We start from the raw sequence: 72,089 nt of genomic DNA, 5'->3' as shown, positions 1-72,089 counted from the left end.
ATTTAATGAGGTAATAGAAGGCATCAGCAAATTAAAGCCATTTCACTTAACAAATATTGAGTCACAAAAGCAAAAAAATACTGCCAACAAAGAAAATTTTATCTGGAAAAATTTACCTCTAGAATAAGGAAAAAAAAAAAGACGTTACAAGATAAACAAAAGCTGTCAGTCTTTGTCACCATGTGTATAGTTTTATAAGAAATGGTAAAGTAAATATATACACAGATCTACAATTCTCTACTATAATAATGGTGCATAAAACTGAAAATCCTGCCATAGAATTTAATAAACCAAAACACAAATTTACGTAAATCTCTTGATACACAATACGAAATGATATAATGTGTGACATTAATAACAAAAGATGTAAAAAGGTATAGTTTTATATTCAATTGAAGTCAAGATGTCATGGGATTTAAGCATATTGTTATGTTTCATAAACTCTCATTTTTCAAGGTGATCACAAAAATACTTATAAAAGATATGCAAAAGAAAATGAAAAAGGAATCAAAGTATGCCACTACAAAATTAACAAACCAAAACAAAGGCAGTAAGAGAGGAAATGAGGGAAAACATATTTATGACAAGCACAGAAAGTAATCAAAAACAAAACACTACTAGTAATTTTATTTCTTTCTGGTATTATTTTAAATATGAACAGATTGAACCCCTTAAAAAAGTAAAATAGCTGAATGAGTTAAAAACAAAATCTTACAATGTGCGTCTTTAGGGGACTCACTTTAGTTTTAAGGAGACAAACAGACTGAAAGTGACAGGATACAAAAATATATTCCATTCAAACAGTAAGCACAAGTGGGTGGGGTGGCCATAGTTAGACAAAATCCACTTTAAGTAAAAAACTGTTACAAAAGATAAAGATTGGTATTATATAATGGCAAAATGGATCCATTTACCAGGAATTTATAACACATATAACTGTTATATAAGTATAACATTAGCACTCTCAAACATATAAAACAAATATTGACAGAAGTTAATAAACAAATACACAGCAGCACAATAATTATAGACTTCAAGGCCTCATTCTCAATCATGAATATAAAAAAATCAGATAGATTAATAAGAAAATAAAAAACTTAAACGTTACACACCACTTAGACCTAAGAGACATATACAGAACATTCCAGTTAAAAGCAGCAGAATACATAATATTCTCAATCACACACACAGCATTCTGTTCGGACGCATAACAAGTTTTAATAAATTTAAGGAGACTGAAATCACACAGTGTATGTTTTCTGACCAAAATGGAATGAAACTAGAAATCAGAAACAGAAGTAAAACTGTAAATCCAAAAAATGTGGAAATTAAACCCACTCAAACATATTCTTGCTCAAGGATCAGATAATTTCATTTTGTTAAGATGTCAACATGTATAGCCACATACAAATTCAATGTAATATCAAGATCTTCATGGTAGTTTTTTTTGCAGAAATATATTTAAGATTCTCAAATTCTTTTAGGAGGTATAACTAGCAAAACACCCTTTAAAAAGAACAACAAAGAGGTATTACACTTCCTGGTTTTATAACACATTAACCAAAGTTATAAAGATACAAATAATGTGGTATTAGCACAAAGAAAAATAAATGGATAATAAAACAAAATAGAGAGCTCAAAATTAAGCACATGTGTACGTAATCAATGGCCTTATATAAGATTGCTATGGTCACACAATGGGGAAGAAAATAGTTTTTTTAACAAATGATGTTGAAAAACTGAGTATTGGCCGGGCGCGGTGGCTCAAGCCTGTAATCCCAGCACTTTGGGAGGCCGAGACGGGTGGATCACGAGGTCAGGAGATCGAGACCATCCTGGTTAACAAGGTGAAACCCCGTCTCCACTAAAAAAATACAAAAAACTAGCTGGGCGAGGTGGCGGGCGCCTGTAGTCCCAGCTACTCGGGAGGCTGAGGCGGGAGAATGGCGTGAACCCGGGAGGCGGAGCTTGCAGTGAGCCGAGATCGCGCCACTGCACTCCAGCCTGGGCGACACAGCGAGACTCCGTCTCAAAAAAAAAAAAAAAAAGAAAGAAAAACTGAGTATTTATCAAAAAAACTAGCCGGGCGAGGTGGCGGGCGCCTGTAGTCCCAGTTACTTGGGAGGCTGAGGCAGGAGAATGGCATAAACCCGGGAGGCGGAGCTTGCAGTGAGCTGAGATCCAACCACTACACTCCAGCCTCGTCGACAGAGCAAGACTCCGTCTCAAAAAAAAAGAAAAAAAGAAAATAAGAGCTCTAAAATTCAGGGAAGCTTTAAAAAGAATGATTTCTCATTTGCAAATTTGTGTTAAGGCCTTCAAGTTGAAGCTAGTTTATCTATGTTTTCACATTCACCAGAATAAGAAAGGCCATTTTTGACTTGGTGATATGACTCTCATGGCCTTAATGCATTTTTGCTAACAAATATGAGCAACAAAAACCAATTCTTTCTTTGAAAACATTAAATGCAGCAAGATGCAGGTCAGAGGATACCTCCATTTGTGTACTCTTATGAATAAAATATAAAGGGCAAATAAGATTTTGCATTTATTGAAGTTTTTCTTTACATTTCTATGAGTACAAAAATACCTATTTATCCTTTGAAGTCCTATATCTTTATTCTGTATGCATATGGAAAAAATGATAGCTAGATTTGTATGTAGATATAAATGGGTAGATAGATAAACACACACATCGGCCGGGCACAGTGGCTCATGCCTGTAATCCCAGCACTTTGGGAGGCCGAGGTGGGTGGATCACGAGGTCAGGAGATAGAGACCATCCTGACTAACACAGTGAAACCCTGTCGCTACTAAAAATACTAAAAATTAGCCCAGCGTTGTGGTGGGAGCCTGTAGTCCCAGCTACTTGGGAGGCTGAGGCAGGAAAATGGTGTGAACCCGGGAGGTGGAGGTTGTAGTGAGCCAAGATCTCACCAGTGCACTCCAGCCTGGGCAACAGAGCGAGACTCCGTCTCAAAATAAAATAAAATAAAATAATAAAAACACATACATAAAGAATTATATGAGTTTGCCTATGTAGCTATTTATGTATACAAAAGATATTAATCCACAAACATTTTAAATTTCCCAGCCTACACTGAGGATGCAGATATAAGCTTACTCTCACCTATATGGATCCATACCATCTCAGAATGGAACACAGCCATACAATGTTATGTTTAAACGTCAACAAAGCTTGACTTTTAGGTGCATGGCCTGGGAAGTAAGTTTTTGGTAAAGCCATGTAAGACTTAGTTTCAGCTTAGCATTTCAGGGCCCTGCTTCCTTTTTCACCGTTTGCCTATGTGATTCACATTTGCCATTTGGGTCCTGCCTGGATGCCTTCACTTTCCCAATTTAGCTAATTAACTTATATCCATCTAAGCTGATCATTAAACTCATCTGGGCTGCAGAAGTTGGGAAGGAAAATGACCTCTGACCTATTTATTCTGAGGCTTCTCTACAGGACATATGCAATAATGGAAACTACGTTGACATACCTATGTTACCCATTTTCCGTGTATATGTTTATTTAGACACCTATCTTATATCTATATGTATTTAAAAAAAGAAAAACCTGGCCGGGCGAGGTGGCTCAAGCCTGTAATCCCAGCACTTTGGGAGGCCGAGACGGGCGGATCACGAGGTCAGGAGATCGTAGACCATCCTGGCTAACACGGTGAAACCCCGTCTCCACTAAAAAAATACAAAAAACTAGCCGGGCGAGGTGGCGGGCGCCTGTAGTCCCAGCTACTCGGGAGGCTGAGGCAGGAGAATGGCGTAAACCTGGGAGGCGGAGCTTGCAGTGAGCTGAGATCCGGCCACTGCACTCCAGTCTGGGCGACAGAGCGAGACTCCACCTCAAAAAAAAAAAAAAAAGAAAAGAAAAGAAAAGAAGAAAAACCTGAAGAGTAGGCCAGAGGTGATTTTTATTTCCCGTTCAGGCCAGGTAAATCCAATCAGCCACTAACTCAGTGAAGATTTATCTAATCCAAGCCACACACCAAATCACGTTGTGCTAAATGTGAAAATGTTCTCATTACTGGGCACCAGGGTGTCTTAAATTCAGTCTACTCGACCGGGCACAGTGGCTCAAGCCTGGAATCCCAGCACTTTGGGAGGCCGAGACGGGCGGATCACGAGCTCAGGAAATCGAGACCATCCTGGCTAACACGGTGAAACCCCGTCTCTACTAAAAAAAATACAAAAAACTAGCCGGGCACGGTGGCGGGCGCCTGTAGTCCCAGCTACCCGGAGGCTGAGGCAGGAGAATGGCGTAAACCCGGGAGGCGGAGCTTGCAGTGAGCTGAGATCCGGCCACTGCATTCCAGCCTGGGCGACAGAGCGAGACTCCGTCTCAAAATAAATAAATAAATAAATAAATAAATAAGTAAATAAATAAATAAATTCAGTCTACTCACCACAGCCCATTGGGTTCTGTCCATCCAGCTAGAACCCTGCAGACATGCCAGTGGGCCTAACGTTTATCATAAGGAGCTCTGTCCTGATTGATAAGAACCACCTTTGGTCCTTCCGTGCCGTGTCACTATCACCTGTTTGAAATGCAGTTGAGTAACATGTATCGTTATATTTGCTTTTACTGTCACAGTCTCTCCTCTAACAAGAAACCTAGGCTTTTAGCCACGCGTAGTAGCTCACGCCTGTAATCCTATCACTTTGAGAGGCCGAGGTGGGTGAATCACTTGCGGTCAGGAGTTTGAGACCAGCCTGGCCAACATGGTGAAACCCAATCTCTACTAAAAATATAAAAAATAGCTGGGCAAGGTGGTGCATGCCTGTTATCTCAAGTACTGGGGAGGCTGAGGCAGGAGAATCGCTTGAACTTGGGAGGTGTAGGATGCAGTGAGCTGAGATGGTACCACTGCACTGCAAGCTAGTGTGACAAGAGTGAAACTCCATCTCAAAAAAAAAATAAATAAATAAATAAGTTTTTTGTTTTTTCTGTACTGTGTTACTTTACTTAGCATAACATCGTTCAGGTTCATGAATGTTGTTGCAAACAACAAGACTTTCTTATTTTTAAGGGCAGAATAGCATTTCATTGTGTACGTATGCCACATTTTTTTTCTCCATTCACCTATTGATGGACACTTAGGTTGATTCCATACCTTAGCTATTGTCAGTAATCCATTTTTTTCTTCTTTTATCTGTTTTTTTGTTTTGTTTTGTTTGAGACAGTCTCATTCTATTGCCCTAGCTGGAGTGCAGTGGTGTGATCTCAGCTCACTGCAACCTCTGCCTCCCAGGTTCAAGTGATTCTCCTGCCCCAGCTTCCTGGGTTTAAGTGATTCCCGTGCCTCAGCCTCCCAAGTAGCTGGGATTACAGGCATGCGCCACCACACCTGGCTAATTTTGTATTTTTAGTAGAGACGGGGTTTCTCCACATTGGTCAGGCTTATCTCCAGCTCCTGACCTCAGGTGATCCACCCACCTCAGCCGTTCAAAGTGCTGGGATTACAGGCATGAGTCATCACAACCGGCCAAAAGCCTAGGTTTCTTTCTGTGTAAGCCTAGGTTTATTTCTATGTAAAGTGTAAAAAAAATTTAAACTCATAGAAGCAGAGAGTACAATAATGAAAAAAAAAAATCCCCCATGGGGTTTTTTGTCTAGATAAGAGAGTTTCTTCATGATCTTTCAGGGATTATATTTTCTTTCATCTTCTGCATCCTCCTGTTTTTCAGCCAATGGATGAAAAAAGTTACAGAGAAGACACATTTGCCTTTTATCCACTTCACTTCTACGCACTATTAGTCAATATGGTTACAGCTGAGAATAGCAGTTTTCTGGCAGGAAAACCACTTCTCAGCAATAAACTGAAAAAAAGTATAAAACTCTAATGGATTTTTAGGAAGATGAGCATGTGCATCAATAATGGTGGTAAAATAGATTCATTTTGTTAATTTCTATTGAGCTCCCATAATATTTGATCAAAAGCTAGCAAATATACAGCATAAAAGGAATATTATTCTAAATAAGAATATTGCTAATGGTTATTTTGTCAATATAAATAAAAATATAACCTCACACTAATAGTCTCACCTATGCTTGTAGAAATCAAATACTATTTCATATTCAAAATTTTATTTCATAAAAGTATTCAATTTATATCACCCTCCTTTACCATTTCAATACCTTCTTCACTTTATGTCAATGGAAAATAGGACAGCAGGTCCCAGGAAAGCACGTGGTGTTATTGCAACTTTTACAATGATCATGCAGAGCACTTATTTGGGTGCTACTCACATGTCAAACAGTTATTTGGCTTAAAGTGCTGGTTTTCTATTTTTTTCTAAATTTACTGGTAATATAAAATTCTTAGCTAAGATGACTGTATCTTATTCAAATATGTTTTATCGGATTTCCTTGACATTTAAGTATGAATTATCTGGAATATTGAAATTTTCCATGAACCCAAATTGAGTAAACTATAGATCATTTTTTACTGAAAGCTTTTCTGAGGCAGAGTAAGATTTATAACATTTTATTATAACATGGAAGAAGTGTATTAACCATGTTTTCAGTAATCACTCTGAACACAGCATTCTCAGTTCCCAGTATGCACCCTGAGTCACCCAGGGGAAATTGATATCTCTGTAAAAAGGCAGAAGAAAATGCTGAGAAAACACTACACAGCAATGCTTTCCATGTGCACCTATTAGGGTCTTCATTTAATTAGACTGTTATTTGCATGGCTAGATACTTACTGAATTTAGTCATACTATTTTGTAGCAGCTAATGGCATCTGTTACCTATTATTTTATACATTCGGTTTTTTGAAAAAGAAATCTTTTGTTAATTTACTCTAAGTTGAGTCTAATTTACAGTCTTCACTTTTTCAGTGTTAAAGCAAATCAGAAAAGAGCAATGTGTATATATAGTGTGAATTTTCCTGCCTATCGAAATTCTTCCCTCATTGCCTTTGAAACCCTAGGAATTCACCTATAAAATACTCCTTTTGAATACTTTAGCCAGGATTTCAGATTTGAAAAAACAATCATTGAGCAAAGCCAAAATCTTGTCTTTGTTTCTTGTTAGTCATCTGGCCATTTCCAAACACATGGCAATTACACCAAGCCATTGAAAAGATGTGGTTTTGATTCATTTTATCCCATTTCAAATGTTTTCTCTAATTATTACATTGGTCACATGAATCTAAAAGAAACTATCTACATAACCAATCATGCATTCAAGAAATATTCATGTTAAAGTGTTTACAGTTTAATCTTGAATTACAGTATAGTAGAATCCTCTATAGTTAGAAGTTAATTACTTATAAATTCATTGTTTTAATATGCATTGAGAACCTTCTTAAAAAGCTTTGTCACATTCTTTGTACTTGTAAGGTTTATGTTCCATATAAATTCTCATATTTAGTAAGAGTCGAGGGGTGGTCAAGGCTTTCCCACATTCATCACATTCATAGGGTTTCTCTCCAGTATGAATTATCTTATGCTTATTAAGGTATGAGAAACATCTAAAAGCTTTGCCACATTCTTCACTAGGTAGATTTTCTGTCCAATATGAAATCTCTTATGTTTATTAAGGTCTGAGGACCAGTTAAAAGCTTTGCCACGTTCTTCACATTTGTAGGGTTTCTCTCCAATATGAGTTTTCTTATGTTTACTAAGGCTTAAGGACCAGGTAAAGGTTTTACCACATTCTTCACACTTGTAGAGTTTCTCTCCAGTGTGAATTATCTTATGTCTTAAGGTGTGAGGACCAGTTGAAGGCTTTGTCACATTCTTCACATTCGTAGGGTTTCTCTCCAGTATGAATTATTTTATATCTACTAAGGTTTGAGGATGAAATAAAGGTTTTGCCACATTTATCACACTTGTATGGTGTCTCTCCAGAATGAATTTTCTTATGGGAGAAAAGGTTGTGGAATGGTTAAAAGCTTTGCCACATTCTCTACATCTATAGGGTTGCTCTTCAGTATAAAGTATCTTATGTGTAGTAAGGTGTGAGGATAGGTGAAAACCTTTGCCACATTCTTCACATTTGTAGGGTTTGTCTCCAGTATGAATTTTCTTATGTGTAGTAAGGATTGAGGATCAGTTGAAGACTTTGCCACATTCTTCACATTTGTAGGGTTTCTTCCCTGTATGAATTATCTCATGTTTACTAAGGGTTGAGGATGCAATGAAAGATTTGCCACATTTATCACACTTGAATGGGTTCTCTCCAGTATAAATTCTCTTATGAGAATTTGTAAGGTAGAGGAGTAAGGGTAGAGGAGTACTTAAAGGCTTTGCCACGTTCTTCACATTTGTTGGGTTTCTCGCTAGGATGAATTTTCTTATGTACAGTAAGGGTTGAGAACTGGTTAAAAGCTTTGCCACATTCTATGCATTTGAAAGGTTTTCTTCCAGTATGTCTTATCTCATGTCTGTTTCAATTTGAAAATTGATGAAAGACTTTCCCATAGTTATCACATTGAAATATTTTTCTCTGGGTAGTTGTTAAACATTGGTTAAGTCCATTATAACCTCTTTTGTGCACCTTACACTCATCCACACTTTCACAGACTTTTTTAAACTCTAAATTGCCATATTCACATTTTTCATATCTTCTCAATATCACAATTTGGAAAGAATCTTGTAGGCTGTGCTCTGGACAATGGTCTTGGGCAAAATGAAAACACATAAGTGAAAGAAACAACAAGAACACATTACTTCAACTGCAAGATTCTGATAAATATGGGATATATTTACAAACAAAATTAGCCAGGCATAGTGGTGGGCAAATGCCAGCCACTTGGGAAGCTGAGGCAGAGAATTGTTTGAGCCCAGGATGCAGAGATTGCAGTGAGCTGATATCACACCACTGCACTCCACCCTGGGTAACAGAGCAAGACTCTGACTCATTAAAAAAAAGAAAAAAAGAAAAAGAAAAGAAAAGAAAAGAAATTTCCAGCCAGGTGTGATGGCTCATGCCTTTATTCCCAGCACTTTGGGAGGCCAGGGCAGGTGGATCGCCTGAGGTCAGGAGATTGAGACCAGCCTGACCAACATGGTGAAACCCCATCTCTCCTAAAAATACAAAATATTAGCCAGACATGGAAACAGGTACCTCTAATCCTAGCTACTTAGGAGGCTTAGGCAGGAGAATTGCTTGAACTGTGGAGGTAGAGAATGTAGTGAGCCAAGATCATGCCACTGCACTCCAGCATAGGGAACAGAGTGACACTCTATCTCACACACATACACACACACAACACACACACACACACATAAATATAAATTGCCAATTAAGAAAAAAGAAAAGATAAAAGAAAAACATTGGCATATACATCTTTATTTCTGGCTTCCGCATGCTTTTTAGACACTGATTAATGTCTCCCATGACATAAAAGGCTGAAAGAAGTGGTGATATATGTTGGAATGACAGTTTGAGTCCACTGAGTCTAAAGACAAATGTTGCAGAAGCAGAGAAACTGTAGTACCCCAAACAGGGAATGGCTGCAGCAAGTGATTACTAATTATTAAAAAAAATTAATAAGCCAATTTAACTAAACAATAAACACAAAATTTAGACAAGACACATCCTAAGAACATGTTTGAGAAATTCCCAGAATCTGCAGCCGAGACAATTGATTTCAGACTATGCCAGGACAAAGCTGTATTATAAAGATTGGAACAGGTAGCTTTCTGTCAATGTCCAAATCTCAATCAAAGATTATAATGTACACAAAATAATAGAGAAACATGGCCCCATGAAAAAAAATTTTCAAAAGCAACTATAAACAGCATATAAAGTAATTTTTAAAATTCCAAATAAGTTGAACAGGCCAGGGTTGGTGGTCATTCCTGTGATCCCAACACACCGAGAGGCCAAGGTGGGAAAATCACATGAGGTCAGGAGTTTTGAGACCAGCCTAGAGAACATGGTGAAACCGTGTATCTACTAAAAACACAAAAATTTACTGGGCATGGTGGCATGAGCCTGTAATCCCAGCTGCTTGGGAGGCTGACACACAAGAATTGCTTGAACCTGGGAGGGGATGGTTGCAGTGACTGGAGATTGTATCACTGCACTGCAGCCTGGGCAACAGAGCAAAACTGTCTCAAAAATAAAATAACATAGGCTGGGCACAGTGGCTTATGCCTGTAATCCCAGTAATTTAGGGGCCCGAGGTGTGTAAATCATTTGAGGTCAGGAGTTCAAGGTCAGCCTAGCCAACATGGTGAAACCCTATCTCAACTAAAAATACAAAAACTTAGCCAGTCATGGTGGCAAGCACATGTAACCCCAGCTACTCAGGAGACTGAAGCAGGAGAATCGCTTGAACCTGGGAGACGGAGGTTGCAGTGAGCCGAGATTGTGCCACTGCTTCCAGCCTATGCAACAGATAATGACTCCATCTCAGATAAAATAAATAAATAAATAAAATATAATAATATTCAGTAAGTGAAATGGAAACACAGAAAACTACTGAAGATCAGAAAAATGAGGATAATAACAAGAAATATTAAAATAGCAAAAAATAAAAATTTTGGATATAAAAATTACAAAAAGTAACTGAAAAATTTCTTAAAAGAAAAAATGATGTAAACATGAAAAAGCTGAACAAAAAAACTAGGATACACACAAAGATATTTATAACAAACACACATATAAATAAAATTTCAAAATTCACAAATAAGAGAATTTTTGGAGCAGCAATGTAGGCAGAAGTAATGATGAAGAATTTTTGTATGCAACTTAAGTTTTACCACATTTAAATATATTGTTCGATCTTTTAGAGGTTTTATATCATCTCCAAAGGTATCACTAAGAAAATATCTGTATAGATACACAACAGAAAAATTTAAAAACCTGAAAGCATATTAATACAAGAAAAAAAAAACACAAAAGACAGGAAAATGAGAGACAAAGATACAAGAATCAAATAAAACAAATAATAAAATAGCATTAGTAAGTTTTTCTCTTTCAAAAAACTATTTAAAATTTTATATATGTAATTATCTTTCCAATCAAGAGGAATTCTTTCAATAAAAAGGTTTATTAAAAATTTTGTGAAATCAAGATTTAACTTACCTTTCTACAAGACTCAGTTGAGATCTAATAACAAAAAAAAGACTGAAAGTGGCAAGATGGAAGTAGAAATTTCATGCAAATATGAACCAAATGAGAGCAGAAGGGGTCACAATAGTAATATACAAGCTACATCTTAAGTCAAAAACCCATATTTTATAAAATGTACTTTAAGTCAAAACTTAAAAAGACAAAAACATGTTAAACAATATGTAGACTCATTTACTGGGAACCTATGACAAATTTGTTTATAAATGTGTGTATTTATGTGTGTGTGTCTCAAATTAGGGTTTCAAATATATAAAGCAAATACTAAGAAAACTGAATAAACACATAGAAATAAAATTATAATAGACTATTTCAGTAACCCATTTTCTGTTATAATAATAAAACAAGACAGAATATTAGTAAGGGAAGAGAAGACTAGAAGGCAGTAAAAAACAATAATTTCTAATGAAGGTATACACAACACTCCTTAACAACATCAGGATACACAGCCCTCTCAATAGTCTACAACTTTCTTCTTTATGGACCACCTATTAGGCCAAAAACAAAGTCTTAACTCATTTTTTAAAGCTGAAAATTAATAGATTCCTTTCTATGACAAAAATGGAATTAGAGTATAAAACAATAATACAAATAATTAATAAATTTACAAATATTTAGAAATGATACAACACGTATTCTAACAACCACTAAGATAAATATTGATGACATTATGCAAAATAAAATGAGCCAGCCACAAACAGACAGATATTGTATAAGATATATAAAGCAGGCTGGGTGCGGTGGCTCACGCCTGTAATCCCACCACTTTGGGAGGCCGAGGCGGGCGGATCACGAGGTCAGGAGGTCGAGACCATCCTGGCTAACACGGTGAAACCCCGTCACTACTAAAAATATAAAAAATTGGCCGGGCACAGTGGCGATCGTCTGTAGTCCCAGCCACTCGGGAGGCTGAGGCAGGAGATTGGCGTGAATCGGGAGGCGGAGCTTGCAGTGAGCCGAGATAGGGCCTGAGCAAAAGAGCAAGACTCTGTCTCAAAAAACAAAAACAAAAACAGTTATGCTCTTTGAAACAGAAAACAATGTAGTGTTTGAAAAGTGCCATGAAATGGGAAGAATTGGTAGTTGTTTCATGTGTAGTGAGATTCAGCTTTGCAAGATAAAAACATTCTACTGATATGTTACATAATAATGTCAATGTAATTAATATGAACAAACTGAATATTTAGAAATATATACTTCTCACTCTATCTCTCAGGCTGGAGTGCAGTGGCACGATCTCGGCTGGCTGCAACCTCCGCCTTCCGGGTTTAAGTGATTCCCCTGCCTAAGCCTCCTTGGTAGCTGGCATTACAGGTGCGTGCCACCATACCTGGCTAATTTTTTGTATTATAGTAGAGAACATGTTTCCCCATGGTGGCCAGGATGGTCTCGATCTAACCACCTTGTGATCTGCCTGCCTCAGCCTCTGAAAGTGATGGGGTTACAGGAGTAAGCCACCCCGCCTGGCCTAGAAATGTTTTGTTGTAAATTTTGTGGGGTTTTTTTTGGACACATAACATATAAGTAGAAATAAACAATAACTAAAAGAGATAGAGTTATTATTGTTTTTAAATTATCTTCAAATCCAAAAGTGTTTCTCAGACACAAAAATGATAGATTCAAAAGGAAATAGATGTTGAAATTAGGAGAGTTTATTTATTTATTTATTTATTTATTTATTTATTTATTATTTATTTATTTTGAGACGGAGTCTTGCTCTGTCCCCCAGGTTGGAGTGCGGTGGCACGATCTCGGCTCACTGCAAGCTCCAGCCTCCAGAGTAGCTGGGACCACAGACGTCTGCCACCATCCCCGCTAAATTTTTTTTTCTATTTTTAGTAGCATGTGTCACCATGCCCAGCTAATTTTTGTATTTTTGTATGAGATGGGCTTTCACCCACGTTGGCCAGGCTGGTCTTAAACTACTGACCTCAGGTGATCCGCTTACCTCAGCCTCCTATAGTGCTGAGATTACAGATGTGAGCCACTGCACCCAGCCTGACAACTTGTTTTAAATGATACATCAGTGTTGCATACCAGGTTTTATGACTAAACATTTATCTTATTATTATTTTGAAGTTTCATATTAGTGTGTTTTTTCAGTGTAGGTTTCTTTCTCTCTCTTTCTTTCTCTCTCTCTTTCTCTCTTTCTTTCTCTCTCTTTCTTTCTCTTTCTTTCTTTCTTTCTTTTGAGATGGAGTCTCATTCTGTCACCCAGGCTGGAGTGAAGTGGAGCGATCTCAGCTCACTGCAACCTCTGTCTCCTGGGTTCAAGCGATTCTTCTGCCCCAGCCTCTCGAGTCACTGGGACTATAGGCACATCCCATATTACCTGGCTGATTTTTGTATTCTTAGTCGAGATGGGGTTTCACCTTATTGGCCAGGCTAGTCTCGAACTCCTGACCTCATGATCTGCCTGCCTCAGCCTCTCAAAGTGCTGGGATTACAGGCATGAGCCAACGTGCCAGGCCTCATTTATATTTCAAATATAGTCTCATTTGGTCAACCAGGCTGATTTGCAGGGCTCCCTGCTGCCAGAACCTCTAAATTCAGATGATCCCCTTGTTCCAGCCTCTCAAGTGGCTGGTTTACAACTATTTGCCATCACACCCAGCTAGCTTTTTTGTATTTTTTGTAGAGACAGCTTTCCCATGTTGCCCAAGCTGGTGGTGAACTCCTTGGATCAAGTGATCAACCCATCTTGGCCTTCCGAAGTCCTAAGACTACATTTCATTTTATCAAGTAGTTTAGTTAATTTATATTTTAAATAATTGATTAAAGAAATGGAGTTGTTATTACCAGTTATATTGTTATTGTTTTATGTGTTTCTAGCAGTTATATTTTTCTCATTATCTGTTTTACTTTTTTTTTTTTTTGAGACAGAGTCTTGCTCTGTCACCAGGCTGGAGTGCAGTGACATGATCTTGGCTCCCAGCTAACTTTTTGTATTCTCAGTAGAGACAGGGTTTCACTGTGTTAGCCAGGATGGTCTCAATCTCTTGACCTTGTGATCCACCTGCCTCAGCCTCCCAAAATGCTGGGATTACAGGCGTGAGCCACTGTGCCCGGCCCATGCACACATTTTTATTATGGCACTTTTCACAATAGCAAAGACTTAGAACCAACTCAAATGTCCATCACTGATAGACTGGATAAAGAAAATGTGGCACATATACACCATGGAATACTATGCAGTTATAAAAAATGATGATTTCATGTCCTTTGCAGGGACATGGATGAGGCTGGAAACCATCATTCTTAGCAAACCAACACAAGAACAGAAAACCAAACACCACATGTTCTTACTCATAAATGGGAGTTGTACAGTGAGAACACATGGACACAGGGTGGGGAGCATCATACACTGGGGCCTGTCGAGGGGTGGGAGACTAGGGGAGGGATAGCATTAGGAGAAATACCTAATGTAGGTGATGGGTTGGTGAGTGCAGCAAACCACTATGGCACATGTATAACTGTAACAAAACTACATATTCTGCACATGTACCCCCAGAACTTAAAGCATAATAAAAAAATTTTTAAAAAGCTGAAAAAAAAAAAAAAGATGGGGAGAAAAGGAAGAAAAGAAAAAGAAAAGATAGATTAAGTTTTTCTTAGCTTTAATATGGTAGGGCTTCACCTGGAACAATGGCCCATGATTTTGAAGGTGATGTCGCTTTTTTGACTTGGGTGTGATATGTCCATCCTTTTTCTGCTGTGCAAACGGCGGTCTCGGTGGTTAGCAGCACCAGGTAGGGGCCTTCCTGGGCTGTCTCGAGTTTTCCTTTTTTCTATCCTTTGATGAGGACGTGGTCTCCAGGCTGATGTTGGTGTGCTGGACACTCTAGGGGTGGTGCCTGTGCTAAAAGACTTTTAGTTCTGAGAAAAGGGAAAGTGGAAGATCCTCGCTATAGGGTCCAGCCCTACAGGGCCTGTGGGTTTTTCTTTTCATGTGCGGAGATGAGAGATCATAGAAATAAAGACACAAGACAAAGAGATAGAAGAAAAGACAGCTGGGCCCGGGGGACCACGACCACCAAGACGCGGAGACCAATAGTGGCCTCGAATGCCTGGCTGTGCTGTTATTTATTGGATACAAGGCAAGGGAACAGAGTAAGGAGTGTGAGCCATTTTCAGTGATAGGTAAGGTCACACGAGTCATGTGTCCACCAGACAAGGGGCCCTTCCCTGTTTGGTAGCAGAGGTGGAGACAGACACCTTAAGTCATTATTTCTTCTATGCATTTCAAAGACTTTCTTACTTTCACTAATTCTGCTACTGCTATCTAGAAGGCAGAGCCAGGTGTACAGGGCAGAACATGAAAGCAGACCAGGAGCGTGACCACTTGAAGCACAGCATCACAGGGAGATGGTTAGGCCTCCGGATGGCTGCTGGCGGGCCTGACATCAGTCAGACCTTCCACAAGAGGCAGTGGAGCAGACTCTTAGCTCTAACTTCCCCGGGGGAAAGAGAGACTCCCTTTCCCGGTTGGCTAATGGGTGCCTTCCCAGGCACTGGCGTTACCGCTAGACCAAGGAGCCCTCTAGTGGCCCTGTCCGGGCATGACAGAGGGTTCGCACTCTTCTTCCTAGGTTATAGTAGTAGAACAAAGATTATTATACTATTGGAATAAAGAGTAATGCTATAGGCCGGGCGCGGTGGCTCAAGCCTGTAATCCCAGCACTTTGGGAGGCCGAGACGGGCGGATCACGAGGTCAGGAGATCGAGACCATCCTGGCTAACACCGTGAAACCCCGTCTCTACTAAAAAATACAAAAAACTAGCCAGGCGAGGTGGCGGGCGCCTGTAGTCCAAGCTACTCGGAGGCTGAGGCAGGAGAATGGCATAAACCCGGGAGGCGGAGCTTGCAGTGAGCTGAGACCCCGCCACTGCACTCCAGCCCGGGTGACAGAGCGAGACTCTGTCTCAAAAAAAAAAAAAAAAGTATTTTCTTTGTTATACTGGAACAGCTTGTGCCTTCAGTCTCTTGCCTCCGTACCTGGGTGGTTTGCCGTCCACACTCGCCTAGTGCCACCCAGGAGACATGGTGGCCTCGCACCCTCTCAGTGTTTCAGACTTACTGTGGCCCTCACCACTCACCACTCTTGTGCATTGCGGCCTTGGGGATGAGGGACTTTGTAACTCGCCGAGTTGTCCCTGGACGTTCCTCCTGCCTGAGCCCCCACCATCTGGTCCCTGGCCTCTGGCTGGTTTGCGCTGTCCAGTGGTTGCCCAGCGCCCTCCCCAGCACAGGAAGTGTCTGTCCACAGCTAGGTCCCCCTGCCGGCTCACGCCCTGGCCTCTCTAGGAGCCGCTGCAGGTGGAAATTTGTTGGCATTAACTTTGGACTGGCCTGGGTTCCTCCATGCAGTTGGAACAAGATTTCTTTTATAAGGGGTTTGGATAACATTTGTCTTTGGTTTAGTAATATTCATTTTTTCTTCTGAATTTTCTTTAGCACCTTTTTTAATCCTTTTGCTAAAAGTACAGTTTAATTTCCTTCCATACCTTGCATATAAACTGTTTCTTTAATAGTTTTATATTCAGGAGGTCTACTTTTAAATTATACAATATTTCCTGTATACATTCTTATATGACTTTCACAGACAATCTTTGACATGCCTCAACTTTCTGACTTCCTTTTACAGTATTCCTCTCCCTGTTCTCACTCTGTGTCTTTCTTTGATCTCTGTCTCTTCCAGTCTCTCACTGATTCTCCCCATCTATTTCTCTCATTTGCACTTTCTCTTTCTCTCTCTCTCTGTCAACCCCTCTTTCTTCTCTCTCCACTTAGTCTCTTGGGCTGGATGGGATCTGCATGGCTGCAGTCCAGGCCCTGGACAACCGCCAGCCAAGAGACTTAGCAGATACCCGCTGCAAGTTGCATGAGTCATAGAACTTCTCCTCCTCTGCTCTCTTCCTAGCGCCAGTCCCCGCCCTCTTCTTCCATGCAGAGCCAGGCTGGGCAGAGGGATTCACACCCCTCCTGGTGCAACTGGCTGCCTAGCTGGGTGGCACAGGCTCCTGGCCCTGAAGCACTCACACTCCTCTGCTCAGCTCCAACTTACAGGTGTCCATGGCCTGCCGTCCTCCGAGGGTGGCAAGACACTCCCGAGTGGCATGGAAGCTTTGGAGTTTGGCGGCCGGTGGCCTAAGTGGCTCTTGCTGCATGGCCAGGTGCAAGGAGAGCGTTCCAGCTGCCACTCTGCTGGGTGCCAGCAATCCGCAACAAAGTGGAGCTGCACGCTCTCTCTCTTTCTCTCTGACTTCTTCTCTCAGTTTCTCTCTCCTCTCTGCTGGTCTTTCCCTGCCTCTGCCAGCCACCTACACTGCTGTTCTCCCCTCTCCTTCTCCTGTCCCTACGAGCAGCCAGTGGGAGTGGAGCTTAGCCTCTTTCTTCCCCTGAGAAGAGGGGAAAGGGAAGTTCTGACTATTTTTCCTACTGCCAGATTAGTGTGAGGTTCAGTCTCCCCTAATGGGAATTTTTCACCTTTTTGTGACCTCTAAGACATGCTGACTAAGGAATACTTCATCACTCCTCAGTGGCTTTTCTTCCCTTACTCCCAGCTAAGGAATGCCTTACTGCCCCCGTGGCTCCTCTTTCCTTGGTATGTCCTAACTAAGGAATGCTTCACCGCCCCGCTGCTTTTCTTTTCTTAGTCCTGACCACCGAGGAAATACTTTACCGGCTCCTTTGGCATTTCCTTCCTTGGTTCATGCATGAGGTTGCCTGGTCCAGGTGGTATATGAGGGTCCTTTACTCCAGGTCACTGGCTGGTTTCTTCCTACATTGCTGAGAGTCCGGTTTATTTGTCACATTGAGTAGATCTTGATTCCTTACCCCTGAGGCTCGTGCAAGGAGGCAGTGGGGAGCCTCCTTATGAGAGAGGACTGGAGACCCCCCTGGAGGAGAATGGCTCCGCGTACAGGTCACCATTTTGTTATAAGTAAAATGTTTATTCAGAAATAGAATGCTTGTTCCTCAGTACCACAAGGAAAAATCAGGATTCAGACAAAGAGTTTTCTCAGCAAGGCAAATTTATGTTCTGCAAAAGGGTGCTCCTTGCAGATGGGATAATGGCAAGAGCACAGCTGAATAAAGGAGGGAAGCAATTTTTATCCCTTATGCAGCTTGTCCCTGCTACTTGTCTCCATTGCCTGGAGCCAGACCTCACAATTTAAACTGAATCTGATTGGCTAACAACTTAAAACTTTTCTAAATAGGTAAAAGTAATGAAGAAAGGAAAAGAGAAAATTGCTTATGAAAAGACTTAGAAAAGTAATAATATTCCCAAATAAGGAAGGGGCATAGGCTGTGAGCTGGGACATGACTGTAAGCACGTGCAGCACAGATATCCTGATTAAAGTACAAGGATATAGGGTGTACTACATGCTGGTGAGCATGTGTAGCATAAATATGTTGGTCTCGAACTCCTGACCTCAGGTGATCCACCCACCTCTGCCTTCCAAAGTGTTGGGAATTACAGGCGTGAGCCACCACACCTGGCCAGGCACTTTCTTCTATAGATTTAGAAACATATAAGACATTTATGGCCGGGCGCGGTGGCTCAAGCCTGTAATCCCAGCACTTTGGGAGGCCGAGACGGGCGGATCACGAGGTCAGGAGATCGAGACCATCCTGGCTAACACGGTGAAACCCCATCTCTACTAAAAAAATCTACAAAAATCTAGCCGGGCGAGGTGGCGGGCGCCTGTAGTCCCAGCTACTCGGGAGGCTGAGGCAGGAGAATGGCATAAACCCGGGAGGCGGAGCTTGCAGTGAGCTGAGATCCGGCCACTGTACTCCAGCCTGGGTGACAGAGCGAGACTCCGTCTCAAAAAAAAAAAAAAAAAAAAAAGACATTTATATACAGAAGCATATACAAACACAAAGGCTTATACACATGTCTAATTAATGTCCATTTGTGAATATGTATTTTAAAAAAGGCCCCAAAGAAAAGTATGTAAGAGGTCTTTACCTTACTCATTCGCCTCAAGACACAGAAATTCAATGAACTCAGCCCATATGATTCTAGTCAGCCAGTTAGCTCAGCCCAAGTGATTCCAATCAGTCAATTAAATTAGCCCAAGTGATACCAATTAGTCGATTATATCACTATAGGTGAATTGAATTAGCCAATTAGATTAGCCCAAGGTGATTCCAATCAGCCAATTTTCTTAGCCTAGGTAGATTCAATCAGCCAATTATCTATGTAGCTAAGGAATGACTACAGATTTATCAAAGCAGGCCCAAACTAGTGGATGTGAAGGGCACATACATACATTGAGAAGGAATGCAGGATGCTGAAATGCACACCTGAACAGCATGTATAATGTGGCTTTGCTGTCAGCTCATTTCTGAGGCCTATGCTACTGAAGGTGAAGGTTATTTTGTTTATACAAACAATATTGTACAAATGTTTCATTCTGAAATGCTATTGAGTAAAACAGATTAGAAGTAATTATATATCTGCATAATTTCTATATGCCAAGTGATTGAAAATGGTCTTTTGGGGAATATTTCTTGTATACATATTTACATAGACGTACTCATCCTGTATGTAAGTTTAAAAAAATCTATTTACCTGGCCAGGTGCAGTGGCTCATGCCTGTAATCCCAGCAATTTGGGAGGCCAAGATGAGTGGATCACCTGAGGCGGGGAGTTCAAGACCAGCCTAACCAATATGGAGAAACCCTGTCTCTACTGAAAATATGAAAAGTAGTCAGGTATGATTGCACAGACCTGTGATCCCAGCTACAAAGGAGGCTGAGGCAGGAGAAGTGCTTGAACCCAGGAGGCGGAGGTTACAATGACCCAAGATTGCACCATTGCACTCCAGCCTGGGCAACAAGAGTGAAACTCCAGCTCAAAAAAAAAAAAAAAAAAATCTATTTACCTATGTGTGTATATATACACCAATGTATCAATATTTTTATTTATATTTATAGAGAATAAAGATGTAGAATGAATATGGAAGTATTGATAAATATTGGTACTAACAGTAATATAGAAAGAAACTTTCATACATGTATAAACTTATTTGCCTTATAAACTACATCCAGAATAGTACACAAATAGAGGTATGCTCTGACATACACTCTGCTGCATTTAACATAAAAGAAGAAAGCACTGGACTTTGTTGTTGATTTCTGTAAGATGTAAATGCACTAAGGCCATGGGAGTCATTAACTGTCATGTCAAGGTTGACCCTAACTCTGTGTTGTATATATGGCCAGAGATAAACCAGCCCAAGTCCAAGGCACACACCTACATTTGACAATGGTTATTCTCCTTCATTAGAACTTCCATCAGGACAAGCGTCCTTGTTTTTTTTTTTTTTTTTTTTTTTTTTTTTTTTTTTTTTTTGAGATGGAGTCTCGCTCTGTTGCCCAGGCTGGAGTGCAATGGCATGATCTTGGCTCACTGCAACCTCCACCTCCAAGGCTCAAGTGATTCTCCCACCTCAGCCTCCCCAGTAGCTGGGATTACAGGCATGCACCACCATGCATAAATTTTCTTTGGCCCCTATTTTTATTAATTTATCTTTTTCAGTAGAAGAAAAGATAGGAACTGCAGTTGGGGGAGGAAGGCAAGGGTTTAAGTGAAAAAAAGGCATTTCAGAGGAAACAGCAAACTGTTTGCCTATTTAATCTGTAAGGTTATTCCCTCAGCTTTCAAAGGAGGTATTTTTTTGGTGTCCTGGAACATGGACAATAGCGATTTCTTCTGGCAGCTGGAGATTATCTAATACTTTGGTCATTATACCTTTGTGCACCAGGTCTTGGCCTTTACTATTAATAAGACTGTGTTCAGTCTGAAATTTTCCTAAAGGTACGAGCTACTCCAAAGGCATATTTGGAATCAGCATAAACTGTCCCTTCTGGATTTTGCAAGTGCTTTACAGCTTGATTTAGTGCAAACAATTCACGTTTGAGTGGACCAATTATTAGGCAATCTTCCCGACTCTATCTCTGCGAGAGCTTCGCCATCAATTACTGAATGTCCGTTATGCCTTTTTCCTTCAATCACTCGAGAAGAGCCATCTAGGATTAGGTCTTGTCCTGTTTTGAAAGGGGCCTTTAATCAAGCCTGACTTTTGTGTGATAATTAATTAGACCTAAACACTTATGTTCTGGCCCTTTTCGATTTGGGTCCCCTGTTGGGAAACCTGCTGGGTTAAGTGAATTGTCAGTGGTTAATGTTAAGTCATCTCTTTTTAATAAGATAACTAGATACTTAAAAATTCTTGAGTCAGTGAGCCATCTCCCTGCTTTTTGGTTCTAGATAGTTGTAACTTGATGGGGTGTGCTCACAATTAAGTTTCCTCCGAAGGTTACTTTCCTACTTTCTTCAGTTAACAGGATGGTAGCTGCAATGTATTGAACACATTCAGGCCACCCACAGGTTAGTGGATCTAAAACTTCTGATAGGAAGGCTACAGGTTGCCGACGCCCCCAGTGTTCCTGGGTAAGTACTCTAGAGCTACCCCCTCGTTCACATTAACGACAAGGTGAAATGCTTTCTCTAGGGAAAGTAACGCTAGGGCAGGGGAAGTTACAAGTTGATGTTTAAGTTCTTCAACCTGGTGGATTTCTTCAACAGTCCGCGGGAGAAGGTTAGGCTTTTTTGGGTAAGCTTTAGATAAAAAGGTTTTGTCCTTAGGGCCTATGAGTCAATTCATAAGTGACAATACCCAACTAATCCTAGAAATTTTCTGAGTTCTTGCTTAGTCAGGCAAAGGCAATGACATGATTCCTTCAATTCATTCAGGCCCTATCCTTCATTTGCATTTACTTATTGTGGGGAAAAGAAAGAGAGATCAGCCTGTTACTGTGTCTATATAGAAGGAAGTAGACATAAGAGACTCCATATAGTTCTGTATTTGAAATGCTGTTAATCTGTGACCCTACCCCCAATCTTGTCCTTGCAAGAAATACGCGCTGTGGTGACTCAAGGTTTAATGGATATTGGGCTGTGCAGGATGTGTCTTTGTTAAACAAGTACCTGAAGGCAGCTTGCTGGTTAAATATCCTGCCTGTCCCTGGGCAATGGAACATCTCCGGGTAAAACCCATTGTGTGCTTTGTTTACTGAGCAAGGAGAAAACCTCCTTTAGGAATAAGGTGGGGCTTGCTGGAGCAATACTGCTAAAAGGCTCATGGAGATGTTCGCATATGCATCTCAAGGCACAGCATTTTCCTTTAAACTTATTCATGTTACAAGGATTTTTGTTCATATGTCTTACTGCTGATTTCCTCCCTACAATGATCCTATTGTCCAGCCACTCCCTTATCTTTTTGATGGTAAAGATAATTATCAATAAATACTAAGGGAACTCAGAGGCCGATGCCGGTATGGGTCCTCTGTAAGCACAGCACTGGTCCCCTGGGCCCCGCTTTTCTTTCTCTATACTTTGCCTCTGTGTTTTATTTCTTTTCTCAAGTCTCTCGTTCCACCTAACGAGAAGCACCCACAAGTGTGGAGGGGCAGGCCACTCCTTCACTTATTAAGTATGCCAAGTACTTCACTTGTGGATCTACGAATTGAAGCTTTCCCTTTGAAACTCATAACCTTCCTCCTTGCAAATGGTTAAGGACATGGATGGAAAAATCAGTCACTTGTTCTACAGCATCACCAGTTATAAGAAGAACATTTACATATTGGAGCAAACATATGTGTTTGGGGGTAGAAATCTGTTCCAGAACCTGTTCTAAAATTTGGCCAAAGAGGTTAGGGGAATCTGTGAATCCTTGCGGCAAAACTCCCCATGGATACTGTTGCTTCCATCCAGAATGAGGATCTTCCCATTAGAAAGCAAGTATGTCCCAGCTGTTTTCAGCCAAGGGGCATGCCCAGAAGGTATCTTCTAAGTCTATTACTGTAAACCATTGATGGTCATATGGGATTTTGCTGAGGATGGTGTAAGGATTAGGTACATCGGGATGAGTAGCTGAAAGAAATCAGGCACATTCCTCAGTCCTGGGCCCAGTACAAACAACATATATCTCTCAATTTCCTGGGCCCAGTACAAACAACATATATCTCTCAATTTCCTGGGCCCAGTACAAACAACATATATCTCTCATATCTCTCAACTTCCTGAGCCCAGTACAAACACGTCCCACCATATATCTCAACTTTAGAGAAACACCACCTGGAAAAATCCCTGATAACGACACAGCTGTTTGTAGTTTTACTGAAAGCATGGGAACCAATAGATCACCGCTAAATGTATAACTTAATATGTTAACCAATTGTAATGCTGTAACCTAAAGAATTCCCTTGTTCCTCTGTAACCTTATAAGTCCTATTTACATCGGGCTATAAAAAGCGAGTGCACGCATTGTTCGGGGCCCTCTTGTATGTTGTGGAACGGAGGGACCAAGTTCGAACTTGCAGTAAAGATCCTTGCTGCTTGGCTTTGACTCTGGACTCTGGTGGTCTTCTTCGGGGAATAAACGGTCTGGGCATAACATAGCCAGGACTATCCGGCTGATAGCTCTGAGGTCAGGTACTAGTTGATATGACTCACCTAATTTCTTTACAGGCAGTATTGGGGTGTTATAAGGTGACAAACAGGGTTCAACGAGCCTGTCCTGAATGAGACCTTCAATTATGGGCTTCAAGCCTATTCTGCCTGCTAGGGGAATGGGATAGTACTTTCTTCTTACTATTTTCCCAGGGGTTTTGAACTTTATGTGTATCAAAGGGACTTGATACACATAAAGTCTTCCCCAATTCTTTCTCTTGACCAGACATCAGGATGAATGTATTTTTCATCCACAGTGATAAGTAGGTTTAATGAGGTGAGGAATCCCTCTGTGCCAACATGTAAGCCTGTAACTAGTTTAGCATTAAGTCCCTTCCTAATTGGTTAATTCCTGACTCAGGTCAGAGATTAATAAAAACTTAATATGAGTTGATCAGTTTTTGTATCTGACTTCTGCTTCCTCTAGGATTTTGGCTTTAAATCCTTCTCCCTTTAACGCTGAAACAGAAAGTTTTTCCAAGGAGTAGGTGATATCAGATGGAGGGAAACAAACAGAGGAGCGATCTGCTTTTGACTCTACTAAAAGGGTTATGAGCTCATATTTTTGCCCCACCTGTAAATTTATCAAGAACTTTTGGTGGGATTCGAAAGAAAAAATACATAGCCCCTGATCCCCCATTCTTCCTCAAAAGTCATGAGTGGAATAACTTCTTTTCCTTCTCCCAGTCAGAACATTCTCTCTTGAAGTGACCTTCTCTACCACATTTAAAACACTTATCCTGTCCTTCCTCTTTTCCTACTCTAGGATTCTTTGGTTTTTCTTCCGTATGCCCTTTATAGGGCGTGACAGATGAAGGCTTGGATCCTTTACAGGTTTTGGCCCCCTGGAAGGTTTGTTTAGAAGTGTGTGGGTTTGGAGCCCCCTGCTGGAAGGTGGATAACATCATTTTTGCCTTCTGGTTTTGCTTCTCTTCATCCCTCCTCACATACGCTATCTGAGCTTCTCTGAGAAGCTGACTCATAGGATGGTCTTTTCAATTCTCTATCTTTTGTAATTTTTTCGAGATATCTGGCCAACCATTGGTGACAAAATGAAGCTTAGCATTTTGTGCCCTAGTGGGTCTTCTAAATCTAAGTCTGCATATGTTCTCATTACTCTTTCAGTCTATCTACGAATTCCATAGGCCCTTCATCCTTCCTTTGTTGAATGTTGAATGCTCAGGAAGATTTTATTTTTTGGGGGGGGTACTGATCCCCAAATTTATTATCATTTCCCTAAGGTCTTGCATATTTTCCCGGTGAGCTGCACTGTTATTATCTCATTGGGAGTCTTGGATGGGGCATTTTTGGTCCACAGCTGGAACGTTTTGACCAAGAGGATGTTCATGTTCCCAGACTACCATAGCAGCCCTACAGATCATGTTCCTTTCTTCCTGAAAAGAGGATGTCCAGGATGGACATTAACTCAGCCCAAGTGTACAACTGAGGTCCTAAAAATTGGTCAATTTTATCTGCCACTCCATAAGGGTCATCTAACAGTTGCTTGAATTCTTTTTTTAAATTTTGAACTTCTGAGCTAGTTGAGGGAGCATTCACAAAGCCAATGGCCCCCCTCCTTGGGACACCACCCTTAAGGCGAAGAGGGTTGGGGCTGACTCCTTAGATGCAAGAGGAAAAAATCCTTTTTACGTTGTTCTACCTCACACTACAGTCCTTTTAGGGAACGGTACTTAGGCTGCTAAGGAGCAGGCTGATGGGATGATAATTTCCAAGAACAAGGCTTGTACAGAGGAGGGGATTTGGAGTGGGGTCTGGGGCAGCAGTGGCTGCCTGAGGAGGGGGATCAGGGGTACTAAGCAGAGGAAGATGGTCCAGGGGATCCCATGCATTGGAGTCTTTAGGCATTGGAACAAGCTTATTTTTCAGAGGTGCTAGATCGGGGTTTCCCCCAGTTCTCTTTAAAGGAAAAAGGAGGACAGGTCCTTGTCTCCAACAAAGAGCATAGTCCAGCTCTTCTTGACTGGACTTTTATCATTCACATATTGAATTAAAAGCGGACACATCACATCCTCATTTGACCCAAACTTTGGCCAGAAGACTGAGGCTTTGAGGATGGGTTCTTGAGTCCAAATAAAACAGCAACATTTTAGGCCGGGCGCGGTGGCTCAAGCCTGTAATCCCAGCACTTTGGGAGGCCGAGACGGGCGGATCACGAGGTCAGGAGATCGAGACCATCCTGGCGAACACGGTGAAACCCCATCTCTACTAAAAAATACAAAAAACTAGCCGGCGAGGTGGCGGGCGCCTGTAGTCCCAGCTACTCGGGAGGCTGAGGCAGGAGAATGGTGTAAACCCGGGAGACCGAGCTTGCAGTGAGCCGAGATCCGGCCACTGCACTCCAGCCTGGGCGACAGAGCGAGACTCCGCCTCAAAAAAAAAAAAAAAAAAAAACAGCAACATTTTATCATTTGTTGCTTTTCCTTATGCTTAGTCCTTTCATTATCTTTCCAATATTTTAACATGAAACCTAGGGGACTATCAGGGGGAATATCATTGCTGTTAGCTTTATCCTTTTTACCACCTGTCTTACTTGGAGCATTTCCCATTTGGGTGCTAGTCAGCTCAATCCATCATACTAGAGATTTCTTGCCTTTCCTACCTTGGAAGTTTGGGGTGAGGCCAAACCCATTATATTAGAGATTTCTTGCCTTCCCTCTCTGGAGAGGCTTAACCCCACCTATTGGAGGTCTCCTGCACTCTTCTCCTTTTGCTTCATCCTCTCTGGCCACTTCCTCAGAGGGAATTTAGGTCCCTGTTAGCACTGGCGGGTTCACTATAAGCTCCTGACCTGGACTCCTTTACAGGAGGGCCACAATAAGCCATATGAGGTGACCATGGAATGCAGACTGGACTCCCTCACTCCACATTCAATGTCCTTGGATCTCATTCATGCACTTTCAACCTCCAAGATATCCTGACCACCAAGGAAATACTTTCTTGCACCTGCCACATTTCTTACCTTGGTCTGTGCACAGAGTTACCTGGTCACGGAAGTGTGTGAGGATCCTTCCACCTTCACTGCTGACAGTCCGTGTTTATTCATCACTCCAGGGGAAGTCTCAATCCCCTTGCCTCTGAGGCCATGGCAACAAGGCAGTCGGATACATCTCCTCATGAGAGACGATGGGGGACCTCTCCCCAGAGAGAAAGTGAATCCCAGACAAGCCCCCAAGATCGTTGGAAATAAATGCTTGGTGCCACAAAGAAGAATAAGCACTCTGGCAGAAAGCTTTCTCAGCAAGGCAATTTACTTCTGCAGAAGAGTGCCACTTGTGCCTGGCATGGCTGCAAGAGCACACTGAGCAAGGCAGAGCAGGGTTTTTATCCCTAACATAGCAGATCCTGTAGCTGTGTCCTTTCCCCATTGGCTGGAGTCATACTGCATGATCTAACTGACCTGATTGGCTACTATTTAAAATTGAATAGGGCTTACTATGCGGGAAGGGAGAGACCGTCCGTTACAGTACAAGGCACGTCACCCAGGGTGGAGTGAAGTGGCATGATCTTGGCTCACTACAACCTCCATCCCCTGGGTTCAAGCAATTCTCCTGCCTCAGCCTCCCAAGGAGCTAGGATTACTACACACGCCACCACCCACAACTAATTTTTTAATTTTTAGTAGAGATGGGGTTTTACCATGTAGGCCAGGCTGGTCTCAAACTCCTGACCTCAGGTGATCCACCCACCTTGGCCTCCCAAGTGCTGGGATTACAGGCGTTGAGTCACCACGACTGGCCGATGCCACATATTTTTGCTTTTTTTTTTTTTTTTTTTGCTTTTTTTTTTTTGAGATGGAGTTTCGCTCTGTTGCCCAGGCTGGAGTGCAGTGGCCGGATCTCAACTCACTGCAACTCCGCATCCCGGTTTACGCCATTCTCCTGCCTCAGCCTCCCGAGTAGCTGGGACTACAGGCGCCTGCCACCTCGCCTGGCTAGTTTTTTGTATTTTTTAGTAGAGACGGGGTTTCACCGTGTTAGCCAGGATGGTCTTGATCTCCTGACCTCGTGATCCACCCGTCTCGGCCTCCCAAAGTGCTGGGATTACAGGCTTGAGCCACAGCGCCCGGCCTGTTTTTTTTTTTTCTTTACACAGGTGCTAATGAACTCAGGTATAATGAACCCTAAGGGGTAAATTATTCACTAACTACAGTAATAGAGTCCAACTTTTATGAACAGGTTTTCAGTTCTTTGATATTGTCCTACATTCAGAAATCACTAATGAAACATACTGGAATGTGTGACATAAACAATGTCATGGAGATTAACATCCAGGTTTTTACATATTACATAGAACAACATGAAAGCTGGTACCATATGGGAACCAAAGGAACTGTCCCTGAGAACATAGAATTTTAAGGACATCAATTATTAAGAGGTTACATGGAAGCAGAAGTACTCCTAGAGGTTCCCATTATCTAGATAGAAAAATTCAACAGATGAGCCCCAGTGAGTTAAGGAACATCCTTGACTGCTGTGGGTGATGGTCTTTCCATCCAAAGCAGAGATGTGAAACTTGACGGCTTTCAAAGGACCCCCCAGTGCTCTACATCTCAAAAGTTACTCCCACAAATCTGGAATGCTATCTGTTCCTGAGGGATCAGGTCCCACCTGTGTCTCTGAGACACTGACTTGAGATGAGGCCAATTAGTTCAAGCATAAATGGCCTAAATCATCATCAGCTTCAGGTTGTGTTTTGGAGCTTGTCCACTTAAGAGGGTTGATTAAAAATGGCTCATAAGACACATGCCTGGGACATGGGATTTTCTCCTTTGCTCTTAGCAGATTCTGGGCAACCCAATAATTAGCCTTCTTGATTTCTCAACTTTCACATTTGTGAAAAAGGCGCCAGTGTCCGTGACATTTCCCCCAAAGACACAGCCCTTGTCACCCCCTACAAAGTTCTGAAGTTGTGCGCAGGTGGGCCAGGTGGCAGATTTCTCTCAAAAGCAGCTGAGCTCGCACTCTGGCTAGAGAAGGCAGAGGGCTGAGGCACAACGGACATTGTCTCCCACATCAGGTCAGTTTCCATAGCAGTTTAGGAAAGAAGGCAGCTCCCTGGGCTGGAGACGATGCAATGCTCTGGAAAGACCCTTAGGTGCGGGTGAGAGAGAAAACCCAGCTGCACAGGGTCAATGAGGGGAGGCCGAACCGCCCGATTTGGACAAAGGTAAAGTATACTTCCTAGCCTAATACCCTCCTCAATGCCCAGCCCAGACCTACCCTTCACGTCCCTAGCTGTATTCACTCTCCCTGGCAAGGGACCGGCACGCAATTGGCTGCCAGCAATGCTTCGGACAACAGTAAGTACACCACTCTGCTCCTACCCCCAGGGCTACGCACCTCCCCGATGCATACTGGGATTGTAGTTCTGAAGCTACCTACCCATTGGCTAAGAATGGTGAAGAGACTACAGCTCCCAGCATACCAGGCGCGGCGCGCAACGCCCTGCCCCTTCCTCTGGGCTGCCAACCGCCCCCGAGCCTGGTACAGGTTGGGATTGTAGTCCTGTAGCCTTCTAGCCAAAGGGCTGGGAGTTGCCATGAGACTACATCTCCCAGAAAGATCAGCGAGGCGCACGCCGCTCTGCCCCTTCCTCCAGTGATGCGCACAGTCCCTGATCCCTGTGCACGCTGGGATTGTAGTCCTGCAGCCCTGCGATCACTGGCCGGCATTGGTTACGAAATTTCAGCTCCCGGCATGGTGGGCTAAGGCTCCACCTTCAGCCTCGCTCCTCCATGCCGTCAGAGCACTTCCGCCACGCGGAGGGGGAACCTGGCTGTTCTTTAACCTCTCTTACCTGATGGGAGTGAACGTAGCCAGGGCAGCGTGTCTCACCAAGTAATTGTGATACCGCATCCCCCAACGTGCTGGCTTCCTGACTTCCAAAGTGCCGGAAGTTTGATTTCTCACTGAACTGCAAGGGTGCGGGATCGTTTCCCAGCCTGCTCAAAGTTGCCATGGTACTCACCCTCTGGGAAGTTGGAACACTCAGTGACACCATGTGTTCCTTGAAACTAATCTGTGTCACCTTTTAGGCTTTTGAGACCACTTGAACTCTGACTGTGGCATTTTTTACCAAATCTACTGAAATGGGTCAACTGTCTGATTTTACCTCCTTTTCCACACATGCTGGTTAGGTAATTAGTTGATTAACATGGTTTCCTCCAAAAGGGGATTATCTCTTCCTGATTACCTCCAAGAGAAGGATGAAACGGGGTCTCTAAGGATCTATTTCCCAAATTTGAGATTCCACACTGATCATTCCTGGGCAAAATGTGACATTCTTTTCCATAACCACAATCTTAGGCCAACCTGAGTGCCATCCAGCCCAATGGGGCTTATGGGACTCCAACTTAGTTCTGGTTAAGTTTTATGTAAATATGCTTGTCTGTGTTTCACCTGGCTCTACTACATAAAATGTCTAGGAGAAAATAGGAGGTGACAAGAATACAGGTGAAATTACAGGTATTGGAATGGGACACACTGATTCTGTGGAGGTAGAGGGAGAACAACAACTTAAAACCCAGGGAATGAACAACTTAAACCTCAGAAGCTATGGGGAATGGAGGGGCATTAATAAGTTTTTGTCTTTCTGAATTACTCATCGTGCAACCCAGTAAAGAGTATGGGAATCCTGTTGGGCCAGGACAGGAGTAGTATTTGTTAGACCAGAACGTAAGGCAAGGGCTGTGAATTCATCTCCTCCTTTTGACTCCCCACATTACCCTTTAGAATCCTTTGAGACTCTTCTATCTCTCTATGATGCAGGTGTGGAATTCTAGGGGGCAGCACGCACTCTCAATGCCCAGCTGTCTGAGACCACGGTTCCTTCAGGTGATGGATGATATGGTTTGGCTGTGTCCCCACCCACATCTCATCTTGAATTGTAGCTCCCATAACTCCCATGTGTTGTGAGATAAGAAGAAATAAGGTAAGTAAAGTAAGATCAATTGAAACCTATGAAATGGAAGAAAATTTAAAATTAGGCAGATATTATGAACCAGGTGAGGAATAAATACATGTGTCAATAAGTATTTAATGTATCTTGTTTTAGATTTTATATTAAACAATAAAAACTTTAAAAAGTAGCATGGTAATTTCACTATGATTTTATCAACCTGCAAAAAATAGAAACACTTCTCCATTAGAGAATGCTGATTAGTTTCTATCCGCTAATTTGTGGATATCAGTCCTCCCTGGACTCAGGCTGAGAGAGTAAAGAGCTTCAGCTTTTTCTGAATTGAAGGGGGAGAATATAAATACATATTCATTTTGATACACTGTACAATATACAAACATATATGCATGATTATATGCTAATTTTTTTCTGATTATAAAGAAATGCATAACTATCATAAGATATCCAAAAGGCATCAAATGTCTTACATGAAATATAATACATGAAATGTCAGTAATCTTGACCCTCAAGAAAACCCAGAGTTCGCCATTCTGAGTACATTGTTCAAGTTTCTTTCCTAGGACCACCACAGGTTCTGTCATTTACTACCACAATGAGTGTAAAAGTGTCTGACAAGTAGCAGACCTTTTCCTGCAGGAGTCACATTTTCTGTTTCCAGAGTGTTTTAAAATGTTTGTTTTTCTGTGCCATAAAGAAATAGCACTTGAACATAAATGTAATTTATTTAGTGAGGTCATTTTTACTTCCTGCAGAAAGGGTATACCCACCAGCAGTTTTGCCACGAGAGTACACCGAAAAAAAGAGACAGGGTTATTTATAACCTGACACATCCACCCTACTGCTGGAATAGGACCTCACATTCTGTATTTTTCCCGATTGTTTAGCAACTTAGAACTTTTTAAAAGAGACAAAGGTAGAGGAGAACAAAGGAAGGAGGAAGTAACTTGTGGAATGCTGAGAAAGGTAAAAACACTTTTAAATAAGGAAGAGGAACAGGCTATGACCTAATGCTTGCTTGGACCACTATAAGCATGCCAGGGCAAATATTTAGGAGCACAGGTCTTTGAATAAATTTTGCTTCTAAGAGAAGTTACTATTTATTCATGATCAAATGGGGAGGAAAGTCTTTGAAGAGGAACCTCTACTTCACTTTTTACACAGAGTCCAGGATCTATAAGGCCCTAGCTGCTAAAAAAGCTCCCAGTTTCCTTCCCAGGGAAGGCTATGTTAATCCATCCTCTGTTTCTTCTCACCTTGGAAGAGTCAAAGTCTTGCCTAACCTAGCAGTGCTGTTTCTGGCTTTGAGTTTAGTTTCCTTGGAATTATCCTCATTTGGATTGGGCTGCGGTAAAGAGGAGTTTAGGTAACTCTCCTCTCTCTAGGCACAGAGCCCCACAGTCTATCCCTAACCTGTATTTGTGGGTCGTTCTCTCAGCTGAGGCTCTTCAGCCAGTGTCAAGAATGAACAGGAAGAACATAGCTCTTGGGGATGATTGCCACATTTCTCAAAGGCCCCTAAGGACTATAAGCCATTTCCCACCCTCAATCTCAAAATGAAACCCAAACAAAGATACAGATTAGTATCCCTGATTACATACCAGCCAAACACATTTATTTTGTAATTCATTTTCCCCTGATCACCATTATGGTTGAATGCCTCTTTATGCTAGAAAAGTCCATTTGTATTTCTTTTACCATGGAATGTTTTTGTAGGTTCTGTGTCTTCTTTTTATTAAGTTCATGTTTTTCTCTTCATTATCAGGAGTTCCTACCATATTTTATTTGCATACCATTTCTCCCACATTATTCTAGAAGGCTGGAGCCTGTCCACGCATCCAAAAATAGATCTGTCCTGGATCTTTTCTCACAAGTCAGCCAGCTGTCAAGACACCTGAGTTGTGATTCTTTCACCTGGCAGAGCCTCTCATCAACACATGAACTGAGCTTCCTCTTATCTTATGCACAGCGGATGCGTGGAGGTGGATTTATGAATCAGCCTCATACTGCACTCAAGCACTTTGGCCAGGGCTCAATGCTCATTGCCAAGATGAAAATCAGCAAAGTAGCAGTTTGCTTTTATGATGTTCTCCAGCCTGCAACCAAGACACTTATCCTGGCCACTTCTTCAACTCTGACTTAAGGTTGTGCTGATGTAAATGCAAACCCAGCTCTGTGTCTACCAAACATCTATGTGGCTAGGACTGCAAACACTAAGCACCAGGCAAGAGGTCTCCCCAGTTTCCAACCAGACTTTGTAGAATTTCCCCAAAATACTGACTTGGCCTCTTTCAGACCCTATCTCCCAAAGAGAATCAGAGAGGGGCTCTGGAAGCCATTTAGACTGGCCTCTTCCCTAGTGAAAATAGACTTGGATACAAAAACGTAACCTACTGACCTCAAAGACACCAGCCCAGATACTGCACACTGACCTCCTGCCTCCCCAGGACAGACATCATCTGAACCAGATCAAAGCTCACACTGTTCCTCCATGTGCAGGTTTCAGACGTGCCAGAACAGCCCTCCAGAATTGTCTAGAGATGGGACAAGAGGCGGTGGAGCTACAGGTTCAGAATGGCTGCCTCATCCCTCCCTCCTGAAAAGTCTATACCTCCTGATTAGAGCTCTCACAACTTAAGGGGCTTAGCCCTCCCTGAGTAAGTGTTCCCTAAGAGGACCTTCTGATCTTTTTCTATGCTGAGCAGGGTACGCAGGAATGACACCCTCTATGCTGGTGACAGCCTCTATAACACCCTCCATGTTGGTGAAAAGCAGTGGTTTGGGGGCTTGGCTACACACTGTAATCACCCTGAGAGCTTTAAACCATATTGTTGCCCAGATCCAACTCCAAGGATTCTAATTAAATTGGTCTGTTGCAACCTGGGCTTAAGGGATTTTAAGTTTCCATCCTGCCCCGCCCTGCCAGTCATTCTCCACCATCTCCTGAACCCCCTCCCCCCCACTCTGCAATGGCGTGATCTCCACTTACTGCAACCTCCGCCTCCCAGGTTCAAGCCATTCTCCTGCCTCAGCCTCCCGAGTAGCTGGCTAATTTTTGTATTTTTAGTAGAGACGAGGGTTGCATCATGTTGGCCAGGCTGGTCTCGAACTCCTGACCTTAGGTGATCCGCCCGCCTCAGCCTCCCAAAATGCTGAGATTACAGGCGTGAACCACCGCTCCCTGCCCCGCAGGTGATTTTTATTTGCCAGGGGTAAGAAGCGCTGGATCTGATGAGGAATGCATTAGCTGTGAGTGATTTTCATGTATGCTGGGGGCATTTGCCTCATGGCAACTCTGGAGATTGGGGTTTTAGAAAACATCCTTGCCCTGTTAAAAATTAGAAGATGACTTCAAGACATTCTTAGCTACTTGGCTAAATTGCAGAAAGAGAAAATGCCTTCTTCAGAGGTCTTTTTTTTTTAAACAGGGTTTCACTCTGTCACCCAGGCTGTAATGCAGTGGTGTGATCATGGCTCACTGCAGTTTTGACCTCCCAGGCTCAAGTGATCCTCCCACCTCAGCCTTCTGAGTAGCCAGGACTACAGGCGTGCACCACCAGGCTTGGCAAAATTTTTAATTATTTTTTGCAGAGATGGGGTCTCGCTATGTTGCCAGAGCTGGTCTTAAACACCTAGCCTCAAGTGATGCTCCCGCCTCAGCCTCCCTAGTAGCTCGAACTACAGGCACAGTCTACCATGCCTGGTTTGTTTTTTAAAATGTGGCTACTAGAAAATTTAAAATTCATATGTGCCTCACAGTTTCTTTCTTAGAGAATTGCCTCCCTTGTGACATCTCAGGCTGCCTGCTCAAAAGACTGGAGGCTAGGAAAGTGATGAAATCTGAAATTTTAAAATAATTGTCATATTGTTTCCATTTGTGAATAGCATATGTCTATTATTCACATATAAAGATAACCTTATATACAAAGTTAAATGCAAATGTTCTCCAGGCAGGGCCAGTTTCCAGTTAAGGAAGGAAGGGCGCCAGAAAAGAGTTCAGGAAAAACCTGCAACTCCTGCCTTTTTCAACCCATTCTCAGATCACGTCTCCTGTCACTCATGACCTGAGGGGACGCGGCGTGGAACTGTATCCAATCATGGGCGTTGGAGTGGGAACTGTCCAATCAGGTGCGCAGCCAAGGTAGAGGGGGCGGTGTCCTGGAGCTGGCGGGGCCTTTGTCTCGCTCCAGCCAGAGCGCAGGGTCCATCTTCATTGCTTAGTATCCTCTGCGCTAGGAGGTCTCGGTGATTCTGTCGCAGCCTCTGTCGCCCTCTGACCTGCAGATGCTGTGAGATCCAGAGCTAAGACTCCGGGACATCCCGGAAGCCGAAAAATGGTGAGTGTGCCAGGCCGCGCGTCCCGAGGTGGGGGCAGGGCTGGTTGAAAGCGGCCGGAACCGGCTGTGACGCGACCCGGGCCTCCCCGCTGTCAGCTGCGGGGTCTGCGGACTGGAGTCCCCGCAGGCACAGCTCGGCCCTCGGTCCCCTCCGGGCACAGGGTGCGAGGTGGGCCAGCAACCGGGAATCCGGGCAGGCATCCCGTTCCATTCTCCCTCATCCCGCCCGAAGCCCACCCTGGGAAGCGCCGCGCGCGTTCTCGCGTCTGCCCGGATTGCGGGGACAATGGAAGGGTCCTCAGGGCAGAGTCCAGACCCCGAGTGTGGTTTGTGCGTGGGAAGTGCTGTGATCCCGGGGGTCCTCAGTCTTTTCCTTCTCCTGTTAAAAAACAATGGGAGTCACCTTTAAAATGTTAAAAACTTACTGAAGTTAACAGTGATTCATGATCGGAGAGCACCCAGCCACGGTTTGTGGTTTGGGGTCCAACCGAAGGGCTTGAAGGAAAGTTTTTTCATAGGTGAAAGAAGAAGCAAACCGAATTCAGTAACTGACTCGTTCCAGTTATGTGATCATCTTATTTAGACTATTCAGGTTGTCATTGCCTGGTTATGTAATCAGAAGTTAATTGAAGGTTTGTGGTTGCTTAAATCTGAATTTTGTTTCCCCCTAAGGTAGCAATTTACAAGAAATGTATTTGCGTGTGTGTATGTGTTTTAATGTAGGAACTCAGGGCACTAGAGCCACCTCAACTGCCTGCTATTTAATTAACACTCCACAGGAGAAGTGATTTTCTCGTGTATTTTCCAAATGTGTGACAAGCAGAGTCTCAAATCTACCACTCTGTTGCCCCAGCCTAACTCTGGCTTGCAGTCGAATTTTAAATTTTCAGTTCTTTCTTGACATTCTTCAGCACCAATTTCCCCTCTCTAATTTACAACATTATCAACTCTTAGTCCTTTTTTGTACATTTCAGATACAGTATTTTGATTAATCATTATTTCAAAGAGCAGCGAATGCACTTTTTAGAAAAATAAATGTTTTTCATTTGCAAACATTTTGCAGGAGATGAAAGCAGAGAATAATCCCAACAGTCCACTGTGGAAAAAAAAAGACCAAAAAACAAAACCTTTGTGCCAGTCTCCCTTTAATCTTTCCTAGGCACAGACACCTTATCGGAATGTTTTTAGGTTGAAGTTCCACTTTGGAAGCTTCACAGGGCAATGCATCCTCAGCCACCCTGTGTTATTTTCCTGGTTTTGAGTTTCAGAACTGTCTGGGGATGACACGAGATGCACACAGTGGCTGTGTCTCCTGAGGTGTCTAGTGAATATCAGCCCCTGGGTCATCTCCTCTCAGGGGCAGCCTGAGGTATGGGAATGCTGCCTCTCTGTAGAGTGATTGGTGCATTGTGCCTGGGAGAAATCAGGTATACCTTTCCTCTAAAAGCAAATCCGTTAGGACATTAAGATTTTCTTCCCCAGCTCCCAGTTTCCATTTCTTAGAGATACAGTGCTGGCCAGGCAATTGGATGCTGGTATTGAGGAAAAAATTTTCTCAGATTGGTGAAGAGAGAAAAAATATCCCCAAGAACAAAGAACACCCAACCCAGTGAGGCAGTGCACAAACCTGCAAAGCAAAATGCATCTAAGGGACACAGTGGGGCACAGCACAGTGGCTCTTGGTAGTACGGTTATTGTCCACTTCAGTGAGCAGGATGGGGGTGGGAAAATGTCGCAAGTGATAGAATGGCTTGACTTGACATCTGAGTCAGATATGTCTGTGTTCCAATCAGCATTGTCGCTTCCTGGGTTTGTCACTTTGGAAAGATTTCTTTACTTATTTTAACTTCAGTTTTTAATTAAGTGTAAATTACATTTTATCAGTAGAGCTTGAAAGGCAATCTGTACTGGCAACCTGGTTTTTTCACCAACCCAGGCTTCTGTGCCACCTGATCATAGTCTCATCTACCTACATGGACACAGGAAGAAGTCAGAGCATAACCTCTCCTGGGACACGATCTATCGCATGAACCAGTCCTTCCCTAAGCCTGCACTGTCCCACCCATGGTTTCTTGATAGCAACTTCCCTCGTTTGCCTTTTAGTTCCACCCACAAACCCTTTTTTTATGTGCACACAGTGTGCCCAATGCCACCCCTCAGTTGTCTGAATCCGGCACTTACTGGAATTCAGATGTCCAGTAGTTCAAGACCATGGGCCTAGACCTACCTTTTGCAGAAGCAAATGCAAATTAGAAATAAGAGGCTTCATTCCCCCACTTGAAAATGAGGGAAGACATTTTGTTCTTTTGCCTTTTCTTAAAGGATATAATTTAGAAAAGTGTTATTATTGATTAATTTATTTTTTTGAGACAGAATCTCACTCTTCCACTTAGGCTAGAGTACGACGGCGTGATCATAGCTCACTGTAACCTTGAACTATTGGGCTTAAGCAGTCTTACTGCCTCAGCCTGCCAATTACCAAGGACTACAGGCATGCACCAACTTGCCTGCCTAATTTTTTTTTTTTTGTAGAGACAGCATCTCACCATGTTCCCCGAACTGGTGTCAAACACCTGACCTCAAGATATCCTCCTGCCTTGGCCTCCCAAAATGCTGGGATTACAGGCATGAGCCACCGTGCCTGGCCTAGACAACTTTTATATGTACCATTTTTCTCTGCTTCTTCAAAATATATGTAAATTGGAGTTTCACTCTTGTTGCCCAGGCTGGAGTGCAATGGCATAATCTCAGCTCACTGTAGCCTCTGCCTCCTGGGTTCAAGCGATTTTCCTGCCTCAGCCTCCTGAGTAGCTGGCATTACAGGTGCCCGTCACCACACCTGGCTAATTTTTTGTATATTTAGTAGAGACAGGGTTTCATCATGTTGGCCATTCTGGTCCTGAACTCCTGACCTCAGGTCATCTGCCCACTTCACTCCAGCTTGAGCAACAGGAGTGAAACTTTGTCTTAAAAAAACAAAAAGTGAACACAAAGGATAAGATTTAATTCAGCAATCCAGAAAGCTAAAGGGTCACAGATACTGAAGGATATCTCTTTAGTATCTGGAGAGAGAAAAACAATAGGTGTTTTCGGTAGAAAACTGATGATCCAAGGTAATTACTAATATGTGGAGGCCGAAGTGCTTATGCTGCAATAGCAAGACCAGCTTAGAGTATGCCCTGTACCTTGATTTGTATTTGTTTTTTAAGAACAGTTGGCATAGTTATATGTATGCTTGTGTAGGCAAACTGCATCCATTTAAATTAAACAGTGTTTTTTCGGCCGGGTGCGGTGGCTCACGCCTGTAATCCCAGCACTTTGGGAATCTGAGGTGGGAGTATCACCTGAGGTCAGGAGTTCAAGACCAGCCTGGCCAACATAGTGAGACTCCATCTCTACTAAAAATACAAAAATTAGTTGGGTGTGGTGGCAAGCGCCTGTAATCCCAGCTACTTGGGAGGCTGAGACAGGAGAATTGCCTGAACCTGGGAGGCAGAGGTTGCAGTGAGCCGGGATCATACTCCAGCTTGTGCAACAGAGCGAGACTCCGTCTCAAAAAAATAAAAATAAAATAAACAGTATTTTGTACAGTAGTGTGAATATAACAGCACAATATTTATTTTGGACAAACCCCTTTAAAATAATGATTTTAATATTATGCATTCTTTTGAAATATAAATTATTTTAACTGAATTAATATTACAGATAATTTTCTAATACTCATACATTATGACTAACATATTAAAATTATTTATCCTAAGATATTTATTTCTTAAAAGAAAATAGGCCGGACATGGTGGCTCATGCCTGTAATCACAGCAATTTAGGAAGCTGAGGCGGGTGGATCACGAGGTCAGGAGTTCGAGACCAGCCTGGCCAACATGGTGAAACACTGTCTCTACTAAAAATACAAAAAATTGCTGGGCGTGGTGGTGGGCATCTGTAATCTCAGCTACTCGGGAGCCTGAGGCAGGAGAATTGCTTGAAACAGGTAGGCAGAGGTGGCAGTGAGCCAAGATCATGCTACTGCACTCCATCCTTGGCAACAAGAGCAAAACTCCGTCTCAAAAAAAAAAAAAAGAAAAGAAAAAATATAGTAACAAATTGTTACAGTAGATATTAACCCCACCTCTGTCACATCAATTAATATGTTTATTAATTAATCCAACAGGTATGATTAGAGGTCAGCATGATTTTAGTGTCTATATATACATATATGTATTTGAGAAAGAATTTCAGTCTGTTGATTAGGGTGGAGTGCAGTGGCACGATCTCGGCCATTGCAACCTCTACCTCCCAGGTTCAAGCAATTCTCATGCCTCACCCTCCCAGGTAGCTGGGATTACATGTATGCACCAACATGCCTGGCTAGTTTTTGGATTTTTTAGTCGAGGCAGGGTTTCGCCATGCTGGCCAGGCTGGTCTCAAACTTTTGACCTGAGGCGTTCTGCCCACCTCAGCCTCCCAAAGTGCTTGGATTACAGGCATGAGCCACTGGGACTGACCTTATTTTTTCTTTTCTTTCTTTTTTTTTTGGAGACGGAGTTTTGCTCTTGTTGCCCAGACTGCAGTGCAATGGTACGATCTTGGCTCACCGCAACCTCCGCCTCCCAGCTTCAAGTGATTCTCCTGCCTCAGCTTCCTGAATAGCTAGGATTACAGGCATGTGCCACCACGCCTGGCTAGTTTTGTATTTTTAGTAGAGATGGGGTTTCCCCATGTTGGTCAGGCTGGTCTCAAACTCCCAGCCTCAGGTGATCCATCCGCCTCGGCCTCCTAAAGTGTTGGGATTACAGGCGTGAGTCACCACACCTGGCCCTATTTTTTCATTTTATTAACTTAGGCATGCAGCATTTACAGAACTAATAAATGCAATGGATGCAGTCACCCACCCATGGATGATAACAGCTCTTCAGTTAGCTGTGCCACAAGCTCAGATATAATTCCAATATGTGAACAATGTTGGTTTCCTGTTCCTTATCAGAAGATGCCGGTGAATGTTGTTAGATGGCTTCCAGTATAAATCCCCAGTCCAGTGGCCAGCAGATGAGACAGCAGCAAAGATGGAAGAAAAACCTCTAGAAATTCTACGTAGAATTTGTATCTGTTCTTCAGAATGCGTGTGTTTTTCATGCTGAGAGAAGCTGTGCACTTTGGTTTTTAAAGAGAAACACATTGGGGGGAATTTTTTCTTGCTCACTTAACCAGTCCTATATCGAATCTGAGTATTCCTTCAATATACTTTCAACTTCTTTTTTTCTCTCAATATGATCTTCACAGACTAATAACTGTTTTTCTCTCCAATGCCTTGGGTGTTTCAGAATCTCTGTTGGTGCCTTGTGTCTGTGAGTGAGATGGGCTGTCACGATGACAACTCGTGGAGCAACTCCATCCAGACTTCATGCTGGGCATCCAATAGTACTTTTTCCATGTCATCGTTATCAGTAGAAACTGAAGCTGGAGGCCAGGCGTGGTGGCTCATGCCTGTAATCCCAGCACTTTGAGAGGCCAAGGCAGGAGGATCACTTGAGGTCAGGAGTTTGAGACTAGTCTGACCAACATGACAAAACCCTGTCTCTACTAAAAATACAAATAATTAGCCAGGCGTGGTGGTGGGCGCCTGTAGTCCCAGCTGCTGGAGAGGCTGAGGGAGGAGAATCGCTTGAACCCGGCAGGTGGAGGTTGCAGTGAGCCGAGATCGCGTCACTGCACTTTAGCCTGGCTGACAGAGCAAGACTCCGCCTCAAAAAGAAAACCCCCAGAAACTTAGGCTGGAACACCCTTTTCATTTCCATTATTATGAAAATATAATTCTAACCACGAGTGCTCCAGGTACTCCTCCTGCAGCCCAGGGCTCTGCTCTGTGGCATGGTGCTGGAGCACAGATGCAGCAATGAGGGTCTGTGTGGGCTGCAGGCTGTAGGCTAAGCTTCACAGGCAGGAACACCATGGCCCAGCACTCTGAGTCAGGAACCATTGATTTAATATATAAATAGCCAAGAACATAGATCCCTCTTCCACAGTTTCTTTTTTCTTTTTTTGAGACGGAGTCTCCCTCTGTCACCCAGGCTGGAGTGCAAAGAGCGTGATCTTGGCTCACCGCAATCTCCACCTCCCAGGTTCAAGCGATTCTCCTGCCTCAGCCTCTCGAGTAGGTGGGATTACAGGCGCCTGCCACAACGTCTGGTTAATTTTTTGTATTTTTAGTAGAGACGGGGTTTCACCACGTTGGCCAGGCTTGTCTCAAACTCTTGATCTCAGTTGATCTGCCCACCTCGGCCTCCCAAAGTACTGGAATTACAGTATTGAACCACTGCACCTGGCACCACAGTTTCTATAGAGGAGTAAAACCCTACCTTCACCAGGTACCTGAATTTCGCTCCAAGTTGCAAAACCACCTCCTGTCATGAAGATGTGGGAAGTTTATCTTTTATAGAATATAGTCAACTGACCTCCCCAATTCCCAGGTGGATTTAGGATAAACTACGACAAGTGAGTGCCGTCACATCTTCTTCTGGAGATCTAATTATGACAAGCTTCTTTCTATCTTTGCAATTTCTTAGCAAATTGCCTGCAATTAATGTCACATTCTGACTTAATTGTGTAATCATACAGTTTTTGCTTTCTCTTCTGCCACTGTGGAGAGTTTTTCTGGGATTGGAGATGATTGTGCTTTTAATTACATTTTCAAAACACTGTCCGAAAAGACCAGGTATGATGTAAACATATAAGGTACCCATCAGACTTCACCCTAGAGGGTCTTTCCCTGTTGGGCTTCCAGTCACAGCCTGCAATTGTGCAAACCCCAAATTTGCAGGCAAAATGGTCTCTGCTTATTTGTGTTCTATAGTCCCTTGTAGAGCAGTCAGATCAGATTTCTACAAAAATAACTTTACAGGGCAGCAATCAACCATTCCACCTCTTTCAATGTCCCTGGCATCTTCAGATCTGAAATGAATTCAGAGACAATTAGGGCCTAGAAACCCTGTCATCCCAGCCACTCAGGAGACTGAGGTGGGAGACTTGCTTGAACCAAGGATTCAGTTTGCAGCGAGCCACGATCTTGCCACTGCACTCCAGCATGGGTGACAAAGTGAGACTGTCTCCCCCAAAAAAAAAAATTCCGCTTCTCACTACTGCTATTCAAAGTGTATATTCAAGCCAACTTGAATCTATGCTTCTGGGTTGCTGTTCTTGCTGTTCTCAAACGTGGCACATATGAACTCTCTACTTTTACCTCATTTTTTTTTGGTTGACATATCATTTCTAATGCGTTAAAGGAATCTCCGTGACAGGATCTCTCCTCTGGTTTTGCGCAGCATGCTATAACACCCGATAATGTACAGCCAGGTTGATGTCACTAGAAACTACATATAAGCACTGGCTTCTGGGACTCATGAGACAGGGCCTGACTTTGGATTGAGAATGTACAGAAAGCCCATAGGAAACATTTTCTGCATCGTGGCAGGTCAGCATCAACATCTTAGAGCCCCACCCTTCAAAGTGTGGTCCTTGAAAATTTTCAGATCTTGTCCTCTGACCTGCTGCAGTTGTGTGAGAGGCTCTTGGTGTAAATAGAATCTGATGGCAGAATCACCCCCGCAGTGGGGGGTCCAGGCCACAAAATATCTACTGCCATGACCATAACAACCATCCCTACCTGTAAGCTGTGATACTGGAGTAAAATGTTCCTGTCATTCCTCTTACCCAAGCTAACTGATTAAGGACAGGTGATATCACATATGGGTTTAGGATCTGAAGCTCTACCAGGGAAGTTCCATTGTCTATTCTATTCCCACAGAATCAGTCTCAGTGTTTCCTGTTTGGATTGCCATGGGGACATCAACCCAGGGTGACTGGAGACCCTCTTCCCAGCACCTGAGAGTGTTTGAGACATCTGAGGATGTCGTGTGCAGACTGGGCTGAGGCTGACAAGAGGGTCTAATTCTGCTACCATCTAAGAGGGAGGGGAATAAGTCATTCAGTGTTTCTTCTCTTTCTCACAAAAATCATCTCTTTGGTTGGTTCCTAGATGGGAGTTGTTCCAGTTTTCACTTGAGTGAAAAACAAGGAGGAGAGCTGGAGACTGAAACTGATCAGCCAATTGCTTTCATTTGCTATGGCAATTAGATAAACAGATGAGGCACTCATAATCTCTGCCATCCAGGAACTGTGTCTGTGGCAAATGAATAAATGACTGAATTTCACATCATGGGGTCAGTACAAAAAAGGGATGTGTGCAGGGGATTTAGGGCCACTTTCCTTATGTTGGGAACTCTGATGTCACCATCTGAAGGGCCACTCATGAACAGAAGAGTTGTTATTATTATAGTTATTTTTTCTTTTCTATTTTTTGAGGTGGAGTCTCGCTCTGTTGCCCAGGCTGGAATGCAGTGGTGCGATCTTGGCTCACTGCAACCTCTGCCTACCGGGTTCCAGTGATTTTCTCCTGTCTCAGCCTCCTGAGTACCTGGGATTACAGGCGTGCACCACCACTCCCAGCTAATTTCTGTATTTTTAGTAGATATGGGATTTCACCATGTTGGCCAGGCTGGTCTCAAACTCCTGAACTTAGGTAATCCACCCACCTCAGTCTCCCAAAGTACTGGGATTATAGGCGTGAGCCACCGCACCGGCCCTATAGTTATTATTTCTATTGCTTTTACCTTGCTAAGACTAAATATTTAGCTTCTAAATATTTTTGTTTTGTTTGAGACAGGGTCTCACTCTATCGCCCAGGCTGGAGTGCAGTAGTGTGATCTCCGCTCCCTGCAAACTCTGCCTCCCAAGTTCAAGCAGTTCTCCCACCTCAGCCTCCCAAGTAGCTGGGGCTACAAGTGTGCGCCACCATAGCCGGCTAATTTTTGTATTTTTAGTAGAGATGGGGTTTCACGATGTTGGCCAGGATGGTCTCAAACTCCTGACCTCAGGTGATCCACCTGCCTTGGACTCCCAAAGTGCTGGAATTAAGAGCATGAGCCACCATGCCTGGCCTATTCCATGCATTAAAAAAAAAAAAAAAAAAAAAGACTTGGCGCAGTGGCTCATGTCTATAATCCCAGCATTTTGGGAGGCCGAGGCAGGAGGATCTACTGAGGTCAGGAGTTTGAGACCAGCCTGGCCAATATGGCGAAACCCCATCTCTATCAAAAATAGAAAATTAGCTGGGCATGGTGGCAGGCACCTATAATCCCGGCAACTCAAGAGCTGAGGCAGAATAATTGCTTGAACTGGGGAGGTGGAAATTGCAGTGAGCCGAGATCGTGCCACTGCACTCTAGCCTGGGCAACAGAGCAAGACTCTGTCTCAGAAAAAAAAAAAATCAGTGCTAGAACAAGAAGAAATATAAATGCTGGGCTTTTCATATAAATCCAGGGAATTATGGGACAGTTAGTACTCACCTCCCAGGGTGTTATGAGGATAAATTCACATTATATCATCTTCCCAGCACAGTGCTCTGTAGTGTGCTTCTGAGCACACAGCGCATGCTCCATAAACATCGCATTAATGCATGTGCACATGTTGTTTTCCAAATGCAAACTTACTCAGACATAAGCTGCCTTCTCCAGCCTCTGTAAACTTTAAAGGACCAGCAGAGAATGCCATGTTTTAGGATAGTGATTGGTGGTTTTTATTTTGGACCAAAAGCATTTGTGTTGTAAGAAGAGTATGGGTTTAAGGGACTGTGTGCTGTGGCGCTTTGTCTAGTTGAGTGCTCTTGTAAGTGACCTAGGGCAAGCAGGGTCAGCATTAGCTGTGAATGAAGCCAATCCATGGACCCCTTTCAAACCTGCAGAATTGGCTGGGCACAGTGAATCACACCTGTAATCCTAGCACTTTGGGAGGCTAAGAAGGGCAGATCACCTGAGGTCAGGAGTTCAAAATCAGCCTGGCCAATATCGTGAAAGGCCATCTCTACTAAAAATACAAAAATTAGTCATCCAGGCATAGTAGCATGTGACTGTAGTCTCAGCTACTCGAGAGGCTGAGGCAGGAGAATCACTAGAGCCTAGAAGGCAGAGGTTGCAGTCAGCCGAGATCATGCCACTGCACTCCAGCCTGGGCGACAGAGTAAGACTCTGTCTCAAAAAAACCAAACATTGGGAGGCCGAGATGGGCGGATCACGAGGTCAGGAGTTCGAGACCATCCTGGTTAACACGGTGAAACCCCATCTCTACTAAAAATACAAAAAAAAAACTAGCCGGGCGAGGTGGCGGGCGCCTGTAGTCCCAGCTACTCCGGAGGCTGAGGCAGGAGAATGGTGTAAACCCGGGAGGCGGAGCTTGCAGTGAGCTGAGATCGGCCACTGTACTCCAGCCTGGGAGACAGAGCCAGACTTCATCTCAAAAAAAAAAAAAAAAAAAAAACCAAACAAACAAAAACCCTGCAGAATCAAATTAGAGTGGGGCCTGAAATACCAGATGATTTCTCTGCATATTAAAGTTTAATTCTTAGCTAAGTGGTTATCAGCTCATCACATTCCAGTTAGGATTAAGTGGCCAGTTTGAAGAAATACCCTCACTTGTGCCCTCCCAATAGATTATGTTGGCCTGGGTGGAAGCATCCATGTTGTTTTAATTAAGTGTCCCATGTAATTCTAAGGTAAAGCCAGGGGCAGTCATGAGGGCTCCCAGACATAATGTGAGAAATGAGTTCAGCCTTTTCTTGTGTATGAGACAGAGTCTCACTCTGTCATCCAGGCCCCAGGCTGGAGTGCAGTGGCACGATCTCGGCTCACTGCAGCCTCCACCTCCCGGGCTCAAGTGATTCTCCTGCCTCAGCCTCCCCAGGCTTTGTTTTTTTTGTTTGTTTTTTTTTTTTCAGATAGAGTTTTGCTCTCATTGCCCAGGCTGGAGTGCAATGGCACGATCTCGGCTCACGACAACCTTTGCCTCCTGGGTTCAGGTGATTCTCCTGCCTCAACCTCCCAAGTAGCTGGGATTACAGGCATGCGCCACCACATCTGGCTAATTTTGTATTTTTAGTAGAGACGAGGTTTCTCCATGTTGGTCAGGCTGGTCTCGAACTCCCGACCTCAGGTGATCTGCCTGCCTTGGCCTCCCAGAGTGCTGGGATTACAGGCATGAGCCACCGCACCCGGCCCCCAGGCTTTGTTTTAAAGAGAGGTCACAGGGCCTGCTCTGCTTGGTTTTCATGAGAGTAGGGGAGTGGGGCCCATACTGCCTTTGCTGCAGCAGAAATTGCTGCCATCTCTGCCATGGAAGGGCACCTAAAGGCAGGAAAGTAGAGACTCACATGTTAGTCTTTAGGTGGAAGCTCACTCTTCCTGAAATTCTTCTGTAACAATGACAAAGGACAAGCAAGTGTGGCCTTTTCTGCACCTTTAAGGTACATCTGCCTATGGGTGCGGTGGTAGCAGGTGAAGGGGTTTTGCTGATGCTTTAAAAGGCGTATTCTCAAGTTACAGCTGTGATTTTCCAGATAATATCACCTGAGAAGGAGTCCCAAAGGAGGAACAAGAGGAAGAAATGGCTGGTTCTCGGGTGAATGTGCCCCAGCTCAGGGGTGATGCTCTTTTCTTCTTGAATGTCTTGGCTTTAGAACTTACAAAACTTTTACTTCTCTGCCTCTCATGTTCCTACCTAGCCAGTTTGTTTTAGATACTTCCCCCCCCCTTTCTTCTTATAAATATTACTTCTTTTTTTTTTTTTTTTTTTTTTTGAGACGGAGTCTTGCTCTTTCGCCCGGGCTGGAGTGCAGTGGCTGGATCTCAGCTCACTGCAAGCTCCGCCTCCGGGTTTTACGCCATTCTCCTGCCTCAGCCTCCGGAGTAGCTGGGACTACAGGCGCCCGCCACCTCGCCCGGCTAGTTTTTTTTTTTTGTATTTTTAGTAGAGACGGGGTTTCACCCTGTTAGCCAGGATGGTCTCGATCGCCTGACCTCGTGATCCGCCCGTCTCGGCCTCCCAAAGTGCTGGGATTACAGGCTTGAGCCACCGCGCCCGGCCAATATTACTTCTTACTATAGTAGTTAAGAGGCACTGAAAAATACTTCTCTTTTATATAATAGAGCCGCCTTCTTTATTTTTTCTATCCAGGCTTCTTATATACCATGACCAGTTCTCACCATCGAGTGTATGACCTGCAAGAATAAAAATGTTCTTTGTGACTGGGCACAGTGGCTCATGCCTGTGATCCCAGGACTCTGGGACGCTTAGGTGGGAGGATTGCTTGAGGCCAGGAGTTTGAGACCAGCTGGGGCAAGATGGCGAAACCCTGTATCTACTAAAAGTCCAGAAAATTAACCAGGTATGGTGGCACGTGCCTGTGGTCCCAGCTACTTGGAAGGCTGAGGCAGAATCACCTGAACCCAGGAGTCGAGGTTGCAGTGAGCCGGGATTACGCCACTCACTGCACTCCAGCCTGGGCTATAGAATGAGACTCTGTCTCAAAAATAAATAAATAAATAAAGTTCTCTTTGTGTCACATCAATGTGGAAAGGTGTAGATACCTAAGATCTCTCTTAGGGATGGTGTAGGATCCTCAGATATTAGTGAAGGTGGAATGTGTATTGTTTAGGTTCCATCTGGATGTTCCATCAACTCTATGCAGAAACAGGATTTTTAAAATGCACATTTAAAGAGGATGGCACTAATTGCCCAGAATAACTCAGAAGGTTCTGTAAAAGAGAATGGTTAGATAAGACTTGCTCTCTAAAATGCTGAGGAAAGACTATTCAAATACATTATTAGAAGTTTTAAAACCTGGGAGATATCTGTAGCTTGAACTTTGCATAAAGGTGTTTCTTTATGCTTAGATTCAGGTTATAATTTACTTTTTGTTGCCAATAATATCATAGCTCTGATGATGTGTCCACCCATGTGTGTTGATACTGCACATCAGTTTGTTGTGTTGTAGTTCATGTTAATTTCTTTTTTTTTTTTCAAGACAGAGTCTCGCTCTGTCGCCTAGGTTTGAGTGCAGTGGCGCAATCTCAGCTCACTGCAACCTCTGCCTCCCGCATTCAAGCAATTCTCCTGCTTCTGCCTCCCGAGTAGCTGGGATTACAGGCGCGTGCCACCATGCCCAGCTAATTTTTTGTATTTTTAGTAGAGATGGGGTTTCACTGTGTTAGCCAGGATGGCCTCGATCTCTTGACCTCGTGTTCTGCCTGCCTTAGCCTCCCAAAGTGCTGGGATTACAGGTGTGAGCCACCACACCCAGCCCGGTTTATGTGAATTTCAATCACTAGGTTAAGGCTGTCTGTGACAGATTTTTCTAAATTATAAAGTTAATTATTTTTATCTTTATTATTCATAAGTATCTTGGGAGATTTACTGACTGATACACATAAACCATCACATTTAATCTGCAAACTCCCCTTTCTTTCTAGATTCTATTTGCTTAAAGCTTGCTTTGGAAAATGAAGGCTCATCTTCGTTTACTAGTCAGATAAACTGGGGCTCAACCACTTGCTCTGTTTGACAAAATATTCTTGATTTGGACGCATGGTATCACTGGCTAGCTTGTTAGAAATTCAGAAACTCGGCCGGGCGCGGTGGCTCAAGCCTGTAATCCCAGCACTTTGGGAGGCCGAGACGGGCGGATCACGAAGTCAGGAGATCGAGACCATCCTGGCTAACATGGTGAAACCCCGTCTCTACTAAAAAAAATACAAAAAACTAGCCGGGCGAGGTGGCAGGCGCCTGTAGTCCCAGCCACTCGGGAGGCTGAGGCAGGAGAATGGTGTAAACCCAGGAGGCGGAGCTTGCAGTGAGCTGAGGTCCGGCCACTGCACTCCAGCCTGGGCGACAGAGCGAGACTCCGTCTCAAAAAAAAAAAAAAAAAAAAAAAAAAAAAAAGAAATTCAGAAACTCAGGCTTCACCTGAGATCACCTGAATCAGACTGCGTTTTAACAAGATCTGTAGTTCATTGTTATGTACATTAAAATTTGACAGATACCTTCTAACCCATCATGACTTCTCTGTATCAGTAATATTTACAACTTACTCTGTAATCTGCAGACATAAAACTCAAAACTGTATATGCCTGTGTTGATGCCCTTAATTTTAGACTGATTATTTAGAAAAGTATCTACATTGGTTTTGTGGATTCTGTTTTCCTTTTAGTTTGTAGCCCAGGCAGGAGTGCAGTGTCATGATCTCGGCTCACTGTAACCTTTGCCTCCCAAGTTCAAGTGATTCTCCTCCCTCAGCCTCCTGAGTAACTGGGATTACAGGCATGCACCACCACACCCAGCTAATTTTTGTATTTCTAGTAGAGACAGCGTTTCACCATGTTGGCCAGGCTGGTCTCGAATTCTTGACCTCAGGTCATCTGCCTGCCTCGGCCTGCCAAAGTGATGGGATTACAGGCGTGAGCCACCGAACCTGGCCACGTGGATTCTATTTTCTTTCCTCAGTGTTAGAGAATACATCAGAGAATATTTTTGTTAAAAATACCCATTGAATAATTCCAGTAACTGATATAAGTCACAGCAATTCTCTTTTCATATGGAGTCAAGAACTGCCCATTCACAGTTGGTCTTATGTTTTGTTTTGTTTTTCAGGAGCTGTTGACATTCAGGGATGTGACCATAGAATTCTCTTTGGAGGAGTGGGAGTTTCTGAAACCTGCTCAGCAGAATTTGTACAGGAAAGTGATGCTAGAGAACTACAGAAACCTGGTCTCTCTGGGTGAGAAGAACTTCAATACACAGTTCCTATTTCACACTAAAGATTTTACTTTCTTCCTCTGTAGAACGTTTGATGGGGATTTCTGCTTTATGTAAATGAGTTTTAGATCTCTGCTTTCAAGGAAAACTTGGGGATTTGTTGGGATAGAGAAGAAAATTTCCAAGAAGTTTTATGTTTACATTAACTTTCTTCTGCCTTGAGGTGATGGGCATTTTTCACTCTAGTTTAGTGGTAATTCTTTTTGTTTGTTTTTATTTTTTATTTTTGAGACAGAGTCTAGCTCTGTTGCCCAAGCTTCAGTGCAGTGGTACAGTCCAGCTCACTGCAGCCTCCACGTCCTGGGTTCAAGTGATTCTCCTGTTTTAGCCTCCTGAGTATCTGGGACTACAGGTACCCACCACCACACCCAGCTAATTTTTGTATTTTTAGTAAAGAGGAGGTTTTACTATGTTGGCCAGGCTGGTCTCAAACTCCTGACCTCAAGTGATCCACCCTCCTTGGCCTCCCAAAGTGTTGGGATTACTAGTGTGAACTACCATACCCAGCCTTTAGTGGTAATTCTTGGAATTCCATTATAAAAATTCCTTTATAAAATATTATTGACCAGACCTTAAAATCCAACTTCTACCACCAATTTTTGATTAAGTAGTATTGGGTAGGGAAGCTAAAGACCCAAAAATATAAAATATTCTAAACTTTCTGTTTAGAAACATTATTTTGTTATTAGAAATATTATTTTGTTATTAATTTTCTTTTCTTTTTTTTTTTTGAGATGGAGTCTCACTCTGTTGCCAGGCTGGAGTGCAGTGGCGTGATCTCGGCTCACTGCAATCTCTGCCTCCTGGGTTCAAGCGATTCTCCTCCCTCAACCTCCCAAGTAGCTGGGATTACAGGCACATGCCACCACACTTTGCTAGTTTTTGTATTTTTATAGAGATGGGGTTTTACCATGTTGGCCAGGATGGTCTCGATCTCCTGACCTCATGATCTGCCCGCTTTGGCCTCCCAAAATGTTGGGATTACAGGTGTGAGCCAACGTGCCCGGCCTTATTATTAATTTTCTAGAATCATCTATAATATTCTGTCTTCTCTACAGAGCACAACGCTAGCTTGGTAATTGGAGAATCCCAGCAAGCATCACATTACTTTTTTCTAATAAAACAGGTCTGACTGTTTCTAAGCCAGAACTGATTAGCTGTCTGGAGCAAAGACAGGAGCCCTGGAATGTGAAGAGGCATGAGACCATAGCTAAACCCTCAGGTAGGCTGGATGAATGAAACACATGCCACAGGTGAAAGCTCCAAAGGCCAAGGGGGAGGACGGGCTTCAAAAGTTATTTGAGAAGTCCTGCTTCAATGGAGATGATTTTGAGGAGCACGGTTGTTTTTTCTTGCTCTCACATAGAGGCATCTTCTGTCTAATGCTCCTAAATTCTCTAAAAAGTAACCTTCCTTTGAGGTTACAGTGAGAGCCAAAGTCCTCTTCATGGCTTATAACAGACTTTAATATCTGACTGCCCTTTCATTGTCTCAGGGGCCACAGGAATATATGTGTATTTTTGAGGAACTCTATGTTAAACTATTTTTTTCTTTTCTTTTGAGAGAGAGATTTTCGCTCTTGTTTCCCAGGCTGGAGTGCAATGGCACAATCTTGGCTCACCATGACCTCCGCCTCCTGGGTTCAAGTGATTATCCTGCCTCAGCCTCCCAAGTAGCTGGGATTACATGCGCCACCATGCCCAGCTAATTTTGTATTTTTAGTAGAGATGGGGTTTCTCCAAGTTGTTGAGGCTGGTCTTGAACTCCCGACCTCAGGTGATCCACCCACCTCGGCCTCCCAAAGTGGTGGAATTAAGGGCATGAGCCACAGCGCCTGGCCTTTAAACTATTTTTTTAAGATTTTTGTTTTGTTTTGTTTTGGTTTGGTTTGGATTTTGGTTGTTGTTGTTTGCATTATGTCTGAAATGTGTGAGAGTATTAGTGTTAACCATATTTGGTTCCAAAATCCCAGTAACACCACAAAGAGATGTGGTCTGTTTTTTGCTTTATGATTTCTTATGGAAGTTTCTTTCTTTTTTTTTTTAAATAAATTATTTTGTTTGTTTGTTTTGCAACGGAGGTTCACTCTGTCACCCAGGCTGGAGTGCATGGCTCATTGCAACCTCTGCCTTCTGGGTTCAAGCGACTCTCCCACCTAAGCCACCCAAGTAGCTGGGATTACAGGTGTGCACCACCACACCCAGCTACCTTTGTATTTTAGTAGAGACAAGGTTTCACCATGTTGGCCAGGTTGGTCTAGAACTCCTGACCTCAGGTGATCCACCCGCCTCGGTCTCCCAAAGTGCTGGAATTACAGGCATGAGCCACCGTGCCCAGCCCCTTACAGAATTTTCAAATGTGATTCTACAGAAATTCCTATTCAGTAATTTTTTTATAATGCTAAGCATCTCCCTAAATATAAGAAAATCTAATATTATTTTATTTCTACATTTTATATTTTTAGTGTGAACTAAAATTGGTAATTTAAACTTTATTTTCCCAGCGTCTTCAATTGTACTAGTTGAGATGTGTACACATATACACACAAATATACCCACACATATACGTGTGTGGACTGTGTGGTTACTTTCCACAAATTAAAAGTATATAACTATTTATTATGTAAAATGTAATGATATTGTATGTATAAACATTGTGAAACGATTAATACAGTTAATGAATGCATCCGTTACCTCACAGAGTTATTTGGTTTTTTTTTTTTTTCTTTTTTGAGACGAGTCTCACTCTGTCACACAGACTGGAGTGCAGTGGCGGGATCTCAGCTCACTGCAACCTCCACCTCCCAGGTTCAAGTGATTCTTGTGCCTCAGCCTCCCAAGTAGCTGGAATTATAGGCTGGTCTCAAACTCCTGGCCTCATGTGATCCACCCTCCTTGGCCTCCCAAAGTGCTGGAATTAGAGGCATGAGCCACCATGCAGCGTTTTCTTTTGTAGTGAGAACACTGAAGGTTTGCTGTCTTACTAAAATGTAAGCATATGGAGCACGTTCGTCCAACTCGTGTCCTGCTGGCTGCATGCAGCCCAGGATGGCTTTGAACGTGGCCAAACACAAATTTTTCTTAAAACATGAGAATTTTGAAAGCTAATCAGCTATGATTAGTGTTAGTGTATTTTATGTGTGGCCCAGGACAATTCTTCTTCCAGTGTGGCCCAGGGAAGCCAAAAGACTGGTACCCCTGATATAGAGCATTATGATTAACTATAGCCATGATGCTATGCATTAGATCCCCAAAACTTACTCATTTCATGACTGGCAGTATGCACTCATTGAACATCTTCCCATTTTCCCTACTTCCAGACTGGGTCAGCCAGCTTTGTACTCTCTGTTTCTATGAGTTCATCCTTTGTATATTACACATAGAGGTGAGATCGTGCATTATATTTCTTTCTGTGTCTGGCTTATTTCACTTAGTATAATGTCTTCCAGGTCCATCCATGTCGTTGAAATATTGGCAGCATTTCATGATTTTTTATGGCTGGATAATACTGTATTGTGTATATATACCGTATTTTCTTTATCCAGTCAGTGTCCACAAACATTTAGGTTGTTTTCATGTCTTGGCAATTGTGAAGTGAACATGGAGATACAAAAATTAGTGATTTTATTTCCTTTGGTTACGTACACAGAAGTGGGATTGCTGGATTATGTGGAATTTTTTAAAATTTAATTAATTTATTTATTTTTGAGATGGAGTCTCACCCTGTCACCCAGGCTGGAGTGCAGTGGCATGATCTCAGCTCATTGCAACCTCCGCCTCCCGGATTCAAATGATTCTGCTGCCTCAGCTTCCTGAGTAGCTTGGATTACAGGCACCTGTCACCACACTCAGTTAATTTTTGTATTTTCAGTAGAGACAGGGTTTCACCATGTTGGCCAGGCTGGTCTCAAACTCCTGACCTCGTGATCTGCCCGCCTCAGCCTCCCAAAGTGCTGGTATTACAGGTGTGAGCCACCGTGCTTGGCCTATTTTTATTTTTTAAAGAACATCCATACTGGTTTTCATAATGACTCTCCCAATTTACAACACACCAACAATGTACAAGATTGTTTTCATCACACACTTGTCAACGCTTGTTATCTCTTTTTAAAAATGTTTTTATGCTTAAAATTTCTTTCTTTTTTTTTTTTTTTTTTAACAGAGAAGGAGGTCTCACTGTGTTGCCAGGGCTGGCCTTGAACTCCTTTGCTCAAGCAGTCCTCTTACCTCAGATTCCCAAAATGCTGGGATTACAGGCATGAGCCACCATACCCAGCCCTATTCTTTTTGCATAATTTGTGGGATATGAGTGCAACCTTGTTACACAGATAGATTTCATGGTGGTGAAGTCAGTACTTTTAGGGTATCCATCACCCAGAAAATATATGTGTGGCTTGATAATAGCCATCCTAACAAATGTGAAGTGATATTTTATCATCATTTTGGTTCGCACCTGCCTGATGACTGGTGATGTTGAGGTCCTTTTCTCATACCTGTTCGCTCTTTGTCTTCACTGGAAAAATATCTATCCATTTAGTCTTTTTCAATTTAGTTCTTATTAACATTCTTATTATTGTTTTTGCCTTTGATTTGTATGAATTCCTTATATATTCTGGATATTAACTTCTTATCAGATGCATGGCTTGCAATTTTTTTTTTTCATCCTGTAAGTTTCCTTGTTTTATTTTCTTTGCTGTGCAGAAAAATTTCAGTTTGATGCAGTCCCACTTATTTATGTTTGCTTTTGTTTCTGTGCTTTGGGTGTCATACCCCAAAAAATAACTGCGAAGAACAGTATCAAATAGGATTTTCCATGTTTGCTGGATTATATAGTAATTCCATTTTTAATTTTTTGAGAAACCTTCATAGTATGTTTTTTACAGTAGCTGCATCATTTTTGCCTACCAGTGGCTCAAAAGGCCTCTCAATTTTCCATATCCGTAACAATTATTTTTGAGGGGGTGGTTACATTTCTTAATGGCTCTCCTAATGGGTTTGAGGTAATATTTTACTGTGATTTTTACTTTGCATTGGTCTAAAAGTTAGTAATCTTGAGCATCCTTTCAAATGCTTATAAGCCATTTATGTATCTTCTTTGGAGAGATGCCAGTTCAATTGTTTGTCCATTTCTTAATCAATCTACTCACTTTTTATTGATGAGTTTTAGACATTGTTTATATATTGTGAAAATTAACTCCCATCAAATATGTGATTTTCAAATGTTTCACCCATTTCTTAGGCAGCATTTTCACCCCACTAAATTTTTCCTTTGATGTGCAGAAATTTTGAAGTTTGATGTAGTCCCATTTCTCTATTATTTTTTCCTTATGCATTTGATTTCATATCTAAGAAAATGACATCAAATTCTTTGTCTTTTGTAACAAGAAATTAGTGCCAAGTCCAATGTCATATTTTCCCCCATATATTTATCTAGGAAGTTTATTATATTTTTATGTTCAAGTATTTAATCCATTTTAAATACTGTTATTATACGGTGCATGTAACGGAAGGGCTCAACTTTATTTTTTTCATGTAAATACTCAGTTTTTCAACATCATTTGTTAAAAAAACTATATTCTTCCCCATTGTGTGGCCATAGCAATCTTATGTAAGGCCATTGATTACGTACACACGTGCTTAATTTTGAGCTCTCTATTTTGTTTTATCATCCATTTATTTTTCTTTGTGCTAATACCACATTATTTGTATCTTTATAGCTTTGGTTAATATGTTATAAAACCAGGAAGTGTAATACCTCTTTGTTGTTCTTTTTAAAGGGTGTTTTGCTAGTTATACCTACTAAAAGAATTTGAGAATCTTATATATATTTCTGCAAAAAAAAACTACCATGAAGATCTTGATATTACATTGAATTTATATGTGGCTGTGCATGTTGACATCTTAACAAAATGAAATTATCTGATCCTTGAGCAAGAATATGTTTGAGTGGGTTTAATTTCCACATTTTTTGGATTTACAGTTTTACTTCTGCTTCTGATTTCTAGTTTCATTCCATTTTGGTCAGAAAACATACACTGTATGATTTCAGTCTCCTTAAATTTATTAAGACTTGTTATGCGTCCGAACAGAATGCTGTGTGTGTGATTGAGAATATTATGTATTCTGCTGCTTTTAACTGGAATGTTCTGTATATGTCTCTTAGGTCTAATTGGTGTGTAACGTTTAAGTTTTTTATTTTCTTATTAATCTATCTGATTATTATTATTATTATTTTTTTGAGACGGAGTCTTGCTCTGTCGCCCAGGCTGGAGTGCAGTGGCGCTATCTCGGCTCACTGCAAGCTCCGCCTCCCGGGTTCACGCCATTCTCCTGTCTCAGCCTCCCGAGTAGCTGGGACTACAGGCGCCCACCACCTCGCCCGGCTAGTTTTTTGTATTTTTTAGTAGAGACGGGGTTTCACCGTGTTAGCCAGGATGGTCTCGATCTCCTGACCTCGTGATCCGCCCGTCTCGGCCTCCCAAAGTGCTGGGATTACAGGCTTGAGCCACCGCGCCCGGCCTCTATCTGATTTTTTTATATTCATGATTGAGAATGAGGCCTTGAAGTCTATAATTATTGTGCTGCTGTGCATTTGTTTCTTAACTTCTGTCAATATTTGTTTTATATGTTTGAGAGTGCGAATGTTACATAACAGTTATATGTGTTATAGATTCCTGGTAAATGGTCTTGAACTCCTGAGCTCAAGCGATCCACCCGCCTCAACTTCCCAAAGTGCTAGGGTTACAGGCGTGAGCCACCATGCCTGGCCTAGTTTGTATGATTAAGTTGCCGGCATGTAAAAAGCTTTCTTTGCATTTTCATCTATATTCTTCCACCTTTATCTGAATAATAGCATAATTTATTCCTAATTCATAATCAGTATTTTATACCATATTTTGCAATATTTATATTGTTCCTCCAGTAAAAAATGTAAGTCTTTTCTCTGCTTTTGCAGGCTAGATTACAGCCTTACCATTTTGTGTATAAAGAAGAGCAACATATTAATAAATTTCTCTAGTATTATGTAAGTGCTTATTTCTTAAAAATTATTTTCTCAAAGCTTTTTATCAATAATTATAGTGGGGTTTCTGTGAAACAGTGCTCTAACTGTATGCTCTTGATTCAAAAATGTGTACTTTTTATGGATAGCCAGTCATGGTTGAAAATTGTAGCTATCTAGAAGGATTCTTCATCAGTAGTCCACTATGTTTATTCAGAATTTTATGGGTTATAGTTTAATTTTGCTTTGCAATTTTGTATTTATTTGTTACAATTTTTATAATAGGCCATTTCACATTCATAGTATTTTTTAGTTTTTATTCATATAATTTTGTATGACAATATTCAGCTCTGTACATTTTAAGACAATGTGAGGCAAAAGTCAAATACGAATCAGCCATATGTTTATTGCCAATTTAATTATCTCTATGTTTGACTGAATAAGTATGACCCCATTTTGTTTATGACTCATATTTATATTTTTGTTGGTCATCAATGGTGGTTTTATTCTGTTTAGGTGAGGAGTCATGAAAATCGTTGTAATTTCAACATCTATTCATTGGTGAATGTATGTTTTCTTTTTGTGAGAGAAACACTTGTGATTTGAAGGTAATTTTTGAAAAGCTTTATAACTCTGTGTTTCTTTTAGGTGTAATTGTTTATTTTTAATTGTCCAAAATAGATAACATAACATTTAGAATCTTAAATATTTTTAAGTTATACAATTCTGTTATGTTGGGTATATTGACACTGTCATGCAGTATATCTCCACATGTTTTTGTCTTGGGAAACTTGAACTCAACATACATGAAACTACTCATTTTCCTCATTGACCCTTTACAAACACCTCTCTATTTTGTTGCTGAGTGTAACTACTTTAGATGTCTCATATAAATGGATTTATACAATATCTGTCTTTTTATGGCTGGCTTATTTTACTTAGCATCATGCCATCAGATCTATCTTTATTGTCGATGTTAAAAGATTTCCTCCTTTTTTTTTTTTTTTTTTTGGAGTCTCGCTCTATTGCCAGGCTGGAGTGCAGTGGTGCAATATCGGCTCACTGCAACCTCTGCCTCCCGGGTTCAAGCAATTCACCTGTCTCAGCCTCCCGAGTAGCTGAGACTACAGGCACGTGCCACCATGCCAATTTTTTTTTTTTTTTTTGTATTTTAGTGGAGACGAGGTTTTACCATGTTGGCCAGGATGATATCGATCTCCTAACTTCGTGATCCACCCACCTGGGCCTCCCAAAATGCTGGGATTACAGGCGTGAGCTTACACGCCTGACCCAATTTTCTCCTTTTTAAAAGCTGAGTATTATTCCATATTTGTATATTATAAATTTTATTTTTCCATTCATGTGGTGAGAGAAGCTTGGGTTTCTTTCACCTATTGGTTTTTGTGAATAATGCTACAATTAATATGGGTGTGCAAGTAACTATTTGACCATATACATGAAAGATAATATCTGTGCTACATTCTTTTTCATTGGTCTAATTGTCTGACTTTATGCTAGTACTAAACTGCATTTATTACTGTAGTTTTGTCGTGTGTTTTGAAATCAGGAAGTGTGATGCTTCCAACACCTTTCCTTATTTTAAAGATTATTTAGCTCTTCGTGGTCTCTTGAGATTTTATTTGATTTAGGCATTGGTTTTTATTCCTGCAAAAAATGAAATTGGGAATTTGAAGGGGATCACATTGAATCTGAACATTACTTTGGGTGCTGTAAAGATGTTGTACAGTGTTAATTCTTCCAGTCCTTGAACATGAGCATGCTTAAGACTGTGTTAATTTCCATATATTTGTGGATTTTTTTCTATTACTAATTTTTAGTTTCATTCCATTTGGTCATAATAATAGTCTATAAGATTTCCATTTTTAACAGTTTGCTAGGCCAGGCGTGGTGGCTCACACCTGTAATCCCAGCACTTTGGGAGGCCGATGCAGGCAGATCACCTGAGGTCGGGAGTTCGAGACCAGCCTGACCAACAGGGAGAAACCCCATCTCTACCAAAAATACAAAATTAGCCAGATGTAGTGGCACATGCCTGTAATCCCAGCTACTCCGGAGGCTGAGGCAGGAGAATCGCTTGAACCTAATAGACGGAGGTTATGGTGAGCCAAGACCGTGCCATTGCACTCCAGCCTGGGCAACAAGAGTGAAACTCAGTCTCAAAATTTAAAAAAAAGTTTGCTAAGAATTGCTTTGTCCCCTAACAAGTGATGTATCCAAGAGAATGTGTTGTGAGCTATGGAGAAGATTGTGTATTCTGAAGTCATGTGGAGTGTTTGCTATATGTCCGTTAGGTGTAATTTTTAGAGTGCTTTGAAGTCCTCTGTTCATATTTAATATTCTGCCTTGCTTTATAACTTATTACTGAAAGTGGGATATTGAAATATCTTACTATTATTATATTGCTGTATATTTCTTCAATTTTGTTAATGTTTACTTTATATATTTGGGAACCTGATGATTATATATATGTTATAGTTTTCTAGTAAATTAATCTTTTTACTATTATTTAATGTCCTTCTTTGTCTCTTGTGAGAATTCTGACTAAAGTATATTTTATAACAGTGTTTGACCTAAAATGTATTTTGCCTTATATAATTTTGACCTAGTTTCTTTTGATTTGGTTAACATTCTAAGAGAATGACTTGTACCATCCTTCTTTTGGTCTATTGTCTTCTTCAGATTGAAAGTGAGTATCTTGTACAAAGAATGTAGTTGAATCTTGTTTTTATACCAGTTTATGTCTTTTGATTGGGAAGTTTATTCCATGAATATTTAATTTTCTGATAGAGAAGGGTTACCATTGCCATGTTATTGATTGTTTTGATTTTTGTTGCTGTTTTGTCCTTCTTTTTTTCCCTTTTTGTCTCATTTTTTCACGTTTCTTGGCTGCTTTTATGTCTTTTGAGAAATGACCATGTCCTTTGACCACTTTTTAATGAGATTATTTCTGTTTTTCTTGTAGATTTAAATTTCTTATAGATTGTGAACATTAGTCCCTTGTCAGATGCGTAGTCTACAAATACTTTCTCCCGGTAGGTTGTCTGTTAGTCTATTGATAGCTTGTCATTTTTGATTGTGCTTATTTGGATCTTTTTTTTTCTTTGTTAACTTAGCTAGTGATCTAGTGATCTTGTTTATCTTTTAGAAAAACTTATTTTATTGATTATTTGAATGATTTTCTTGGTTTCAATATTTTTTTGTTCTGCTCTGATTTGAATTATTTCTTTTCTTCTTCTAGCTTTGGATTTACTTTGTTGTTTTTCTGATTTCTTTATGCAAAGTATCAGGTTAACTTGAGATCTTTCTATCTTCTTGATATAAAAGTTTAGCACTATAAACCCTCCTAACACTGCTTTTGCCACATTCCAAGGCTTTGTTACATTTTGTCACTTTTTTTTTTTTTGAGATGGAGTCTCACTCTGTCACCCAGGCTGGAGTGCAGTGGCGCTATTTCCCACTCACTGCAACCTCTGCCTCCTGGGTTCAAGTGATTCTCCTGCCTCACTCTCCCAGATAGCTGGGATTACAGACACCTGCTACCACGCCCAGCTAATTTCTTGTATTTTTAGTAGAGATGGGGTTTCACTATGTTGGCCAGGCTGGTCTTGAACCCCTGATCTCATGATCCGCCCACTTCGGCCTCCCAAAGTGCTGGGATTACAGGTGTGAGCCACCGCACCCAGCCTCGTCACCATTTTTATTTGTTTCAAATAAGTTTCTGATTTCTGCCTTAATTTCATTGTTTCCCCAAAAGTCATTCTGGAATAAGTTGTTTTGTTTTCTGTATTTGTGTAGTTTTGAGGGTTCCTCTTGCTATTGAGTTTTGAGTTTATTTAACTCTGTTTCAAGGCGATGATTTCAATTTTTCTGGATTTTTGAAATTTGTTTTATGACTGAGCATGTGGTCAATCTTAAAGTATGTTCTGTGCGCAGATGAGAATGTATGTATGTGTTCATTAGATGAATTATTCTATAGATGTCTATGAGTTCCAATTGGTCAAGTGCTGAGTTTAAGTCCAGAATTTCTTTGTTAGTTTTCTGCCTTGATGATCTGTAATGCTATCTGTAAGGTGTTGTCTTCCACGATGGCTGGCTAAGTCTTTTTTTTAGGTCCAGTAATAATTGCTTTATAAACCTGGGTGTGCCAATGTTGGGTACATACATATTTAGGATAGTTAAATATTATTGATGTATCTATTTATTTATTGAATCCTTTATTAGTATATAATGTGTTTGTCTTTTTTACTATTGTTGGTTTAAAATCTGTTTTATTTACAAGAATAGTGACCACTGCATTTTTTGTTTGTTGATTTTTCCCCATTTGTGTGATAGATGTTACTTTTTCCCTTTACTTTGAGTTTATGGGTGTCATTATACGTGAGATGAGTTTTTTAAAGCCAGCAGAAGGTTAAGTCTTGTTGTTTTTAAATCTGATTTGCACTTTGTGTCATTTTTTTTTACTTTTTAGAATTTTTTAATTTTTTTTTTTGAGACAGAGTCTCACTCTGTCACCCAGGGTGGAGTGCAGGCATGATCTCAGCTTCCTGAAACCTCTGCCTCCTGGTTTCAAGTGATTCTCCTGCCTCAGCCTCCCGAGTAGCTGGGACCACAGGCACGTGCCACCACTACGGGCTAATTTTTGTATTTTTAGTAGAGACCGGGTTTCACCATGTTGGCCAGGCTGGTCTCAAACTCCTGACCTCAGGTGATTCACCTGTCTCAGCCTCCCAAAGTGCTGGGATTACAGGCATGAGCCACCGTGCCTGGCCACCACTTCGTGTCTTTTAAGTGGAGCATTTAGACTGCTGTGTTCAAGGTTAACATTGATATCTTAGTTTTTGTTCGCTTCATGTGCTCTGTAGTCTTGATTGTGCAGTTGCTTTGTAGGGTCTGTGGGCTGTGTACTTATGTGTGTTTTTGTGGTAGTAGGTATCATTCTTCCATTTCCATGTTTAGAACACTCTTAAGCACCTTGTGATGCCAGTTGAGTGGTAGTTAATTCACTTAGTGATTGGTTGTGAATTCTTTGCTTATGAAACTTAGTTTGCTGGAACATAAAATTCTTGACTGGAATTTCTTTCTTTTTTAAAATCTTTTTGTTGTTGTTGTTGTTGAAATGGAGTCTCACTCTGTGGCCCAGCCTGGAGTACAGTGGTGCAATCGCAGCTCACTACAACCTCCACCTCTGGGGCTCAAGCAATTCTCATGCCTCAGCCTCCACAGTAGCTGGGACTACAGGTGAGCGCTACCATACCTGGCTGATTTTTTATATTTAATAGAAGCAGGCAGCTAACTTTTTGTGTTTAATAGAGGCAGGCTTTCACCATGTTCCCCAGAGTGGTTTCAAACTCCTGAGCTCAGGTTATCTGCCCACCTTGGCCTCCCAAAGTGCTGGGATTACAAGCATGAGCCACTGCACCCGGCCTCTTTCTTTAAAAATATTAAAAACAGACCCCCCCAATATCTTCCAGATTGTAAAGTTTCTGTGAGGAAGTCCACTGTTTGATAGAATTCATTTTTTAGGTAATATGACCCTTTTCTCTAGTTGCCTTTTTTTTTTTTATTTCATGTTGACCTTGGAAAGTCTGAATACTATGTGTATAGTATTCGGATACTATACTTATACTTAGGGATGGTTGTCTTGTATAGTATCTCAAAGGAGTTCCTTGAATTTCATGTATCTTTATGTCAACCTGTCTAGCAAGATGGGAAAATATTTCGTAGATTATATCCTTAAGTATGTTTTCCAAGTTGGTTGGTTTTTTTTTCCTTCTCTCTCAGGAATACTAATGAGTCATAAGTTTGACCCCTTTACATAATTCTGTATTTCTCAGAAGCTTTGCTTGTTTGTAGTGAATTCTTTTTTCTTTACTGTCTTCTGACTGGGTTGATATAAAGAAGCAGTCTCTGAGCTCTGAAATACTTTCGTCTGCTTAATCTATTCTGTTTTTAAGGCTTTCCATTGTATTTTGAAAGTCCTGTAGTAAAATTTACAATTTTTAAAGTTGTGTTTGGTTCTTTCAAAGGAACTAATGAGATCCTTTTGAGGTTATGAAACACTCTGGCTTTCTATATTGCCAGCGTTCTTTTGCTGTCTCATCTGAGGGAGCTGGTGCTTCTTTTGCTTTTGAATTTTCTGTGATTTGGATGGGGCTTGAAAATTTTTTTTAATTCTTTTTTTTCCTTGAGGGTTTGGCTGTGGTGTATGTTGTGTGTAATCAGTTGGTGTCATTTAAGGTTGTTTTCAGAGGCAGAGTCTCTGTCTAGGTCCCTGGGTTGTAGATAAGTTCCTGTGGTGGATTTCATAGAGTGCTTCGTGTTGAAGCAATAGATTCTTGTTTGTGGTGGAATTCAGGCTTCAGTCCAAGTACATGGCACTTAAGAGTGTTCTGGGGAGGGAAGATCGTGTGCGAGAAATTGTTTTCTCTCCAAATTTATTTTGGAGCCTTGGTGATATTCCCTTCAACTGCTGGCACTGCACCCATTTCCTTTGCTTCAAGGAGGGTTTTGGTGGTCTGTGCTCCCCCCTCCCTTAGGGACAGTTCACACTTTTAGGTCACCAGGAGACCCGTATTTATATCAGGGGTCCTGCTGTTCTCCTTTGCTTGCAAAAGTAAGGGTGGGTTTTGGAATGTTTCTGTGAGTCGTTTGGTGATGCAGGGGCTCGAGGATGGAAAATCACCAGGCAGGGCAATTGCACCATGGGTTTGCAACCAGTATTGCACCTACAGCCCAGGATTTTTGGTCCAGCAGATGGCTGTGGGGCCCACCCAGTTTGTGGTCCCTCAACTCAGCAGGTCTGTCTCCAGTGTCTTCCCTGGGAGCAGGCTGAATTGGTAAGGTTTGTCCCAAGCCATCTGCATTGAAATGGCTGAGCTCTTCCAGATGTTCTAGGCTGCTAGGCTTCCTGGGATAGAAGCCATGGCTGGTCATCTGGCCACACCCTTCCCAGTTTATTCATGTGAATGAAGGGGAACCCAGCTCCCATGCTGGCTCATGTTCCCATGTCACACTCTTCTCTGTGTGCTGACAGTGTGGGCTTCTACCCCACTTCAGCTCAGACCACATATATCAGCTGAATATTATTAGTCGGTGTGCGGAAGACCTGGGCAGCTGGCACTGGGCCCGTGGATTTGTCCTCTGGCCCTTTGGGGTCAAGCACCATCTGTGATGTAAGTGGATGCTGTGCTGTGGGCACCCTTCTGCAGGAGCAGCCAGGTAAGTCATCTTGGAAGATGCCAGCAGGCAAGGTGGTGCATGGATCAGATTCACCTCAGTCCCACGATAGCTACAACCCTGCTCCCTCTCAGCCTGGCAGACAGCAGGAGATGGATCCCCTCAGTGCAAGATGCAGAGCCTCGGAGGATGGGCACCTATGGTCAGCTACAGCTGCACAGCACAGTGAAAACTTCAGATTTCCACCAGAGTTTAAGCTGTGCCTCTGTCTATTCTCCAGGTGGCTCCCCCTGCCAGTTCACAGACTTATAGGGATCATGTGAGATTCTGTAATCAGTAGCTCAGACTAGATTTAGGTGGGAAATGCCTTTCAAGGAGAAGGAACCAAAGTGAGAATCTCAGAGGTCCGTGGCTAGACTGTGTTGCCATGGGGTTTCTTCACATATCCCTTCCTTAAGTCTGGTCTGGATCTAGGAGCCAGTCCTGGTGCCCAGTGACTTTGAGCAAGCTTTCCATCTTCCTCTTCAGCCACAGTGTCTGCATTTCTTCTGAATTAAGCTTTCTCTCAAAAGATCTGTTTAAAGTGTGATGTTTTACTCAACATTTTGTTTTCTCTCCTTGGAGTGAGTGTTTCCCAGCTGCATCTAGTAAGTCATCCTGTCCTTTTCCTAATTTTCTATGTTAGCTTTGTAAAGTATGTGTATCTGACTCTGAAAATAACAAGTGGGATATTTTGTTAATTTTATATTTCAGCTGTGTCTTCTCATTACACTGAAGACTTTTTGCCAGAACAGGGCATGAAAGATTCATTCCAAAAGGTGATACTGAGAAGATATGGAAGCTGTGGACTTGAGGATTTACACTTAAGGAAAGAAGGGGAAAATGTGGGTGAGTGTAAGGATAAAAAAGAAATTTATAATGGACTTAACCAGTGTTTGTCAACTCTACCTAGCAAAATTTTCCCATATAATAAATGTGTGAAAGTCTTTAGTAAATCATCAAATCTAAATAGACAAAGCATAAGACATACTACAGAGAAACTTTTCAAATGTATACACTGTGGTAAAGTCTTTAAATCTCACTCAGGCCTTTCTTATCATAAGATAATTCATACTGAAGAGAAACTCTACATATGTGAGGAATGTGGCAAAACCTTTAAGTGGCTCTCATACCTTACTAAACATAAGAGGATTCACACTGGAGAGAAATCATACAAATGTGAAGAATGTGGCAAAGCTTTTAACTGGTGCTCGACCCTTACTAAACATAAGAGAATCCACACTGGTGAGAAACCCTACAAATGTGAAGAATGTGGAAAAGCCTTTCACTGGTGTTCGCCCTTTGTTAGGCATAAGAAAATTCATACTGGAGAAAAACCCTACACATGTGAAGAATGTGGCAGAGCGTTTAACCGGCACTCACATCTCACCAAACATAAGACAATTCACACTGGAAGGAAACCCTACAAATGTAAAGAATGTGAGAAAGCCTTCAACCACTGCTCCCTACTTACTATACATGAGAGAACCCATACGGGAGAGAAACCCTATAAATGTGAAGAATGTGGCAAAGCTTTTAACTCATCATCAATTCTTACTGAACACAAGGTAATTCATAGTGGAGAGAAACCCTACAAATGTGAAAAATGCGACAAGGTCTTTAAGAGGTTCTCATACCTTACTAAACACAAGAGAATTCACACTGGAGAGAAACCCTACAAATGTGAAGAATGTGGCAAAGCTTTTAACTGGTCCTCAATCCTTACTGAACATAAGAGAATTCACACTGGAGAGAAACCCTACAACTGTGAAGAATGTGGCAAAGCCTTTAATCGGTGCTCACACCTTACTAGACATAAGAAAATTCATACTGCCATCAAACGCTATAAATGTGAAGAATGTGGCAAAGCTTTTAAACGATGCTCACATCTTAATGAACATAAGAGAGTTCAAAGAAGAGAGAAATCCTGCAAGTATAAAAAATGTGGGGAAGCTTTTACTCACTGCTCAAACCTTACTACGTAAGAATTTTTACTATCGAGAAATCCTACAAATGTAAGGAATGTGGCAAAGTCCTTAAATCTTGCTCAAGCCATTGAAATCACAAGATAATTCATACTGGAGAGAAACACTACAAATGTGAAGAATATGGGAAAGTCTTCAGCCATTGCTCACACTTTATTGCACGTAAGAAAATTCACACTGAGAAAAATTCTGATTTTAAAGAATGTGGCAAAGTGTTTAATAACTGCTATGAGCTTACTCATGAGAGGTTTTATGCTAGATAAAAGCAATAAAAGTGTAATGATACACATTACATTTATCTGTGGAAAGATGTCACCAAATAAAAGCCTTAGAGTGCACAAGGTGTAATGATAGTGATACATTACATCTGTACGTGGAAAGACTTCAAAAATATAAGCCTTAGAGTAACACAGGAGTTTTTACCCTGAAGAAAAACATTACAAATATAAAGATTGGTGCAATACTTTTACTTATGTTACAGATTTTGTTGTACATGGGAGAATTTATGCTGAAGGGTAACCCTCTAACAGTTGCTCAAATTGTATTCAATTTTAGAGAATTTATATTGGAAAGAAACCCTACAACTGTAATGAATATGAAAAAAATTGTTTTAAAAGTACACCTTAGAAAATGCTGGAGAGTTTATATGAAAGCATTTAACAGATGCAATAAATATAAAAAATTAATCAAAAATCAAGTCTGAATGAACATCAGAAGATTTGCAGTAGAAACCACTAAGACACTAACACTTTCAATGTTATTCTAAATCAGGGTATTGATTACAAAGAATAATTCAAAGTTAACGTAGTTTAGTTAGGCTAAACAGGAATAAGAGACTAATATTTTGGAACTTACAATTATATTCAAAGTACACTGTTTTTTGCATGGAGAGAGTTTTAGATTTTTACAAAGGCAAATTTCGATGTAATTCAACTCTCAAATTACTTGATGCTGTGTCTTTATTCCCAATGTCTATGGGAAAGCATGTGGTCAGTTTCTGCTGCTCGGAGCTTTGAGAGGTTCTATGTTAGGATATCAGTTATATAGTTTTCAACAGAAGATTGAGGACACTGAAATGTGAGGTGTGTGAAGAAAGTCTACACAGAGAAGCTTTTGTGGTTGACTTATAAAACTTGCAAGTGCTGCATGAGATAGATGTTCAGAGTAATAGTCTTGTGCAGTATTCAAATTTTAGTAAATTGTTTTACTGATTGTATATTAATATAGTGGATTTTGTAATGCTTTCCTTAGACTGTGTGAACTTCATTTGTTTTAATAAAACAAAATTGTTTTAATGTGTTAAGACAGTTGTGCATTGAATTAGGTGTTATCCTGCCACCAACATTAGCCTATTTTACCTTACTCAAGTTTTCAGGTAACAGACAGTAACAACGTACTGTTCAGTAATATGGTGGAATGGCGTCTCTAGTGATTCTTATCCTTAGTGACTTTAAACTTCAAATACGTTGGAGAATACTGTTTCCATAGGTTACATTTTTATTATTCTTCTTCTAACTGTAGAGTCATTAAGATGGTTATTATGAAAATTACACAGGCATATAATCAAAAGCCATATATTTCTGAATCTTAAATGAGTATGTAGAAGATGTTATCTTACCTTTTTCTTCGAGCATGCAACCTCTATGGCCTTCCCAACACACATAGACTCTAAGTTTTCACTTACATGAAAGTTTAATATACAAATGTGTTACTCTAAAGATAAAATGTAAGAGGATTATGAAGCAAGTAATTGTATTTGAATGTGGATGTGTACCTATTTTGAGAAGAAAGAAAATGTGTTAGAACAAATTGGTAATTTTTGAAGTGTTGATAAGTTACTACCAAACTAAAAACCTCAAAGAATTTCAAAGCAAATGTGTTTCCCATTTGTATTGAATTCATTTTTCCAAAATCTTATGGTTCCTAGTTCAGAATCTCCTTATGTAAGTCCAGGTTTTACTTGCCTGATATTGATAGTAGACTTAATGCATCAAAATTTAGGAAGTATTCTTTATATAATCTGCTCCAGAATTATTGGAATAATTTTTACAAAATTTAACGGTGCTTACAAAACAATTTAAACGTAATTCCATAGTAAGTGTATTGTAACATTTTATTTGGTACATTTTTTTTTAAGTGGAAGAACTCTAAGCCAATTTTTCCTTTGTTCTTTTAATTTTTATAATTAACATTGTTGAGTTTATTGATCTTATTGTGTTAATTTCTTTAGGTGAACACTAAGGAGATGTCATCAGTCATGGTAGTGTTTATTTCTTTTTTTTCCAACTCCTATGTCTCTACATCAGACATGGTGTTGTTTAGACATAAATGAAGTGAACAAACACAGAAAAGCACTACATGTGTGAAAAGCACTACCATGTGTTATACACACTCCATAATTAGTGTTCCAGGTGGAGTGAGTTGGTGGCTCCAGGAGATTAAAATTATTCAGATGAAAATATGGCATTGATTCTTCATGTCTGGAGAGGGCATCTGTACCCAGGCTACACAGCTGACTCTAAATTTAGAGGAATTGTGCTGCTTTCATTTTCTAATGTCTTGAGGTTTCATTTATGTCCATCCCCAGTTATGTATGCATCAGAGTCCTTCACCGTTTTTTGTTTGTTTTGTTTTGTGAGATGAGTCTCGCTCTGTCACCCAGGCTGGAGTGCAGTGACGCGATCTCAGCTCACTGCAAGCTCTGCCTCCCAGGTTCACGCCATTCTTCTGCCTCAGCCTGCCAAGGGGCTGGAACTACAGGTGCCCACCAACACCACGCCTGGCTAATTTTTTGTATTTTTATAGACGCGGGGTTTCACTGTGTTAGCCAGTATGGTCTCGATCTCCTGACCTCATGATCCACCCGCATTGGCCTCCCAAAGTGCTGGGATTACAGGCGTGAGCCACTGTGCCCGCCCTCCCTTCACCTTTTTACCTGAGTCACAGTTGCAGCTTTCTCACTGTTCTCCCCACCCCGTGTTATTTTACACACTACTTTGTAAGCTCTCATGAGAAGTTTGGAGTGCTTATTGTGGTAAAAAACAAAAACAAAGACAAAAAAAAGCACAACTTTTTAACTTAAAATTTGTAGTCATTTACAAGTTGTAAATGCAGTCTTTGGTTTTGAGTTTTTTGATTTTTTTTGAGACAGAGTTTTGCTTTTGTTGCCCAGGCTGGAGTGCAATGGCACGACCTCGGCTCACTGCAACCTCCATCTCCCAGGTTCAAACGATTATACTGCCTCAGCTTCCCAAGTAGCTGGGATTACAGGTGCCCAACACCACACCTGACTGATTTTTTTTGTAGTTTTGGTAGAGACGGAGTTTCACCATGTTGGCAAGGCTGGTCTCCAACTCTTGACCTCAGGTGAGCCGCCACACCGGGCCTAAATGCAGTCTTTGGATTACTTAACTGAAGTAAGTTGGATTCACTCTCTACAGGCCAGAGGATTTAATCAGTTAGCATTGTTCACCTTTGTAAAAGAAAAATGGTACTCTGTCACAGAGTGTGTACAATATACAATTAGGTAGAACAGGTAAATCATTCATAGCATTGTGCCATATATTGTAAGCACCATATAAAGAAACACATCAGAATTGGAAATCTCTTAAGAGAAAATATATCTTAGAAATAAATTCTTAAGAAATGTCAATAGTAGTTGATGAATGTTTAACTTTTTATGAAATACTTACAGAACAACTTATATTTCCATGCAGAATCTTCTGTTTATGAGTGTGTGTGCTAAGTGCTGAACAATAATAGAATTACTACTACTCTGGATTTTTTAGAAAGCCTAAGAACCAGGAGAGCAGGCCATGAGGACATCACCATTTAATATTGAGTGGGCATCCTGATGATATTTACTGTGTTTAACTCTTCAGATAGAATGGAGGCCCTGTGATTATCTGCTTTCTTCATTGAATTATGCCAAGCAGCCACAAAAGGGACTGCACAAGTTAAGTGCTTAATATGCATGTAATTAGTGAATGGAGCCTAACCACAGCCTTCCAAAATGTCTAAGTGGGCCTGAGGCTCATCTGTCAGCACCCAGGGACCTCTGTTATGTCTGTGTGAAGGACAAAGACCAGCTAAAAGAATTGCCTTGGGAGGCTGAGGCCGAGGCAGGCAGATCATGAGGTCCGGAGATCAAGACCATCCTGGTCAACATGGTAAAACCCCGTCTCTACTAAAATACAAAAAAAAAAAAAAATTAGCCGAGATGTTGGCACATGCCTGTAGTCCCACCTACTCGGGAGGCTGAGGCAGGGGAATCACTTGAACCTGGGAGTCAGAAGTTGCAGTGAGCCAGGATCACACCACTGCACTGCAGCCTGGCAACAGAGACTCCACCTCAAAAAATAAAAAAGAAATACTAACTATAATAATAACAACTCTTCTGTTCATGAGCGGCGCTTCAGATGGTGCCATTAGAGTTCCCAACATAAGGAAAGTGGCCCTAAATCCCCTGCACAACTCCCTTTTTTGTACTGACCCTATGATGTAAAATTCTGCCATTTATTCATTTGGCACAGACAAACTTCCTCTACAACAGCAAAAAGCATTGCTTCAGATTGTGACTGTTTTTGGACATAGGGTCATTAAAGAGGTAATTAAGATTGTGCGTTCACTGGCGTTGGACCTAATTAAATACAGCGGGTTCTTATAAGAAGGGGTAGTAAAGACAGAAGCACAAGAGAAGATTCTGTTAACACAGAGTTAGAAGACAGCCATCTACAAGCCAACGAGAGAGCCTTGGAGAAGTTATTCCACCAACATCTGTTAGATTTCTAATTTCCAGAACTGCAAGAAACTAAATTGCTGTTTTTAAGGCCCTTCATTCTGTGATGCTGTGTTATGGCAGTCCTAGCAAACTATTACAGCCTATTAGTACATACACACAATATTCCCTGCAGTATGACTGACATGGAAAGAGGATGTTATACCATGCTGCATCAGCATTGAAAGACTAAACCACTGTGGGGAAGTGCCTCCCTTGTGGCATGTTATGAAGACGTGTGTGCACACCTCCTTCCCTGATGGGATATGGGGATGGGTTCTTGAGATGACACATTGCAGGAACATGCATAAGGTAGTCTTACCTCCTTTTTTTGTACAACACATTCCCCCACTTTTGCGTAAAAACTTCCCTAGTAAGTGTTGGCTTTTAAGTTTTGGAGAAGCTGCATGCCACAGGAGATGCCTAGAGCGGGGAGTTAAAACAATACAAACTGTAGCAACATGCAAAAATGCTCACGGCCTAATGTAAAGTGAAAATAAGATGAAAGCCTTTTCTCTAATATTTCTACAAGTATGTGAACAGAGACTTTCCACCTAATCAAGTTGCCACTGGGACGAATGGAGGCCAGACTGTATTGAAACAGGACTATGGGTCACTCCTGGGAAGGCCCTAGGACAGAGGTCAGAGAGTTTCCATATTTCAATCTGGGACTTGGGCCTGTCCTGGTCTTCTCAGGTTCCTATTTCTAGAGACCCCTAGGTGCCTGCTCTCGCCACAGCCCAGTGCTGACTAAGGTTGGTGGTGTAGGGCACCTGCACTTTTTCCAAAGAGATGGAGGAGTTAGACTCGTCAAACAGCTCCTCATTAATCTGAATGTGACTCTGTAAAGAGTGCCCAGCAGCCAAGCTGAAAAAGATGAATTGTCTGCCTTGTTTTTACCATAGATGACACCTCTATTGAAATTTTGCTCTTTAGATCAGGCGCATAGGAACCTCTGCATAGATCTTCAGCCAGGAAGGAAACCAGAGGACAGCTTAAAGTCTTGGGATTCACATCTGAGTAGACAAACTTGGTCCCCATTTTGCCAGCCATGACTTGGGTATGAACATGACAGATGACAAGAGTTTCAACTTTTGACAACCTGGTTCTGTCCAGGAAGAATGCCTTCACCTCTTCATCCCCCTGCAAGACATGGCAATGGGGGGGTGATGTGGGGCTGTCTGGATGAAACGACAAGAGAGGACTGGCCTGGATGTGTTCTGGGTTGCTCTGTTATCTGCAGGTGTGCCTCATTAGAAATGAGGGCTTAGTGGACATCTGCATTATGAAAGAAGGCTTTTACTTTGAGCCCTTGTAAGGCTAAAACTCAGAAATGTAAGGATACCATGGAAGAGCATGTTACTCTCTTGAGCATCTCTCACCGAAGGAGCTGGATACAGAGTTGTCTCTAGGAGGTGGGGTCCTGGTTTCCTAAGTTCTGTTGGGTTCTCTCACCAAGGAAGTATGTTAGTCTCTTCAAGGTTC

General features: G+C 41.7%; 1 protein-coding gene across 5 annotated transcripts; it reads left to right on the top strand.

Annotated features, from left to right (window-relative positions):
- Positions 1–34,695: 34,695 nt before the first annotated feature.
- On the top strand, positions 34,696–67,130 carry LOC117084085 (zinc finger protein 682). Of its 5 annotated transcripts, XM_033212439.1 has the most exons (6): positions 34,697–34,910; positions 49,443–49,569; positions 50,734–50,829; positions 56,562–56,630; positions 57,123–57,214; positions 64,557–67,130. In XM_033212439.1, the coding sequence occupies exon 6, from the start codon at positions 64,601–64,603 to the stop codon at positions 65,825–65,827; it is 1,227 nt and encodes a 408-aa protein (XP_033068330.1). In that variant the 5' UTR covers positions 34,697–34,910; positions 49,443–49,569; positions 50,734–50,829; positions 56,562–56,630; positions 57,123–57,214; positions 64,557–64,600; the 3' UTR covers positions 65,828–67,130. The 5 variants fall into 5 exon arrangements, with proteins under 5 accessions (XP_033068311.1, XP_033068330.1, XP_033068341.1 ...); XM_033212450.1 differs by lacking the exon at positions 49,443–49,569; XM_033212420.1 differs by lacking the exons at positions 56,562–56,630; positions 57,123–57,214 and having other exon boundaries at positions 34,696–34,910.
- Positions 67,131–72,089: the final 4,959 nt, after the last annotated feature.

Source organism: Trachypithecus francoisi, unplaced genomic scaffold (assembly GCF_009764315.1).
Source record: "Trachypithecus francoisi isolate TF-2019V2 unplaced genomic scaffold, Tfra_2.0 Contig00422, whole genome shotgun sequence".
NCBI classification, from domain to species: domain Eukaryota; kingdom Metazoa; phylum Chordata; class Mammalia; order Primates; family Cercopithecidae; genus Trachypithecus; species Trachypithecus francoisi.
This window is presented reverse-complemented; position numbering and strand designations above follow the sequence as displayed.

Bases quoted from the DNA above. Each gene is read 5' to 3' on its own strand.
- LOC117084085 (XM_033212420.1), top strand. The intron at 49,570-50,733 runs GTGAGAAGAACT...CTAATAAAACAG, and splicing joins CAGAAACCTGGTCTCTCTGG to GTCTGACTGTTTCTAAGCCA. The intron at 50,830-64,556 runs GTAGGCTGGATG...TTTATATTTCAG, and splicing joins GACCATAGCTAAACCCTCAG to CTGTGTCTTCTCATTACACT.